At 59.8% G+C, this 51,820-nt stretch overlaps 2 protein-coding genes and 1 long non-coding RNA gene across 4 annotated transcripts; all 3 read right to left on the reverse strand.

Moving 5' to 3' along the window:
- Positions 1-19,145: 19,145 nt before the first annotated feature.
- Positions 19,146-26,002, reverse strand: NAT8L (N-acetyltransferase 8 like). Its single transcript, XM_019829851.3, has 3 exons — positions 25,547-26,002; positions 24,033-24,197; positions 19,146-21,502 (listed from the first exon to the last, which is right to left on the reverse strand). The coding sequence occupies exons 1-3, from the start codon at positions 25,920-25,922 to the stop codon at positions 21,135-21,137; spliced, it is 909 nt and encodes a 302-aa protein (XP_019685410.2). The 5' UTR covers positions 25,923-26,002; the 3' UTR covers positions 19,146-21,134.
- A 5,993-nt stretch (positions 26,003-31,995) lies between these two features.
- CB1H4orf48 (chromosome B1 C4orf48 homolog) lies at positions 31,996-36,094 on the reverse strand. Of its 2 annotated transcripts, none has more exons than XM_011281939.3 (4): positions 34,240-34,393; positions 33,469-33,628; positions 33,193-33,281; positions 31,996-32,110 (listed from the first exon to the last, which is right to left on the reverse strand). In XM_011281939.3, the coding sequence occupies exons 2-4, from the start codon at positions 33,599-33,601 to the stop codon at positions 32,045-32,047; spliced, it is 288 nt and encodes a 95-aa protein (XP_011280241.2). In that variant the 5' UTR covers positions 33,602-33,628; positions 34,240-34,393; the 3' UTR covers positions 31,996-32,044. The 2 variants fall into 2 exon arrangements, with proteins under 2 accessions (XP_011280241.2, XP_044912890.1); XM_045056955.1 differs by lacking the exons at positions 31,996-32,110; positions 34,240-34,393 and adding exons at positions 32,138-32,549; positions 34,924-36,094.
- A 13,036-nt stretch (positions 36,095-49,130) lies between these two features.
- Positions 49,131-50,068, reverse strand: LOC109499316. Its single transcript, XR_002156630.2, has 2 exons — positions 50,007-50,068; positions 49,131-49,605 (listed from the first exon to the last, which is right to left on the reverse strand). It is a non-coding gene; the product is annotated as an uncharacterized LOC109499316 (long non-coding RNA).
- Positions 50,069-51,820: the final 1,752 nt, after the last annotated feature.

Below are 51,820 nucleotides of genomic sequence, written 5' to 3' on the forward strand. Positions count from 1 at the left end.
CCGCTGCTGGTCCCGATCGTGCTCTTGCGGGGAGTCAGGTCTCCAGTCGCTTGACTCTAAGGGATTCCCTCCAACGACGCAGCCCCTCAGAGCCCAGGGCTTTGCCCGTGACCCTGATGTCCAGCAGGGCCCCCAGCCTCCTCAGTCTCCTCGTTCTCCTCATTCTCTGTTTAAATTACATTCTTTTCTGGAGGAAAATGGGAGAGAATGAGTCCCTACTGAGAACCGAGTGGGAGTCAGGCTCTGCTTGGAGCTTTACTGCCTTGGCTTCAGGTTCCCCTAATACCCCTGGGATAAAGACTAGTGTTCTTGAGTCGTAGGTGAAGAAGCAGGGTTGACTGCAGGTCAGATAACTTCCCCAAGGCCACACAGAGCCTCCCGTGGCGAGAGAGCTGGACTCAGACCCAGGTGTGTGTGGCCCGGCATCTTCCCAGCGAGCTGTGCTGGGACTCACGGTGCCGTCCTGACCAGAGATCTTGCCGTAAAAAGCCTCACAAGAACACCTGCATCCTCTAGGGAACAAACACTGGTCTGGACCGGAAGTGTTTGTCTCCAAATAAAAATGTCAAGGAGAGGAGCTCCTAAGTATCATTTTCTCATAATTTGGCAATGGAAGTTTCCCTTCCTCTTTCCCCTGCGCCCCTCCCCAGTGTCCCCTAGTTGTGGAGTCAGGTCTCCCTCTGGACAGGCTGAGAGCGGGGACCACATCTGCTTCATTCGCGGCCCCACCCGCAGCACCTGCCCAGGCGCTCGGTCAATACTGTCGAGTGAGTGAATGTGTGACAGAAACCAGTCTAGGCCGAGCAGCACCCAGCACTCAGCCGGGAAGCCAAACCCAGCACCATCCTGACCCACCAGAAAGACGCGAGTGGGACCAGCTGGACCTAGACCCAGAGTCTCCCAAGGGCCCTTCTGCGGGCTCGCCTGTGTGCGGTGGCCACCGCCTGGCAGCTTGGGCCCCCGGTCCCTGCTGGCGTGAGTCGGGCTCGCCTCTGATCTCGAGCGTTTCTGTCCGTGCAGGGAAGGAGCGGCTTGCTGCTTGCCTTGGAATTACTGTGCCGGAAGCTGCCCAGTTTTTGGAGAGTTTTTTGCAGAAGTACAAGAAAATCAAGGACTTTGCCCAAACAACCGTTGCCCAGGGTCACCGGACAGGTGAGCCAGACACAGCCAGAGCCTGTGAGGGCCCTCCCTCCCCCGCTTACCCGAAGTCCCCACTGGTTGCCAGCCCTGCTCACTTGGGGGGTGGCAGACAGACAGGAGGGCACCGGGGGAGCGCCCAGCCCCTGCTGGAAAATGGAGCCACAAGGCTCCGTGTGACAAGGGTCCAGAGCCAGGATGTGCTTGAGGCCATCTTGAGTCAGAAAATGATAGATGGATAGAGATGAAATCCTGTACCTGAAAGTGAAGAACATGCCTTCTTATGTGCGTGGTATATTTACAACATTTCAGCACAAGTTGGTCACAAATTCAAAAGGATGTCAGGTAGAAGATGTCGTGTGGCCACAGTGGACCTCAAAGGTAGCTTGTATCTGGACATGTGGCCATCCGCCCACCTGCCTGCTCAAAACTGCCTCCCACTCTGCAATGATTTAGAATGAATTAAAAAAAGAAGCCCTACGAAAATCACAAACATCTTAGAAATACGTGACAGTGAAAGTATCTCGTGAAAATGTGTGGGGCCTGGCCAGGTGGGAATTTCACTTAGAGGTGGAGGAATGCTTTAAAAGCGTCTTTCCAAAGGAACGAAAGGAAATCTGTGAACGTAAGTGAGTTGTATTCAACCCAAGGCATTTGGAAAAGAGCAGCACAGTGAAGTCAAGAAAGAGGAAGGAGAGAAATGAGCGAGGGAGCGAAAATTCGTGAGGCCGGCAACGGGAAAGTGCAGAGAGCAGGTGGACGGCAGGTGCAGAGGGCCCAGAACCGGGTCCGGTCGAGCTCTTAGGAAAGTAAAATGCTACCGATTTTGAGATGTGAGAAGAGCGATGAAACCCCGTGTTGATGAGAGCGTGTGGAGTCAGAATCGGCAGAAAACGACAGTGCGGGAGCTTGTGAGGCCCTTCCGCAGGCCAGACGCGGGTCAGCGGCTTTCTGTAAATAACTTGCAGCCCTCACTGCGATTCCAGAACGCGGGCCGTATCGTGACCCATCTTACAGAGGAAGACAACAGTCGCCGAGAGGTGAAGTAACTTCCCAAGTTCGCACAGCTGGCCGCGGGCACGAGGCTGAGGCCCAGAGCCAGCGCCCTCCCTGCTGTGGCTCTGCCTGCCTTCCTTGCACTCAACTCTTGCCCAGCGGTTACTCTTCTGGACAGACGCTGTAAAGAAATCCTCGCGCAATCATGCTCTTCTTTCCCAGCGTGTGTTGACACCGGAGACCTAGCCGTCCCGGAGCCACAATCCAAGAGCAGACAGCATCCCACAAGTAAGCAAGTCCATCCGGACAGGGTCAGAAAGCGGGGTTCTAGATGTGGAAGAGACAGACAGGATACCGGTGCAGAGCGATGGGGGGAGGCCCCTGGAGAGCTCCACTGGCCACGGCCTCGCCGAGGAGGTGCCTTCTGAGCCACCACGTGGAAGGCCAGGGGTCTGCAGGGGGCAGGGCGGGCCACAGGAAGAAGCTGGGTTTCATTTTTCACAAACCAGGCCACGAGACTGCGGAAAATCGGTTGGCAGGGGAGACGGAGGTCAGACCTGGTGCCTCGGGGGCAGTGACAGGGTCAGCCCAGCAACCGAGGCGGGACGGACGGAGAGCACAGGTGAGAGACACCAAGGAGACAGCATCAATGGCTGGCGTGGAGGGGGGCTCAGGCCCCAGCCGTACGAGCAGCTCTCCAGGTGGGCGCCCCCGACCCTCTAGGGGCTGCAGCAGGCACACGAGGCGATATGCCAGGGTGCTGAGGAGCGGGAGGTCCAGGTCCCTTACCAGGCCCAGGGGCAGGTGTCCACGTGGCCTCGTCTTTTGTAAAGTTGACAAAAGCCAGACGTTTGAACTGCGATCGTGGAAATGCTGCCTCCTGCCAGCCCCACCGTTCCGGGCCGGGGTGGGGGTGTTGCGGGGCGGGCACAGCTAAGGGGGAGTCGAGTTGTGACTCACTTAACTGGGATCTCAGGGCGGATACTTCTGTGGCTTATCCCTCCTTCCCTGCATGATTGTGGGGCGCGTGCCGCGCTGGCTGGGTGCCTTCCAGGAGTCTCCTTCCATGCCCTCGCCCACTTGGTGAGCACGGCGACGTGAGGGAGAGGGGGAGAGGGAGAGAGGTCGTCTCGCAGTGTGAACAGGAGGCACGAGCCCAGCCCCACGAGCACTGGGTGGAACGGAAGCAGGACTGGAGCTGGGTGGAGCCGGGGACCTCCGCTCCGGGCCCCGAAGGGGTACCTGGGTTCCAACTTTCCTCCCACGAGAAACAACTGGAAGACTGGGCAGACTGCATGAAGCAGCTGTTTTCAGACACTGGACCATGGGCACTGTGCTCCCCTGGCCCCTGAGAGAAGAGAAACAAAGCGGGGGAGCCTCCTGAGCACCCAGAGCGCGGCGTGGGAGGGGAGCCCAGGCAGGTCACGGTGGTGTCACTAAGCCAAGGAGACAAGGGTTGGGACCGGGGAGGCAGAGGCAGAGTATCAGAGAGGACGGAGCTCTGCGGAGAAAGCACTCCATACGTCAGAGGATTCCCTGTGTTTTTGAGCCCAGGGCGTGCACACACAGAGTAAAACCCCGTAGGACACAGCAGAGTAACTTCTGGAAGCAGTAGGCTGGGCGATTCCAGAGTCCGTGCAGGTCCTAAGTCACTGGGGCTCGGGGGCTCTGTGCTGGGAGAGCGGGGGCAGTGATGCTGATGCCTCCACCTGCCCCGTGGCTCTCCTGCCCCGTGGCTCTCCTGCCCCATGGCTCGCCTGTCTGACTTCCGGCTGCACTCGCACCTGACACGGGTCAGGGGAGGGCAGTGTGTAAAGAGCGTTAAAAGCCACTTGTGGGACTTGGGTAGGAGACGTCTGAGTCCTGACTGTTGGTGTGGACATCTGGGACACCCAGGAGAGCCCCCAGAAGGAAGGGCCCAGGAGTGGGTCTGAACCAGCCCTGACCACCGGCTACTCAAAACCCACCCACGGAGCTTAAACACAGGCCTCAAAGGCATCAGGTGACCTGCCAGGGACCTGGGCCTGACCCTCTTGAAAGGGACACACCAAACCCAACACCCGCCAACAGGAAGCACCCAGCACCCAGCGTGCCGTCCAGAATCACCAGACGCACAGAGAGGCAGAGACTGGAGTTTGCTCGGCGGAGGCGTGGGCTCTCCTTGTCCCCACTATTCGGAGACCCCGTCGTATTACTGCCAGGCCCACAGCGGCCGCTCCATACACTGTCCTCTTGCAGTCGTGATCTCTGTGGGAAATTCTCCCAGTCTTCACATACGTGAGATCCTAAGTGGGGAACCTAGCAAAACAGAAGTCCTCACCGGTCAGGAGCATTCTCAACCAACACAGAATGCTTGTGTTTGTTCTGTAAGGAAGACCTCGGAATTAAGAAGCTTCGGGCCCCACAAAACCGGGGCCTGCCCTCGTGTGTCAGGATGCGGCCCCTGACCCGGACCATCCGCCCCTCCTTGAGTAGAATGAGGGTTAATGCTTTTCTCCCCGTAGCAGCTGCCCCGTGGTCCAGAGTTACTTCCATACCCAAGTCCCACAAGTGGCTTTCAACAGTCTCTACACACGGCCCTCCCCGACCCCTGTCAGGTGCTCGTGCAGCCGGAAGTCAGACAGGCGAGCCACGGGGCCACGGGGCACACACACGGGGCATCACTGCCCCCGCTTTCCCAGCACAGAGCCCCCTAACCCCAGATGCAGAACGGGGGGCCGCGCTCCGGCTCAGTGCTGCATGGGGCCGGGTCCTGCCAGGGCCCCTGGACCTAATCTGAGGGGAGCCCAACCCACAAAGGACAGGTAACCACGGGGTGTCGCACGGCCTGTTTGTTTCTGCCTCACGTCCTGCTTCTCCTCCGTGTGACCCAGGCTACGTGGCATCCATCGTGGGCCGAAGGAGACCGCTGCCGAGGGTCCACACACAAGACCAGCGGCTCCGGGCACGAGCAGAGCGACAGGCGGTGAACTTCGTGGCACCAGGTACCCGGAGCGCCTCAGCCCATCCGCCGGGTGCCTGTGCTTCTTGGGTCCTTGCCGGCCTCAGCCTCGGGTTGTCCCGTCCTCACCGGCAGCTCCTGTGGGGAGGCACCAGCGAAGTGACTCTGGCCTAGCAGGTAGGTGCTCAGTGCATGGTGGTCTCTCTAGTTACATTTCCCCCGAGAGACGGGCTGAAGCCGTGCCATCCTGTACCTGCAAATAGGGAACGAGGCAGGACTAGGACCAGCCTGGAGCTCAGTCCTGGACTCCTGCCCTGGGACTGTCCGTCACGCCCCTCACCAGACCAAGACCTTGCAGGAAGGCCCCCAGACCCAGCAGGCCCTCCTGGGTCCTGCAGCCGTCAGCAGGGGGCCGCTGGTGAGAGTGACCGCACAGTGTCTGCCCCTCGCTGTAAAGACTCCTTTGCCGTCTCTAGCCACGGCACTCAGATGGCTCAAGCCTCTGCACGCATCACGGGCTCCGCACCCCACAGGCTGTTCCAGTGAGGCCCCAGGCAGCCTGGGAGTCGGCATCATCCCATGAGTGGCCCCATAGGTCACAGATGGAGAACCGAGGCTCCCAGGGCCCAGACGTGAGGCCTGCCCCCAGAGGGGGGTTCTGCAGCAGGAGGGTGGCCAGACTTGGAGCGGGCAGCGTGGACAAAGGGGAGGACGGAGATCGTGGTCCCAGGAGTCCTGCAGAGACAGGGACGTGGAGGCACTGCCCGGTCCAGACTCCACCCCCATGTGTTACTTGGACAACCAGAGGCTCAGCAGCGGGCAGGGCGATTCCTAGGGCCTGGTCTGGGCTCCGTAGAGAATCTTCCCGGGTCCCGTCTCCCAGTGTGACTCCCCAGAGGACAGTGACAGCCCTCCAGATCCCGAGGGGGAGGTTTTCGGGTCTGAGGCAGCAGTCAGGCCAGGACCACATGTCTGTTCACTAGGCGTGTGCAAGGCGTGTGCGAAGCGACATCGAAGCTATTTTAGAGCCCTTCCAGAAAGAACTACGCACAAGACGTCTTCACGTGAGAAGCTGACTAGGAGTCTTGGCCACGGAATCGGGCTACCACGGATACGCTTCCCTGCCTACCTGTGTCTCTGAGCAAGTGACTTCCCACCCATCCACTCAATAAGAGTCTGCACCCAGCTGAACCAGGTGCCAGGAACGAGCAGTGGCTGGTGCCCGCGAGAAGGTTCTGCCTCTGACGCACCAGTCAACCAACATGACCAGCCACGAGGCCCCCACCTCCCTGGGGCCTCCCCTTCCCCCACACTCCCCTCTCTCTCCACCCGCCCCCCCATCCTTTTTTCCCCAGCTCCGTGCATTCTCCGGAAGCAGCGGGCACCCTGGCACCCTACCCGAGTGCGGGCTCCCATCCCCCCGACGCCCCCCACCGCCCGCAGGCTGGCCTCAGTGGCCACACTTCCACATCCAGCATTGCTGCCACACTCTCGGGGGAAGGGACGTCCCTATGTGGGGGCTCTGCCCTACAGGGGAGGAAGGCAGTCCGCTGACTTCTCCGCTGACCTCGGGAGCCACCAACAGCTAAAGCAATTTAAAACCACCGATGAACCCTGAACTTCAGTCCGTTGCCCGTGATCAGAATGGACGGTCCAGACGGCCCCGTGTGCCTGGCGCTGGAACGGGCACGTCCCCTACACCAGCCAGCACCTTGCAGAGTGCCCAGCACAGCCCTACATGGTTAAATGGCCGACGGATGGATCTATCCCTACCCAAATCCGGGCGCCTGTGTCATAGCCCCGTGTCATCCACTGGAGAGCTGAGCAAAGCAGAGCCAAAAGGCCACACAGCTGAAAGGCTGAGTGCACGTCCCCGCCTGGTCACCGTGTTAGCTGGTGCAGTGGGCGCAGTTATAGATTCTTCAGCCGGTGTGCATGCCCCAAATGTTGGCAGAACCTGTGGATGTGGTGAGGTATCATTCCCATAGTTACCTCAAGCCACATGGCAAAGAGCATTTGCAGTTAAAAGGGAGACTGTCCAAGGGTGCCTGGGTGGCTCAGTCGGTTAAGCGTCCGACTTCGGCTCAGGTGATGATCTCGCAGTTCGTGGGTTCGAGCCCCGCGACGGGCTCTGTGCTGACAGCTAGAAGCCTGGAGCCTGTTTCGGATTCTGTGTCTCCCTCTCTCTCTGTTCCTCCCCTGCTCATGCTGTCTGTCTGTCTGTCTCTCTGTCTCTCAAAATTAAGATTAAAAAATTTTAAAAAAAGGGGTGGGGGGAACTGTCCAGCGTGGGCCTGACCTAATCAGATGGGCCCTTGAAAGGTTTAGGGGTCAGAATCAGAGATTCCCAGCAGCAGATGCCCGTGTGCTGGCCGTGGAGAAGCAAAACTGCTTGTTAGATGGAGGGCCCGTGCAGCGTCCGGGGCTGAGCGTGTGGCCCACAGCCCGCAGCAACACAGGACCTCCCCTGAAGCCACTGCAAGGAACTGAGTTTTGCCAACAACGTGGGGTCACTTGGAAGTGGGTCTTCCCTCGTCAAGTTTCCAAACGAGGACATGGCCGGGCCCTTTACCGATCTCAGCCTGTGGGACCCCCAGCGGAGGGCCCAGCCGCACAGGTTGGGTTCTTGCTCTGCGAGAGATGTGAGATGGCAGGTCTGGGTTGTCTTAAGCCGCGGGGTGTGGGGTCCTGCGTTCTATAGCATAGAAAACTCAGCCTGCCTCTGCGGACCGTGCCGGGCAGTCCCCGCTGTGGGGCCCTGGCCCTCACGTCTTTTGTGAAGCAGCACCTTTTGTGTCCACAGGCGCGGCCGCAGACCTCCGTAAGATGGCCGTGACCCACATCGTACTGCAGTGGCCACTTCCCCTACCCTGGCGGCCAGGTCAGTGCGTGAGTGGCCAGCCGGCCTGGGCCCGACCCGGTGCGCGGACCCGCCTTTCCCAGGGCTGGGGGGGGGGGGGGGGAGGCCCGTGGATTCTGTGGCTGAGCCATGTGCACGCATCTCCCGGGAGCAAAGCAACGCCTCCCACTTCCCGCACGTGGAGGCAAAGGGGCCCCCTGGGCCTGAGCTCCTGTCGCACTCCTGGGAGGGCCCTCGCCTGACCCAGGCTGGGCCAAGTGCCCGAGGGCTGGCCCACGGCGGCTGCAGTAACGGCAGCCCATCTACCTCGGGGCACGAAGGGGCCTCTTGAGGCTCAGCTGGTGCAGAAATGCGTCTCCCGGAGCGTCTGAGCCCCTCCCGCCCATCTCGAGGGGCACCACATGCAGCAGCCTGGAGGCGGGTGGACCCCACGGACACTCTGTCAGGACATGGAGACTCCAGCGCCCCACCCCACCCCCGCTATCACCCCGGTGTGCCAGGCACTCCGTCCCACCCCCGGCTGGCACTCAGATGCATCCTGGGGCTGGGGGCTCAACCTCCGGGCCACAGCTCTCTCCACTTTTGGTCTCTGCCTCAGGTGCTCCCCGGGGGGGAGGGGGGGGACACACACCCTGAGCATCCTGGCACCAGGTGACAAGGAGCCCCTGCCTGGCTTTGCTGGCCCAGAGCCCCGCCTCGCAGCCACCCAGGGTCCTAGTACATGTGGCAGGGGCGGGTTCTCCTCCAGAACTCCAGGACCCCTTCCGCACAGCCAGCCTGGAAGTCCCCCAGAGAAGTGAGTGTGTCAGACCCCAGAAGGTCTGGCTCCCTCCCTCCTTGGTCCGCTGTGTTTGCCCGCTTCGGGGGCGGGGGGGGGGGTGGGGGGGGAGGTCCTCCAACAGGCTAGAGCGGGCCTGTCCCTGCACCCAGCGCTGCCCAGGAAGATAAGGTCACGACAGGGCTGGGCAGCCGCCTCTCCGGCCCTGCAGTAGAGGGAGGGGGTCATGCCACTTGGGTCACCTGCACGGGACAAGGGACCTGCCTGCCTGCAGCCACCCTTTTCCATCTGAGGCTACAATTTCCTCTTGACTTCGGTACTGTTTTACCTTCTCAAGGCAAAGATTTCTTTCCTTCTCTGAAATCCCGTGTCTTTCCTTTAAAAGCCTTCTCCCGGCTCCTTCTTCACATATTTCCTACTGTTCGTTCTGACTTTTGAGCCTGTGTTCTTTTGGCAGTTCCAGCCATTTTATACAGAAATGTGCCCCAGGCAAAGGCCCTGCCAGAGACTTTGGGTGGCACCCTAGCGAAGGAGTGGGGAGGAGACTGTCCCCCTGAACCCACAGCGCCGGGGAAGCCGCCCCGGCAGCCCCTGCCCCAGGCGCTGCCCCTGACCGTCTGCCTCGGGGAGAAGCAGCAGGGAGGGCGCCAGCGCAGGCTGCCATCCAGGGCCTGGGGTGGAGCGACGGAGGGCGGGTGTCTGAGACCCCACAGGCGCAAGTTACCTGTGGGCACCTGTCCCGGGGTCGGGGCCACATCTCTGTAGCAACGGGGGGAGGCAGGAGGCAAGAGCAGAATGTGAAATGCTCTCCTCTCCGAGTCTCCTGTCCCCTGCCTGCCATCTGCCCTCCTTGCCCCTGCCCCACGGCAGTGCCGGCCCCTCCGGTTTATCCAGAGCTCCTCAGGGCTTTCCTGCCGGTCCCAGGCCCAGGCGTCCTGCCCCCCGTGTGGTGTCTGCAGGGTCAACTTAGACAGCCTGCACACAGCCTGTGCGAGCTTGGCCGAGCCAAAGGCCACACGGTGGTCTTGCATCTGTGATATTGTGTATCTGCTCGCCACGAGGGCGCCTGTCCGACCTCCAGCCACTGGCAATGTGCCATAGACCTGGGGCACCCTGTGGCCAGGCCTCACCCAGCTCTGTGGGGCACTCGCTGTCTTGGCCTCAGAAATGGGCCCAGGGGAGGCAAGAGGCCCAGCCAAGCAGTGAAGAGTGGCCTCGATGAGCCTAGACTCTTCGAGACAGCAGGGCAGTGGGGTTGGGGAGCCCTGGGCAGGCCCTGGCCCGCCCCTGAGGGCAGGGTGGGCAGGTGGGGGCGAAGCAGGAAGGATGCGGAGCAGTGACAGGGCCTGGCAGGGCCTTTCTGGAGCTCTCCCGAACAGGAGCCCCGGGTGGAGGGCAGAGGGCGGCAATCACCTCAGCTGCCCACTCACGTCCCGGGGACAACAGGGTCCAGTGCGGGCATCTCTGAGCCTCTTCTCTCTGGTGCCCCAGTTTCCAGTTAGAAGTCAGCGGTGAGAGGGGTGTGTGAGTGACTCACGGCTCAGACCTATTCTTAGGTGGCTCAGAATTCACAGTGTCATTTCAGGAAGCGTGAAAACTGATTCTGCTAAACTGAAAACGGTTATGAGTCCCTCTTCTGAGTTTCTGCCCATTTGAAAACTAAGTTCCCGTGGGAGCAGTGACCCCACCGGAGGCCTTGAAGTTTGTTTAAGAAAGCGGAGGCAGGTGCCAGTGGCCCTTGGCCAGAGACGGTGTGAAACGCAGGCACACGTCCCAGGGCGGCCACGGGGGCCTGCGGCCCGGGTGACGCCCTGTGGACTCCCTGCCAGGAGGACGTGCGCGTGCTGTTGGTGACACTGTCCACGTGCGGCAGCCCGGACTCCAAAGGTGGACTTTTCTCCCATCAGAGAAATGCAGAATCCCACAACTGCCGACTCTGGTTCGGAGGCTCATGGCGGCAGGACCAAGGTCCCTCTGGCTCCCTGGCCCTTTGTCTCTTGGTGCCCTGATGGCGATGTCTGCTCTCACCATCACAGCGCCTTGCAAGCAAAAGGAGAAAATAGTGGCGGCCAGAAAGAGCCCTGGCCAAGTCAGCCCTTTTGAGAGTCTTCCTGGAAGCTGGAGGGCACACGCCTCGGGCCGCCCGATCTGAGAGAGCGCCCCGAGATGCCTGGAGCTGGAGGCCCCACCCCACCCGACAGCAAAGGGAGAGGGATAATGGGTTGGGGTGGGCCCTATGAATCTCCGCTGCAGACCCCGTGTGTCTCCCCCAGAGGCTTGAGAGCTGCCCTCCCCCAGCCAGGGCCTGCCGTCATGGTGACCACTGCCCAGCGGGCCCCACCACACCTCGCCCGTGCGGCCCTGGTTTCCCGGTGCTTGTGGGCCCACAGCTCTGCCCCACGGGGCCTCTTCCCTCGCAGGCTATGCCTGCAAAGTGACAAGGACCAGACGTGGCCTCTGACTTTGAAGGCCCAGTCCCAGGGACAGCAAGGCACACAAGGGCAGGGCACACGGGTCCCTCCCTGATGGCCACCACCCTTCCTGTGGGTCACCTGCACCACGCCTCCCCTCCCTGAGTGTGCAGGGCCAGCCACCTTCCTCGGCCCCGAGGGCAGGGCTAGCACCAGATCCAGGGCCACAGCCCCTGGCCAGCGTCACCTGCCCGAAGCACGTAAGTCAACCCAGATCCCACCAGGCCGAACCCAGCAGTAGCCATGATCTGTGCAGCCGCCACGGAGCTAGTGAGGACCACTGCTCCGTCCCCTCCCCGTGCACACATTTGCGCCTTCACTTGAGCCAAAGCCCTCCCGAGACCCCTGCCCCTTGGTGCCCACTGCCCCCACACTTCCTGCCACAGTCCAGGCCCCACCTCCCTACTTCCAGGGGTACCCGAAGGGCCTTAGAGAAAGGGTGCTGAAGAAGGCAGGGGGCGGGCCAGGGCGGACAGGGGCACAGAGCCAGAGTGGCTTCCAGGGCAGGGGCGCACCCCGTGCAGGGAGCTCGGAGCGAGCCCTGGCCCCTCTGGGCGATGGGATCCATGGGGCTCAGCCCCCAGGCCGAGTGGGGGGAAGGGAGGTTTCGGGGCAGGGGCGGCAGCAAGGTGCCCAGATCGTAGGCAGCCTCCTTGCGAGGACCCACAAGCAGAGCCTCGACTCTACGGAAAGAAGGGTGTGGCCAGGCCTGGCCAGGTGTCCCAGGGACCCCCCCCCCCCGTGATGGGAACCAAAGGCAGGAGCAGGGGAGCCAGGGTCACTCTAACCTGTGCCCCCCTCTTCCCTGGGGACTGTGCTGGTGACAGGCAGGTGGCCGCAGGCAGCAGGAGCTGGCTAGGTCTTCCTGCTCCCACAAGTCACGTCCTTCCATGGCGCCCCGTGTGTCCCATCGCTGCATGAAGCTTGGTATCCAGACGCCACATCTCAGGGTGACTCCCCCACCCCACCCCCGCCGAGTCTCCCAGGTTGGTCACCCAGATCCACGACAAGCTGTTATTTGAGGTGGAAGATCCACAGGTCCCAGCGTGTGCGGGCAGGTCTGGACGGCACATGGCTGTTTTAGTTCAGGGACAACTACAGCAGCTGCCCCTTGTGGGGACTCAGGGCCACTTCCTGCCTCGTGGTGCCCGTCACTCGCCTGTACCCCGGCAGGCAGAGCGTGAGCCTAACTGAGGGACTCGTGAAAGGCCTGGACGTGCCCCATCCTGGCTCCGTCCAGCAGAGGAAACTCCGTCCTTCAGTGGAGAGGTTCTGTGCACAGTCAGTATTTCCCCAATAGGCTGAGGGGCGAGGTCCCACCTCCTGCCCTTAAGAAGCACCTGAGCACTCCTGAAGCTCCCCCAGGCCACACCGCAGGGGCTCCCAATGTGCATGCCAGGTCAGAGGGGCTGGGTGCCACGCTGCCCTCCCAGGGACCCAACAGCCCTACCCCAGCAGCCTCTGCCCCGGCTCCCTGCCTTCCAGCACCACCAGTGTCCTCTCTGCACAGCACAGAGGAGACAAGGCCACTGCCTTCAAATAAGTGCTGACCCGCTTCAGGCACCCAGAGACTGGTTCCCCAGGGAGATGGCCAGCTAACCCCTGAGTCGCAGCAGAGACAGAACAAGGCAGCTCCCACCCATTCCTAGGGTCTTTCTGTCACAATCTTTGTACTGAAAATTTCAGATAACTTTGTAGGATGGAATGAAATATTTATTGATCCAAGGGACAAAAAACTTCAGACCAAACTCTGAGAAACACTAAACCAGCTGACCCCTCCCCGCCTGGGCCACCCCCTTTCTCAGGGCTGGAGGGCAGGTGTCCCGTGCTGACCCAGGCCACATGGCAGGGCCAGGCCACCAGCACCAAGAAGTGCCCCCACAGGCTCTACCATTATGTGGACCTCCACAGGGAATTTGGCGGGGAGCGCGGGCCCTCCGGCCCCAGCAGCCGCAGCCAGAGTTGCCCTCTGATCCTTCCTCCTCCCAGCCCCGGGGCCTCTGGACAGAACTGGAGGCCCTGGCACGGCACTTGCCCCCACTGGCCAGACCCCCACTGGCTGAGGTTGGCAGCAGAGAAGCCGTTCTACAGCCTGGAGGGCGCTTTTGCCCCAGGGACCCATGGTCGGTGCAGTGACGGTGCCTTCGAGCCTGTGCCACGGATGTGGCCAGTGGAGATGGGACCAGCCAGGGGCTGTCAGACCTACTAGCGCAGGTGGCCACATGGACCCAGGAAATAACTGAGGAGCCTGGGGGCCAGGGCAGGGCTGGGCCTGAGCCTTCCCGTGGCCCTGTCCCTGCCCAGGCGGCTTAGGGCTGCCTCTCTCCTCTTTCTCTTTGTTCCAGCTCTTGTCAGGGGCACCATGGAGCCCCTGCGGCACGTGCAGGCCTCGGAGCTGCACCTGCAGGTGAGTCGGGCCGGGCAGGTGCCACACGACGCTGCCAGGCTCCTCCCCGATGGGAGAGGAGAGTCCAGCTGCCCAAGGGGCAGGAGGGCCGGGACGGAGGGCCGGGCCCACCCACTGCACCTGAGCCCCCACAGCGCTGCCCTCCCCCACCTTCCGCATCGTCCCCGGAGGCCCAGGAAGCCCTACCCCACCCCACCTATAGTCCAGCAGATGGCGGGCGATGGCAGCTGTGGGCAGCCCCCATCCTTCCTGTCAGGAAGAAGCTGTTGAGCCACCGTTAAGGGCCTTGGCAAGGTCCCACCCAGGGTTGGGGTCCCCGAGGGCCCTCCAGGCCCCCCGTCGGCTCTCTCAGAACCAGCTGATCCCCAGGGAGCGGGGACCCTGAAGTGGTGAGCAAAGGTGAGCGCCTGGCCTGGCCCAGCCCCCACAGGCCTGCTCCCTGGCCCAGGGGCCCCAGCAGGCCAGGTGAGATGCACAGCCAAGGTCGAGGTAGTAGGACACGGGGGTGGATGTGGCCCGTCTGCCTGTCACTGTGAGCGTGTGTGCACGGGGGTCTCTCCAGGCACCGTGGCGCGTGTTCTGATCCTGTCTTCGGGCAGGTGTGGCCCATGTCCGCCTGCGTCGTAGGCTTGGGAACTGGCCTCAGAGGGCTGGCCTGGGCCTGGCACCCAACTCTGGCTGCTGCCCACAGATGCCCCCGAAAGTGAGCCTGAGTGCCGGCCACTCGTGGGGACACCTGGTGCCACTGCGGGAGGCCCCGGGCCCTTGGCCCAGCCCACATCCCGCGGAGTCTCCAAGCAACCACCCAGCCACCGCCAGCCCCTGTGCCAGCACCTTCCCCCGGTGTGTGCATTTTTCCCCTTCATTTTGTCTGTGGCCCCAGGCAACAGTGGGAGGAGAGAACTGGTTTCCACCAGCCTGTCGTGTGGCCGTCCCCAAGGTCAGCACGGGGCACTTTGTACTGACGTCACGGCCAGAGCAGGCTGTGGAGGGGGCCATGCTCACCCCCCGGGTTGTCCCCTGGAGTAAAGGTCTTTTCAAAGCCGGCCGAATTCCTCCCAGGGATGGGAAATGCCTGTCCACAGCCCTCAGCCAGACCCAGGGCTGAGTGCCCGACATGTGGCCCTGCCTGGCTCACCGCAGGCCCTCCCAGCCCTGCTCCCATGGAGCCTGGGGGTGGGCTCCTCCAGGGCCACAGCTGCTCCCCACCCAACGGGTGCCCTCCCTGCCGGCTCTCTGAGCCTCCCAGGGCCGCCGAGGCGGCAGCTGCACCGCACAGAGAACACAGCACCACGGGCACTGGGCTGGTGTTCATGACAGGCTCCTCTGGAGGCCAGAGGGGCCTGTGTGCAGGCTCCGGTGTCTCCAAGAGCCCAGCCGGGCCGGCGGGGCCTCTGGAGTCACGCTCCCGGGCCCCACCGCCTCCCCACGGGCCTCCTGCCGGCCAGCTCCCCTGAGTCTCCTCCAGAAGCGGTTTTCTCAGATTCCACCCCCCCAAGTGCCAAGAAGAGCCCAGACCACGCACCCCAACAGCCTCACAGCGGGCGGTGACAGAGGTGCCCCTTTACAGTAGGGAAACTGAGGCACAGAAAGGTCCCATCATTGTACAAGCCCACCTGGCTAGCAAACGCCAGGTCTAACTGCTCCCCTGCTCTGCTGCCTCTACGTCACAGCCCCTGGAAATGTGCCCCTGGGGTCCCGTTGCCAGACCACCCTGGCACCCCCGGGGGCCTCCCCTCCCATGTGTGAGCTGCTCATTTAAATGGTGACCGGGGTCTCCACGCTGCCCCTTTTGCACAGCCCACCGCACACGGCACCCCTTTTCTGCTGTGCCCGGGCCCATTTTTCCCATGGCTTCAACATGCCATCACTGTTTCCACGGAGTGTGCATGTGCAAGGATCTGTGTGGCCAGCCCTGACTGCCGCGTGATGGAACATTCCAGAATCCGGAGATGGCGGGGAATTGCCGCCAGGCCCCTCCATGCCGGCCGTGGGGGTGTGTGGTATGTCCACGTGCCCACGTGCACACAGGGATGGCCACGCCTCTGGCGGCCTGTCTCTATGCTGTCACCTCAGAGGCACGGCCACCGCGGGGCTTCACACAGATGTCTGAGAGGAAATGAGTGAGCTCAGGCTGACGTCCAAACAGGCCTCGTGCCCCTGGGCCGGCAAGGGCCAGAGCACGCTGCCCAAGGCAGCTGGCATCCTCCGGCTTCGAAACCCTAGACGCCGGCTTCAACCTAGCTGGCCGGAGGGCCTGTGGCAGGAGGGGAGACCCTGGGGACGGAGACAGCCAAGGTCGCTCCTCCCACCAAGGGAAGGCCCACCACGGTGAACTGTCTGGGCCTGGGGAGCACCTCAGTGTTCGAGCCCCCTCCTCACCCCTTTGCTGGGACTGGACTCCGTCCCTTACACCAGGAGGGAGTGGGCCTGATGCCGTGGCCTGGCCCCACGGTTCCCACTGCCCCTCAGAGCGCAGTCACTCCTTAGAGGCGCCACGTGGGCAGGAGGATGCCCAGGCCTGCGGTGGAGCCCTGGCCAGGGCAGCCAGCACAGGGCCAGCGGCCTCGCCTCCCAAGGTCACCCAGCACCTGCCCCAACCCCCAAGAAGCATCTCCAGAAAAGCAGCCTTTCCTGGCGAAGTGCCAAGCGGGCCCCTCAAGAAAGCACAGGAGCCCAGTTCCGTCAAGTCTGGTTTTATTGAGAAACAGCAGCATCGGGGGCCACGTAGGCGGAGGGGCCACAGCACTCCCCACCCCTCCTGCTGCTCACACGCCCACAGGAGGCCTGGGACCCCCCCCCACCCGCCCCTGGCCCAGCAGCCTGTCTGCTCTGCAACTTGGCCGGCTGCCCCTCCGGGCCCTCTCAAGGGCGGTTTTGGCGCATCCTGGGGTCTCAGGGAAGTTGCCACGGTCGTGGACCCATAAACAGTAAACCACAGGAAGTGCAACCAGCCACCACGAAATAGTCTGGGCTCTGTGCCCCCAAAGACACAGTGTCCACAGCAGTTGTGGTCAAACAGCCTGGCCAAGGTGACGCCATGTTATCAGCTCTGATCACAGCTCGTCTGGCTGAGTGTCCACCCTGCCACTCTCCCCGCACACCCAGAGACGCAGGCAAAGGCTCATCCTGGGTCGCCCCTGCTTCACACAGGCCCATCCAGTGCCATCCACCGGGGGGGAAGGGCACACTACATTCAAGGTCCGCGGGGCCCTGGGGAAGGCCCAGGGGGAGGGAGAGGGCCCAGCGCCGAGCCGTGGACGCGGCCACCTGCCAGGACCCCGCTGCTCGGCACAGGGCTTGGGGCCAGCCTGTCCAGGCTGGAACGGGAGGTCCTCGGCTACCGGGCTCCCTCCCCGGCACCACACCCTTGCACATGTGTGCACACACATGCACGTCCACACACAGGCACAGGCATGCCCGTGCACATATGGTGAGCACACGTGTGCATACACACAGGCACACATACACGTGTGCACACGCACACCACACACACACACAGCCACACAGGCACACACACCAGACACACTCCGTCTTCAAAATGGCTAATTATTGCTGTTAAAAAACAATACATCCAACAACGGTAGGCCGGGGCTCCCCTCCCGCACCCCAGGCCCCGGCCGCCCCACTCACAGCACTGCTGGAAGCCTATCGTCAGCACCACAGAGCAAACATTCCAGGATCTGCCCCACATCCAGCCTAGAACACACGCCCTAACGCCTCCACCAAAGGACCAGGAGACCAGGGACACAGGCTATGGCCAAAACACATTCACTGAAGCAGCTTCAGACACAGGAGCGACACCGCCCACCTCGCTGGGGAGGGTGGTGGGTTCCCGAGGTTCAGGGGCCACCGTCCAGCCACTCCCTGGACACCCACAGGAAGGCTGCCTCAGGGCAGCTGCCCAGCTCCGGCCCTGGCCCCGCCGCAGCAAGGGCCTCGGCTCGGGGCCACGTCTGCCAGCCACTGCCAAGGCAGGCAGGGGCAGTCACTCCCCCTGTGGCCCAGGGAGCCTCCCAAGCGCTCGCCAGATACTCAAGAAAGCCATCTGAGGAGCGCCCCCCAGCCTGTCCCCTCTGAAGGCCTTCTGTGAGGAAGGATGCCGGGGGCAGGCTGGGGGCCGCCCACAGACCTCAGGCCTCGGGCAGGTTGGGTTGTAGGGTCTCCCAACTCAAGCTTGTCTCCTAGAGCTGGACCTCCGACTCCCTGGGGGCAGGCTGGCCCCGTGTCTCCGCCCCATTCACCCAAGGGCAGCAGTGGGAGGCCAGGCTGGACACGGGTACAGATGAAAGGTAAGAGACGTCACCAGGGGCCTCCAGGCGGCTGGCCTCAGTACGTGCACTCGCTCTAGCCATCACCCCCAGGGGCCAGCTGTCTGCAGACCCCAAACCTGGGCAGTGGGCCCCCCGCCAGGACTCTGGCGGCTCCAGGCCAGTCCAAGGTGCCAGAGCCCTCGGCCGCCCCGAATCCCACTGCCGGGAGCTACCCATCGGGTCTATGTCTCAGGCTCATCTAACAAAAACATTCTGGAACACTCCACCTCCTGCTTTCCAGTCCAAAAACAGAGGCTTCCAGAAGTCCTGGGAGCCCTGTCTCCTGAGCATGGGTGCCAAGCCTGGGGGCTGGCTTTTCCTGGGCCTCGGCAGGCGCCCCTGGGGGAGGCCTAGGGGGCCAGCAGGGAGAGGGAGCAGGGCCCCAGGAGGATGCTTCACAGAGGTAGAAGAAGTAACGTCAGAATTACTACAAATGTATAAAATTCACATCTCAGTGCACGTTTGTGGAGCGGCTAGCTCCCAGGCTGGCGGGAGGTGGCGAGCCAGAGACAGGCATCCTCCACCAGCGTGGCCCAGGGGACGGACGGGGGATCTGCTCCCCCAGTGATCCTCGGGCCCCGCTGCACCGCATGCTGGTCAGGCGAAGGCCCTGTCCCAGGTATGGGGGGCACCCAGCCTGTTGAGCACACAGGTGCCTGTGCCCACAGCAGCTGGGCATCTGGGCTCCAGACACACGGCCACCCTGTCATGCCCCCCCCCCCGCCCCGGCATCTCTCCCAAGTCCTGGCGGCAGTGGAAGGGCAGTAAAGAAAGGTGCGGGGTCCAGCCAGTGTCCCTACCCTCTGGGCCGTCCACCTGGGAAAGACACCACAGCCCACCCAGCCCACAGACCCCACACGGACGGACAGAGGCCAGCAGGGCATCGGAGGGCCACGCCTCTGCCCAGGAGCAACCCCAGTGACGTACTGTGGTCAGCGTCAACCAGATGCCGGCAGCTCCGGAGCCCCAGCCCCACCGGGGCTCCAGCGGCCCCCACCCACCCCACAAGTCCCGACACCAGGGACCAGAGGCTCCAAAGGCACAGGATCAATGGAAGCTGGCAGCGTCCCCAAGCTGCCACTGACAAGACACAACCCACCATGCTGACCCCGCGCGGCCCCCACCTGCCCTTCCTGCCCGGCCAGGCCTCAGCCCAGCCGCAGCCCCCGCCACGCCCCACGCCAACTGAGGCCGCCCCAAGCCCAAACCAATCCGAACAAAAAGAGGAAAAAGGCACAACTGTTTGTTTTCCATTTTGCTAAAACACTTTACGTCTGTCTGTATAATCCAGATTAACAAAATCTGAGAGCTGCAAGAAAATAGGGTGCCGATTTCTGTACAGTCTACAAAACTCCCATCCCCAAGCAGGGACTGGACGCCACCGGGGAGAAATGTACAGGGGACAGTGGGGTCTGTACAATGTTCTGCAAATATCTCGACTGCTGAGGCACAAAAGGCCCCTCGGGAAACTGGGCTTGTTTTACTCGTCTGCTGATTTCCGGAGTGCCTTTTTAAGAACGTCCCCCCGTGTCCCGCACACGGGACCGAGCTCAGCGGCCCACTGTGCCTGCCACCCCCCTCCTCACCCCACCAAGTAGAGGGGCCTCGGTGGCCGTATTCATGCCCCTCCTGCCCCCGCGGCCGGGTCCAGACTCACAAGCTGGACAAGTGGGCCCTGCCATCCGCCCCTTTCCTCCCCCGTCCAGGCTACCCCACGCCTGACAGCCACCTCCCACCTGAGAGGGAGAGGCGGGGGGAGGGGGGGCACAGGCACGCCGGTACCGCCCTCCCCCCCCCCAGCCAAGGCAGACAGCGCTCGCTCCTCCCAAAGGCATGGGGGGGGGGGAGGGGGGGGAAACCTGCTGCCATCCTGAGTTCAGTCCTACGAGCCAAGGCTGGACAGGGCAGCCCAGAACCTCCCCACAAACCAGGAATGCTCTTTAGGGGGAAAGAATGCTAAGTCAGGGTTCTCCCTCCAGATTTCAAAATCTGAAACCCTCCACCCACCCGGCCACCCACCCCCACCAAACTGGGCCAGAAGTAGTGCATATTCTAGACAGGTGTGTATGTGTGTGTGTGTGTGTGTGTGTGTGCGCGCGTGAAGGTATAAACTACCATTTTGTCCCAAGAATTAAAGTCATGCAGAGTGCTATTCTGTCTAAATAACTTATTAAAAAACAGGTCGGTTTCAGGCTGGGAGAAGCTGTGGGCTCAGTGGTGTTGGCAGCGGCCTGGCTGAGCAAAGTAAGATTCACAGGGCAGAACCCAGCAGCCGTGAGGCAGGGCGGTCCTCGGGGAGGTCTGGGGAAGGCCACCGTACTCTAGCTGGCGCTGGGGAGAGGCGACCACGTGACTGCCTCCCCACCCTGCTCTCCTGAAGGACCCCGACCGACCAGGCTGTGCGACAGGTTGCTACGGGAACCACACGTGGGTGAGGATGCCAGTCAGCAAAGCTGGGGCGGGGAGGGGAGGGGCAGGGACCAAAAGGAAAGAAATGTGACTCCATGTCAAAGCAAAGCTGGGCTGGGTGGAGCGAGGGGTGGCGAGAGGTAGGCACGCCCCCCTCTCCCAGGGCAGGCGGGCTGCCGTGGCTAGCTCAAAGGCCGGGCAGGGGGCGCTCACCAGTCTAGGCCCAGTCTGAGCAGGGCAGCAGGGCGGGAGGCCGTGGGGCATGCGGCATGCTGCAGCCAGGCCGTGTCCTCAGCATGCACAGAGCAAAGCGGGACCCGCGGCTAGCTCCGTGCCCCGTGGGGCAGCGGCCGGCCGGCCCAGCAGGCCACGCCTCCCGGGAGCCGACAGCTGAGCCATAGCCTGGCCGGTGGCCAGGGGTCTGCTGGGCAGGGGTGGGGGGGGCCTCGTCGAGGAGGTCCTGTGCTTGGTGGGCCAGGCTGGGCCTGCCCTGATGGCGGTGGGCGGGAAGAGGCCCCTCGAGCAGGCCAAGCAGCCGTGTGGACGCGTGGCGGTCCATGCTGTCACTCTTCAGGGTGCAGCCCCGGAAGGCCGGAGAGGGCAAGGGGCCGCGGCTGCGAACAACCTAGCCCCGAAAGTGTCACAGACGAGCAACAGCCCCACAGCCCCGGAGAACCAGCCAGAGAACCGCGTGATGTTGAAAAGGGAAAACCCAACACGAACGCCAAGGTGAGCGTCTGGAAGCGGGCCCGGGCGGTGGGCAGGCGGGCACAGGCGGACGGGGCGGCCGGGGCGGCAGGTGGGCGGGCAGGCGGGACGCGGTCACTCCTCGCGCAGCTGCAGGCGGTAGCGGTGGTAGCGGACCTGGAAGAAGAGGCGCTCGGCCAGCGACAGGGTCATGCCGGGCAGCACGTAGTGGTCACTCGAGCCCATGTGTCTGAAGCCCAGCGACTCGTACAGCTTGTGTGCGGCCACCTTGACGGCCGTCGTGCCCAACACCACCGCCGAGTAGTTGTGCACCAGAGCGAACTCCAGCACCTTGCGGCCCAGCGCCTTGGCGATGCCCTTGCCACGGAAACGCGAGTCCACGGACATGCGCAGCAGCTCCACCGTGTTGTCTGCCTCGTGGGCCCGCGCCGCCACGATGCCCACCACGTTGCCATCCAGCACGGCCACCCAGAAGCAGGAGCCTGCAGGGACAGGGCAGTCAGAGCTGCTGGGTGACACGGCTGCCCCTCCAGAGCCCCCTCTGAGTGGAAAGGGCCGGGCCCGGCCTGCCCGCTGCCCGCTGCGGCCCTGGGCCCGAGTCCCTCCCCCAGAGACCAAGAGCTGGGCAGGCCTCGGCCAAACACAGCCCTCCTCTGCCCGGCCACCCCCAGAACGAATTCCTGGATGGCGGCGGATGGCCACGGACAGGCCACGGGTGCAGCTGACCTGCCCTGGCCCCCGGCCCCTTGGGACTCTGCACACTGGCTGCCGTGTGTCCACAGCAGGCAGCTGGGGAGAGGCAGGTGCCGTGGGGGTACATCCGGAAGGACCCCTACAATGGGGACCTCAGGGGGTCTGGGGGGACAGGCCAGGGCAGCGGGACCCCTCTGGGAGCCATGCCCCCCTGGGGCGCCTCAGGAGGTCTCAGAGGCCTCAGGCCCTGCCAGCTCTGTGGCCTCCACTCTCCTGGGCTGGGAGCTGCAGAGCCCGGGAGCCCCGTGACCTGCTTGGATCAGGACACAGAAGCAGATCCTCGGTAGGCTCAGGAGAAGGTCCAAGTGGAAAACCAGGATGGATGGACGTGGGCACCACTGCACGCTCCCCACTGACCCTGGCCTCTCCTGGGCAGCGACCCAGTGGCCAGGCCAGCCGTCCCCACCCATGGCCTGGACCAATCACATCCCCACACAGGGCGGGAAGAGGAGGACAAAGGCCAAAGGGGGAGGAGGGGAGAAGCAAGAGGAGAGACAATCAACCGGGAGGAGAAGGCCTGCAGAGCACGGGCCACAGAGCCCGCCTGGTCACCTCTGCTGACCACCAGCCCAGACGCCACAGGAGGCAGGGGCTGACCGACAGGGGTGTCCACTCTGAGCAGCCCCACCTGCACGTGCCCTGCCTGTGGCCAGGTCTTCCACCAACCATCCCCACGAGTGGCCAAACTCTCCCCCCAGAAAGGTTCTGCACCTGACCCTGCCCAGAGATCTCACCCCTTTGCCCAACCCCCAAGGGTCCCCCACTGTCTTGTCTGCCAGCAGGCCCCCATCAGCCCTCAGCTTGGCCACAGGGTCTCCCGTCTCCTTCCCTGCCATACTGACACCTGGCCTGTAGCCAGAGCTCAGGAACGGCCGAGGGCCCCCCCGCCCTGACCACCATCAGGGTTTCTGGCTCCCCCCACACACCCAGGCCAGACCAAATCTCCCTGTACCCCGAGCCGCACGGCCCCTTTGGCTAGCCTCCCTGCCCCCGGGGCCCCTTCCTGCAACCTACTGGACGTCTCCGGGGGGAGCAGGGCACACCCTGCACTCACACCCAGGGAGACCATGGCCCAGAAAGAGCAGGGCCGACAGCAGGGTCCTCCCAGCTCCCAGCCCGAGTCCCGATGTGCTCCTGCAGCCTGGGCCTCGGCACCAGCTAGGTGGGCTTTGCCCTTCTGCAGAAGCTGGGACTCCGCGGAGGCCGAGAAGATGCTGAGTTCAAGCTGAGGAAAGGGGCCAGGAAAACCGAAGGTGCCGAAGGGCTGGGAATGGGGGTGGGGACAGGGCAGGACAGGGCACCACAGGCTGGGGCTGGTGGGCCAGGGGCTGGTGGTGCCAAGGTGGGGCACCCTGGCTCCGGAAGCCTTGCTGCTCTTGTCCCCGTGACCCGCGGCTCCTCCCTAGAGCTCACCAACCCAACCGTTCGGGCCACACGGTCCCCTCTCCTCGGCCCAGGAACCCTCTGTCACCTGGGAGACCCCGACACCCCAGAGGGCTGAGACGCAGGCTCCCTCCTCCAGCTAGCTCAGGACATGGAGAAAAACATGTGGCCCTGCCTCCCAGGACCCAGCCTGCCTCAGGATCAGCCCGGAGGACAGAGGACAGCCCCCAAGGGCTGCAGACCCTTCTAGACCAGACCCAGGCCCTCCTTCTACAGAAGCCCAGGGGCTGGGGCAAGACCCTCTGCCTCACTAACTGGCCCAGAAACCAGCAGTGGGGGCAAGACTGAAAACCCCTGCTCTTGCAGGGGCTCACAGCCCTCAGCGACCCCACGAAGAGCCTTCTCGCCACCATGAGGTCCCCCTCCGCCAGGGCCCTGGCCGCTCCAGGCCAGCCCAAGATCCAGCAAAGCACAGCAGAGGGGCCCGAGGAGACGTGAGAAAGAGCCACCCGCTCTGAGCAGCAGGCACCGGGGAAAGGGCATCCGGAAGGCAGCGCTGCCCAGGGCCGGCTCAGGACACACGCACCCGCCCCCACGGGCCGCAGGACAGAGGCCTGGGGTCTGTGCAGACGCTGGGGGGCCTTGCTTCGGCACCAAGGACCTAGCTCTGCCTCCCCCAGCCCTTGCCGGCCCTCTGCACCCCCAACCCCCCCGCCAGAGCCCTCACTCAGAAGACTCAGGGCCCCGGGTGCGCCAGCCCAGGCCCGGTCTGTCCCCCCAGGCCAGTCCCCGGGGCGGCTGGCGGCGTGAGGGTGGCCCTAACGGAAGGAGGGGCGGTGGGAGGGGCGAGGAAGGGGCCGGAGACACGCGACTCACCGGGGGGCTTCATGTAGTACTGCTCGATGTCGGCCATGTCCGTGTGCAGAGCGCAGTCCAGGTAGGCGAGGACCACCTTCCGGCTGTAGTAGTAACGCAGGCCCAGCAGCCCCGCCGGCACCAGGCACGTCAGCAGCAGCGAGCGGGTCAGGGCAAAACACAGCACTGCGGGGAGAGGGGGGCCCCGGTGAGCAGCGGGCGGAGCGGGCGACCCCGGGCTGGGGGAGAGACCCCCGGCAGCTCCCTGCTAAACAAGCCAGCCGGGCACACGCGCCCAGCGCGCCGCGGCCGCTTCTCCGCGGGAGCAACGGGTGGGCCGGCCCGCCTCTCCCTCTCTTCCCTCGCGGCAAACTTCCCACCGTCAGGACGCGCTGTTCGGTAACCTGACATCACGGGATCTCTAACCGCTCTGAGCACAGCGGCGGCTTCTGGGCAGCCGCCTTCCATGGCTGGCAGGAAGAGCCCCCCAGGCGGGGTTCCTCGTGGCCCGTGCCCACCGCCCATGTGGCCCCCATGTGGCAGCGGCCGTGCACACACCCCTGCGCACTGGAGCGAGGCTCGGACAGGCTGTCCCACCTTGTAAACTCGGGGAGTCGCAGGGGGCACCTTCCGGCAGAGGGCCCCAGGGCCAGCCCCCCCCCCCACAGTGTTCTGAGGTGAGGGTGGGGGGATGAGGGAGGGAAGCCCGAGATGGTTTCCAGACCCATCTAGGCTGCCAGGAGACAGACGCGCCTGCAGTGAAAGTCACTTTTGCTGCGTGACCTTGGGAGAGCAACCACCCCCGGCCTCAAGCTCATCTGTGAAATGGGGGCAACCGCCCTCCGGGGCTCCATGGAAAAGGCCTCAAAGCCCCTGCGGGGGCTGCCTCCCCCACCCCCCCCCCCCGGCCCCCTCGCTCTGCCTCCTCGGTACTCACCCTCCCCCGGCACCCGGGGGAGCTGGCTGTCTTCCCCTCATAAATTAGCACTTGGAGCCGCCGAGGCAGCCTCCCCCGCCCCGCGGATTATATATAGTTACACGCGCCAGGCGCGGAGCCTCAGCAGCGGGCGCTACCTGCCGCCACCCCGCCCCCACCCGGGATGACCGCGGACGGGACCGGAGAGGCGGGGCCGGACCGAGAGGGGACGCAGGTGGAGACCCCGGCTCTCCCCCGCCCTCTCCCCCCGCCCGCGGCCCCCTACCCTCTGCCGGCGCTCGTTCCCACGCCCCCACCCGGCGCGCCTTGGCCAAGAGCCCGGACGCCGCCGCCGCCGCCGCCGCCGCCGCCGCCGCCGCCGCCGGGGGCCACCTCGCCCCAGGCCACCGCAGAAAGCCGATGGCGTGCGGGTGCGCGTCCGTGCGCGTGCGAGAGGGCATGAGGGGGCCCGAGGGGTGGGCTTCCCTCCCGGGGCCGGGCCCCGCGGTGGGGGCGAGCGGGGCTCGGGGGGTCCTGTGCGTCTGTCCCCGGGGGTGAGGGGGGCGGGCGGGCGCGGACTGCGGCAGGCGGAGCGCGGCGGGGTCCCCCGCGCACTGACCGGCCAGCAGGGCGTAGAGCAGCTGCGTGCGCGGGTGCTGCCGCAGGCCGCGGAAGGCCGTGTTGGGGATGCGCTCCATGATGCCGTCGTAGAAGATGCGGCGCGCCGCCTCCTGCTCGGCCGCGCGGAACTCGCGGATGTACACGCCGCGCCCCCCCGGCGGCCCCGCGCCCCCCGCGCCGCCGCGGGGCTGGGGGCCGGGCGCGGGAGGGGGCGCGGCGGGCGCGGCGGCCGGCCCGGGCGCGGCGGGCAGCGGGGGCCACATGGCGCCGGCGGCGGCGAGCAGCGCGTCCTTCTTGGCCCCCGGCAGCGCCTCATGGTCCTCGGCGGCCACGATCTTCGTCTCGCAGACCATATCGGGAGGCCCACAATGCATGCACCCGGCCGGGCGGCGCAGCGCGGGGACGCGGGCCGGGCTGCGGGCGGGCACAGCCCGGGCCCAGGGCAAGGGCGCGGCGCCCTCGGACCGGCGGCGGCGGCGGCGGCGGCGGCGGTGGCGGCGGCGGCGGCGGCGGCGGCGGCGGAGGCTCAGGGGCGCGGGGCGGAGGCGGCGGGCGGCCGGGGCGCGCGCAGGGAGCTGCGCCGCATTTTGGAGAAGTATTTATAATGCAGCGGCGCCGGTGCAGTCGCGGCGCCCGGGGTCCCGCAGGGTCCTAGCGTCCACTGCATTGGCTGCCGAGGGTCACCATGTGATCTCGGGGGTGGGAGCAGACACCGCCTCCGCGCCCGCCCGATGGCACACTTGGGCGCTGCGCCGCGGCCGGTGCGGGCGGCCGGCGGGAGTGCGCCTGGGCGGGGGCGGCGCGGGGCAGCCCGGGGCACGACGGAGCGGCCGAGCCCCGCGAGGTGGCCGGGGACGAGCGAGCGCGCGGCCGGGGTTCCCGGCCCGGAGGGGGCGCTCCTCGGGGCTCCTGGCGGGGCTCCTCCCGCCCGGCCCCGGCACCTCCGCGCCGCCACCCCTCCGCGCGAGCCTGGGAGCGTCGGGTCCTGGGGCCGGGCCGTTGGAGCCCGCAGCGCCGCGTCCTCCTCCTCTTCGGCCGCCGGGCTCAGTCACGGAACCATCTCCATCTCCTGCCCCTTTGTCTGAATGCGACGCCCGGCCGGGGCCCTGAGGACCGGAGCCGCGGCTTCCCGGGCCTGGCGCCCCTGGGAACCCGCGCCCGGGGCCACACGGGCTGGACGCGCGGGTGCGCGGTCGGAGCAGGCGCTGATGCCCAGGTCGCTCGCAGCCCCTCGCGTCCGGGCGCAGCTCAGCAACCTTCTGCTCCGACACCGAATTCCCGCAGCGGGCACGGGGGGCGCTGGGCCCGCAGGACCCCTCCCGGCCCGGCCCCCCGCCCTCCTCGGCCCGCGCATGCGCTCCAAGATCTCGGTGCAGGTGCGGGGCGGGGGGGTGGGGGGGTGGTTCTTGCTGAGTCTCCCCGGTCCCCGCGAGCTCTACCTGCCTGCCGACGCTGCGGGCCGGGGGTGTGATGGTTGGTGAGGGTGAGGGTGCGGGACAGGTAGTCCCAGATCCCCCCTCTAACTCTTTTTGAACCCAGCCCCCCTGCTACTGTGCTCCCCTTCCCCGCGTCCTTTCCCGCGTCGCCCCGCGTTCCCCGCGGTGACCCCGCAGGGCAGCCTAGAGCTGAGTTTACCGCACCCTCAGGGTTGGAGTCGAGACCTAGGGCACCAGGCCTAAGGACCCTCGACCTGCGTTGGGGCCCAGCGAGGCCGCTACGACCACCTAGAGGCAGGGAAGGGGACTAGCCCTCGCCAGCGTCACGCCAAGGGACCCCGGCAGAGTGGGGAGGACCCTGCACCCAGGAGCTGAACTGGTCCGAGGCCAGGATCGCCAATGCGAGGGCCGTGGCGTGGCGGGAGGGGGCAAACGGGAAGCCAGCTCACATCATGTTTCCCAGATGCCAGGATTTGTCTGGCGGTTGTCCTCCAGGAGAGGAAAGTGGAGTCATGGAGCCTCTCACAGGAGCACACGGATCCACTCAGAAATCCCTCCGTGTGCTGCCTGAGTGCTGCCGGAAGCTCGGACCAGCCACTGGGGGACCAGGCTCCAGGGTGTCCTGAGGTTGCCCAGGTGGATGGCAGAAGTGTTGCAAAGCCGACACCATCAGCAAGGGGTCCAGGTGGGAAAAACAAGGAATGGAGAGGGGCAGCTGATGCGGCTTCAGAGGAAGGGGTGGTGGAGCTTGGGACTTGAGTCTTGAACACCGTATCAGGGATTTGGGGGACACTGTTGTGCTGTGATAGGGCCAGGAGGAGGGAGGACCGGGTCCAGGGTCCAGGAGCTCCTGGGCAGTGCCCTGATCCCTGACCTCTGATCCCAGACTTGGTGTGAAGAGGTTCCTCGGTGCAGAGTGGCCCAACCCCTGTAGGGCCACAGCCTTTGCTGGCTACCACCCAACCCACCTCACCCCCAGACCCTGGGCTTGAGGCTACCCCTCCCCTGGCCCCCAAGAGCCAATGGAGAAAAGGACCTGGACTTCCACTCAGCCTGATTCTGGTGGCCCCTCAGCTCTGCATCTGCAGAGGCTCCTCCCTCCTGGTGGCCCAAGTCCTTGAAAGCCACCCCCCCCCCAACGGGGACCATAATGGCTTGACTAGCCTAGTGCTGCTGCTTCCTGGTCTAGAGGGCCCTGCAGAGTGCTGGGTCGAGGTGGGGAGGAGGCAGCCAGACTCAGCTTGCAAGGGGCAGAGCTGGACCCCAGGGACAGCCACCTGGAAGGTGTTGGAGACATCATGGCCTGGGCTTTAGCACTCTGAGTAGGGGTGGCCTTAAAGGGAAGCCTGCACAGGCTGCAGAGTGCTCCCAGGCCCGCCAATGAGCCTGTTTCCTCCCGGGTGACGTGAGGGTGCCCCCTGTGCACCCTCTGCCCGCATGAGGAACCCATTTCACAGACAAAGAAATCAAGGGTCGGCGAGGTCGGGCCAGTCTGTTCTCCCCGCCCATTTTCCCGGGCACCCCTCTGGCTGCTGCTGCCCGGAGTCTCCTCCCCACCCGCAACGCCAAGGCTGCCCCGACCACCTGCAGTCCCACCCCGAGCCCCTTGGGTCTGGACACTGCAGTCAGAGCTAGGCAGGGGCCCAAAGGAGGTGGGGCGTGCGGGGGGGGGGGGGGCGGGACCCCTCCCAGACTCCAAAAGCTGCAGGGGGAGGGCGCCAAACACCGGATGGTGCATTAGCAGAATAGTCCTCACCCCAGGTGAAGGGACCCTTGGGTCCATCTGGGGGCAGACCCACGTCCTCCGAGAATGTGGCAAGGGCCAGCCGGTCCCTCCCTGCGGGGGGAGAAGTGGGGACGGAGCCTGAAGCTTCGCTGGCAGTCAGAGGTACAGGGGCCTGGGAAGCGACAGAGGTGGGTGGGAGTGCTGGAGGAAGGCCAAGGGGTCTCCAGGGAAGTGAACCAAAAGACCAGGGGGTAGGAAGAAAAAAAGAAGAAAACCAGACAAGACGGGAAGTCCGTGTGCAACTGACGGGCGCTGCCCCAGGAGAAAAGGGGGTGGGGCGCAATAGTGATTATTATTATTGCCCCAAGCTAAGGGACTGAGTGCTGAGTGAAGCCCGCCCAGCACCCTGCGTGGACCTCAGTCCCCAGAGCTGCCTGGGTGGGGAGGGAACAAAGCTCCCGACAGGCACCGGTTGCCAGCAGCCGGAGGCAGGTGGACCCAAACTGCTCAAGCTCCTCACCCGAGTTCATGCCCCAGCACCCATCCTTCCCTTGCACACAGGTTCAGTGAGTGCCCACCCTCTACTGGGCCCTGAAAAGAACAAAGCCCTGTTCTCCTGAGGCTTTCCAATCCAGTGAGGGAGGGGCAGGAAATAAACTAATGAAAGAGAGGGACACTGGGACAAACAAACCAAAGGAAGGTGCTGTAAGGGACTCAAGACTGAACAGGTCAAGGAGGAGGCCAAGTGGGTAACTCCATGGAGTGGTGACAGCCTGTGCAAAGGCCCTGAGGTAGGAAGGGCCATGAATTGAACACGCAAGCAAAAGCTGTCTTCAGACGGGCCAGCTCAGAAAGTTCGCTTACCACAGTGCTTTCTAGGAAGATACTTGAAGACATGCAACACGGAGGATGACGCGAGGTCTAGGAGGCAGGGCTCTAAACCAGGGGCTCTACCCCTTCAGGGCAGGCAGCGGGCAGTAGGAGTGCCCAGCCGGCTGGGAGCAGGAGGGCAAGGGCCTGGCAAGGGGCAGAGGAGTGACTTGAAGGTGAGGATGTGACGACGGCAGACAGCACTGAGACACTGAGGCAACATCAAGCCCAGAAAACACAAAAGCTGTCGTAGAGATACTTCATTTCCAGTTCACTGCTTAGGGGAGAGTCATGTTTACACACAGTCGTGGCAAGTGCTCTTGACGGACTCTGCCTCAGATGCGCAGGAAAGCCACGTCCCAGCTCCGGGACGGCTGTTAGCCTCCAAGACTAAACTTGCAAGTTGTCCGTGCCGCCGACTCTCCCCACCTCCACTCCCCGCCACGAAACCTCCATTCAGGCCTTCCCCACCCACAAGTGAGCCTGTTCTTACCAAGGTCGACAACGACCGGTGTTTGTTCTGGTGGTCCAGAACCAGGCTCGGCCCTCGCTTGACCTCAGCAGCACGTGACACGTTGACCCCTCCTTTCTAACCAAAGCCCTCACCTGTCTCAGGGCTCTTCCTGCCTCGTGGCTGCCCCCTCTCCTCTGGGGCCCCTCATCTCTCTTCCCTCTTGGCGCTCACCTCTGCTCTGGCCGCCCCCGGGCCACAGGGTCTCGGCCAGCACCTGTGTTCCTGACCTTCTCTCCCCAGCCCCTTTCCCAGGGACATCTACCCAGTTGCTCCCTGGACCTCTCCGTCACCTTGAGGGGTCCAGAACATACCCCAAGACTAGCATGGCAGGCACAGCAGCATCCCGGCCCCTCCACCTGCCACGCCAGGCCCTGCCTGCGGGGCTCGGGCCCCTACTTCCTCCCCAAGGGTGCTCCCAGGAGAGGCTTTCTGAGACAAGCCCTTGGCCGTCCTGATCTTTCACAGTAATAGAAACCCCAATTTGTGCCAGGGCTTGTGGCTGCCCACAAAATACAGGATGCCCAGTTAAATTTAAATTTTGGACATATGAATAACTTGTAGTATAAATATGTCCGAAATATTGCACAGGACGACGCGCTTCTACTTAAAGAATACTTACACTAGAAGCACTTGTACTTTCTATACTGAAAAGTACCCGCCGGTCCCAGATCTGTATTTGCTACATCTGACCGCCCAAGCAGAGAACACAGGGTGCATCCCCACCGAAGCCAGCCAACGGAACGCCAGCACCCTCTGGGCGGGCCCCGGGGGAAGAGGCACCTGCCTCAGCCACCCCTCTGCTCCATCCTGGGGCCCCAGGACAGTAGAATTCTGATGCTATGCCCCCCCCACCCCCTTGTACCTCGCTCATTTCCAGAATCGAGAGCCGGCCGAAGCTTCAGATGGCTTCGGCACCCCTTTGTCTTTCCCTGGCCTGCTTTAGAGACACCGTCGCTGCTAAGGCGGTTACCTCAACCTCCCACCGCGACCAAGGTAGGACTCTGGTTTGCTCACCGTGGTCCAGACACCTGCGTGCTCACCTGCAGGCCAGGCACCTGCAGGCGGAAAAGCACTGAGGGCGGAACAGGCCACAGGGTGGGAGCACCGCCTTGAGGAGCTCAGAGGCCCAGAGGGAGGGTCTGAGCGAAAGTGTGTGCACGAACCCTGACAGGGACAAGCTGGGGGTGGAGAGTTGGGAGCCCCTCTCTGGGAGCCGACCGGACCAGAAACCCCCACTCACCTGCCCACCACAGCTGCCAACACACCTGGCCTCCTGCCTGGCACTATTCATGGGTGGGTGACTACGGGCCCGTCACCCACAGGCACAACACTCCTATCCGGACTCCAATCCTCTGGTGCCCGGGAGCTGGGCTCAGGCTATGGGAGGGGTCCAGCAGGCTGGGTGGAGACCGTGGGGACCATGCCGGCCCTCCCTTCCCAGAGGAGCCTTCCCGGGGAGGGGGGCTGCCCTCCCTCTCCCGGAGGCCACGGCTGGCTAGGCTCCGTGGGGGTCCACGAGCTGGGCCTCCACGGAGCTCCCACCAGAGCCATCCCCAGGACAGTGCAGGGGAGCCCTTGGGGGCTCAGCACCGGGGCAGCTGTTCCAGGGGACCGGGCCAACTTCTGTGCTCTCCTGGCCTCAAAACAAGGGCAGGCAGGCAAGGAAGCAGGTCTCTGAAGGCGGACTGGCAGTGGCCACGGTGCCTGTGGGTCCAGGTCCACGTGTGTGGCCACGCATGCCCATCTGCTTGGCACTGGCGCTGGTGTGCAGCAGGTGCCCAGTGGGCCTCAGCCCAAATGGGACAGCTGGGGGCCCAAGACCCACAGAGGAGCCCACCCAGGGACGCGGGGGGCGATGCAGGTGGGCTGTGGTGGCCAGAACAGGGAGACAGGACACGGCGTGCTGGGCTGGGCATTTATTGATGAGGGGACAGTGGTGTCTGAGGATCCTCAGCGCCCAGCAGGCCAGCAGGCACACAGGGCCCGGCGCTCGGCCTGCAGCAGGAGGGTCTCCGTCTGCAAAGCAACAAGGGGCGGTGAGGGAGGGCACTTGTACGACTGCTGCCCCCCACCAGCTCGCGTGGGCACTCTGCCCGTTTCCCCCCAAAAACCCACAGACGGTACCCTCTCCACCAGCTCCCCAGACCTCAGAGCCACCCCCCCCCACGCCGCCTCCCCACCACTGATTGTCAGACCCTCTGCTACTGGGTGGGCCTCCTCTCCTCCCCACTCCCCTCTTCCAGGAGGGAAGGAGACTCTGTGGTTTCTGCCAGCACCGCAGTCCTGCCCTGGGCCCTGCACACGCCGATCCCACGCCTGGACTACTTCTCACCCGCTCTCCTTCTGTGCACATGCCCCTTCCCAGGCTGCCCCCAGCACCGGCCCAGGATGGGCTGGGGGCTGCTGCTCTCAGGAGCCTGGCCTCAGACTCTAGGAGATTCTGGATCCTCAGGCCCTGGGGGGCAGTCTAGGCTTCAATCTGGGGAACCCTGGGGGGGCTGCCCAGAAAAGGGGATCAGAGTGGGGTCTCCCCTTCTTTCCACTCTTGGACACTCTCCCCTTTCCCCAGAGGAGTACCTATCTCTGTCCTAAAACTATCCCCCCCCCCGCCCCCCGCCAGATCGAGGGACAGCGAGGACATGGGAGAATGTGGGGAGGCTGTGTTCATTCCAGATTTGGGAGGGTGATCCCTGTGCCCTGGGACCCTGTGTGCACACTCGTCCCTCCCCAGGTGAGGCTGGGGAGTGAGGAGCCTCCCAGACGAGACTGCTCTGCCCAACCCTCCCCCACCAAGCAAGCCCTTTCTGACTCCCTGCCCCAGTTTCCCCTCCCCACTGGGTCTCACTGCCCCGCCTAGGGAATGCTGAACTGAGGCTGGCGGTGCCCGGTGGGGCTCACAGGGAATAAGGCCGAGAGGCCTGGGAGAGGAGAGGCACCCTCCCTCACTGAGGCCGGAAACAGTGTGTCAGACGAGGGCGGGAAGATCGCGGGCGCTGCGGGAGGTCCTACCCCACCCCCACCCCCGTCCCCGCCCTCAGGCAGCACCCTGAGCCAGTGCTCGGGCCAGGCCAGGCCCCCTCCTGGCCAGGGAGGCTCACCCTCGAGTCCAGGCTGTAGGCCGTCTTCCGAAGATCCTGCAGGGCGCGCTGCATGAACTCGAACGCGTGGCAGTCCACGCACGGGCGGCCTACGGAGATGAGCATCAGGGCGGCGAGAACGTGACCCTAGCCCGGTCCCACCCGTGCGCCTCCCACCCAAGGGGTGGCCCGAGCGCCGGACCGCGGCAGGGGCGCCGGGAACAATGGGGAGGCACGGCGCTCCCGCACACCCGGGTGGAGTCACGGCCCCGCGGGGACCCTCCGCGACGCACGTACTCTGCGCGGGGACGGCGCTCCCAGCGGCGGGCTCGGCTCGGGCCTGGGAGCCCAGCAGCGCCACACTCAACAGCAGCAGCAGCAGCCACGGCGGCAGCGACCTCGGGAGCCTGCACGGAGGCTGGGGGGCCATGGCCGAGCGCAGGGAGCCGGGGCCGCCCTGCAGCAAGGCACAGGGGTCAGCCCGACCCGTTCACCCACCTGGGCGACGCCCCCCGCGCCCGCGACCCCTCCCAGCCCGCCCTCACCGGGGTTCACGGACTCCCACCCCGCCCACCCCGGGCCCGCGAACCTCTCCCACCCCGCCCTCACCCGGGCTCATGGACACCCCCCCACCCCGCCCTCACACCGGTTCATGGAACCCCCGCTTCGTCCCCTCCCGGGCTCGCGAACCCCTCCCATCCGGCTCTCACCGGGGCTCATGGACCCCACCCACCGCGCCCTCACCCCAGTTCATGGACCCCCCCCACCCCGCCCACCCCGGGCCCGCGAACCCCTCCCACCCTGCCCTCACCCCAGTTTATGGACCTCCCCATCCTACCCCCGCCCCGGGCCCGTGAACCCCTCACACTTCGACACCCCATCCCCGGGCCTCCGAACCCGTCCCACCCCGCCCTCACCCCTGTTCATGGACCCCCCGCCCCGTCCCTTCCCGGGCTCGCGAACCCCTCCCACCCCGCTCTCAGCTAGGTCCCAAGACCACCCCCCACCTCTGCACCCCGAGCCCGCGACCCGCCCCCCGGGCCCGCGAACGCCCCACCCCGCCCTCACCGCGGTTCAGGGACCCCGCGACAGCAGCGCGGGCGACTCGGGAAGACGTGCCGCGTCGGGCGCGTACCGCGCAGGCGCTCCGACCAGACCCCGCCCGGGTCCCCCTTCCGCCGTCGTTGTCATGGGAACCCCGGGACTGCGCGAACCACCAGTTTAAAGGGACCGCGGAAGGTCCAAGACTCCGAGTTCTCAGCCCTGGCAGGAGCTGCGCTTGCAGCCCGCATCAGGCTCGCAGGCGTTGGAGTCGGGAGGGCTGCCGGGAGGAGGCGGCATCTGGGCAGAACCTCCAGAGCCACTGCCGGCGGGAACCAAGCTGAGGAAGCGGGAAATTTGCTTCCAGCGGTGCGGGGTCTCGGGGTGTTCCTGGGGCCGATCCTGAGGGTGGGGCTCTATGCACTCTAGGAGCTGGGGAGGCTCCCCGCCGGTCGGTAGGGTCCGGTCGGGTTGGATTGCCCCGGGGAGATCAGGGCCAGGAGCGAGCCAGGCCGTGAGGCGGTGGGGAATCCACGCTCCCAGGTCTTCACTCGGCCCAGCCTGGCCCCCGACCCTCCCGGCCAGGAAAGAAGCCCGCCGGCCCGCCAGGTCCTTCCTCTCCACCTTCGGTGCACGGACAGCTACTTGCCACTCCCCTTCCGCCCGCCTTTCCCAGCCTCCAGGTCCAACCACCGTCCCCGGCTGTGTGACCTCGGAGGGGTAGCTTGGCTTCTCTGTGCCCTTTTCTCCCTCGTGGAAGCGCAGGGTTGTTGGAAGTAAAGAACCTCGCTTGGCCCCCCCTAGTAGGTGCCCGATGCGCGCGGGCTTCAGGTCCTCGCCGGGCGGAGCTGTTCCCTCTGGGAAGGATGGGCTCCACTTGGCGTCTGCTCGCTGCCTCCAAGGCCCAGCACCTCCGGGGAAGGCGCCCCAGGTCCACGTCCCGGCCGCGTGAGTGCCAGAGAGCCCAGCGGCTCACGCTGTTCGGGGCAGCGCCGGGCCGCCTTCCCGAGCCTGCACGCCCTCCACCCCCTCCGCCGGGCCTGGGGTCAGCTGTGGCCCCGGCCGGACGCGGGCTTCCTGACCCAGGGGAGGGGCCCGTGCTCGTGACCGCCACCCTCTCCTCTTCCCCGTCGGGCGGACGCCGGGCGGGGCTCCCCGTCTGGGGCTCTGGGGCTGGGGGACTGCGGGCCGCGTTCCCGGACGTGCGCATTTCCGCGCCCTTCTTGGCCGGGAGCCCCACGTCCCGGTCGCGGACGGAGCACAGAAGGCTGAGCCTTCTTGCGGGGCCACTCGGTTGAGACCTGCGCGCCGACGCCACACGGCATTGGCTTTTTCTACCTATGGGTCCCAAGCTTGTGACCTGCGCGGGTCCCCCGTCCGCGCACAGGCACAGGGCCGCGTCCACGCGCGGAGGGGGAACTAGCCCACCCAGAAGCAAGGCTCCGGCTGGACCTCGGGCAGCGGTGCTCTTGGAACCACGTTCTTCCCCTCACCGCTGCAGGCTTGTCGAGCGCGTTCTGCTCAGCGGGGAGCGGGTGCCGGTGCGCAGCGTCCCCAGCGTCCCTCCAACACCGCGGATCCATCATCGCGTACCTACCCCCCCTTCGCCGGCGCCCCGGGATCCTCTCCTTTGGGCTCACTTCATCGCACCTTCCCACCCGACCCTCCGGGGTCTAGACCCCCTGCCGCGGCCGTGCGCCCCCTAGCGGCGGGACCGCGCCGCCCGAGGGGGCAGCGGGATGTCGCGGATGGAACCTCGGGCGGCCCTCGGGGCTGCCAGGGTCTAGAGTGCCGAGGCCACACGTGCTCTGTCTCTCTGCATCCCCCCAGCAGAGATGTCCCCTCGCCACAGTCTGCTTCCCCCTCCGCCTCCCCCTGCCCCTCCTCAGGGCACCGGATGTTCCCTCTCAACTGGAGCCTTCTCTTCAGCGAACAGGCTGTGATTTATTTTCTATCCAAACGAAACAAACCTCGCGAGTCGCGAGCCCCCACCCCACCTCCGCCGCACCTCTTCTTTCTCTCGAGCCCACTCCTGCCCTGTCTGAATCCTCGCTGCCTTGACCCACCTGCGGAATCTGGGGACGGTCCTCAGTCCCCCCCCCACGTGACCACCAGCAGCCCCCGCAGTCCCCTTCCCCTCGGCGCTCCACCTCCGTCTGCACCCTCAGGGCGCGGCTGGGCAGACCTTTACCCCCCACTTCATGTCCCTCCTGAGGGTCCCGTCCTCTGTGACTGCCTCCGATTGCGGCTGTGAAGACCAGCCATGCAGCCTCGGATCCCACGTCCAGCCGCCTCCTGAAGGCCACCACGTGGACAGCTGACTTCTCGATGTCAGCAGGTCCTAAACTGACCTCCTGATTTCACCCCTCCGTGTGCTGCCCCACCCCCACCCCAAGATAAAATGCTCCGGCCTTCCCTGTCTCAGGTCCGGGCAGACCGTCCCTGCAGATGCTCGGACCAAACCTGCAGCAATCCTTCTAGAAGTTGTGTCTGCCCCACTCTCAGAGCACCCAGACTCCCTCTCCCCATCCCATGGCCGCTGGCCCTGCCCCTGGCCGCCGCCCCTCCGGACTCTTGACTCACCGCGCTGTCTTCCTGTTGCGCCCCCTTGTGGTCCAGTCTCCCTAACAGCCAGAAGGACTTTTTCTTCTACTTTCTTTATTTTTTTAAAGTTTATTTATTTTAAGAGAGAGAGAGAGCTCGCCCGCGAGTGGGGGAGGGGCGGAGAGGGAGGGAGAGAGAATCCCAAGCAGGCTCCGGGCTGTCAGTGCGGAGCCGGACACCAGGGCTGCGTCTCACCAACCACGAGATCATGACCTGAGCCACCCAGGCCACCCCTGTACCTTCCTTTTTACATTGCAGTAACGCATACATACATGCAGTAACATAAAATATACCATTTTCACCATTTTTAAGTGTCCAGTTCAATGGCATTAAGTACGTTCACACTGTTGTGCAGCCGTCCCCGCCCTCCATCTCCAGGATGTCCCCATCTTCCCAAACTGACACCGTCCCCATTAGACACTAATTCCCAACCCCCCGCACCCACCATCCTACTTGTCACTGTGACTCTGACTGCTCTAGGGGCCTCAAAGAAGTGGACTCATACAGTGTTTGTCCCTTTGTGACTGGCTTATTTCACTGAGCATAGTGTCCTCAAGGTTCATCCGTGTGGTGGCAGGTGGCAGGAGGTCCTTCCCTTTAAGGTGAGGGATACTCCGCTGTATGGATAGGCCACCTTCCGCTTCCCCATTTATCTGTAGGGGCACCTGGGCTGTTCTGTTGGAAATACCACTGCTGTGACAGAAGGACCGTTTTAAATGTTTTTAAGTTTTGTTTGTTTACTTTTGAGAGAGACAGAGATAGCTTGAGCAGGGGAGGGGCAGAAGAGAGAGGAAGAGAGAGAATCCCAAGCAAGCTCTGTGCTCCAATTCACGAAACCTGTGAGATCCTGATCGGAGCCAAAACCAAGAGTCAGACCCTTAACCAACTGAGCCACCCTGGCGCCCCCTAGAAGGGCCGTTTTAAATCACCATCAGACACTGTCCCCTGTCCGCTCACAGCCCTCCCAGAGCCATCTTACCTCAGGGACCAAGTCCTTATGTGGCGGAGAAGCTATGAATATGGGGAGGCAGATGTCTTTTCAAATTAGTGTTTTCTTTTTCTTTTCTTTTCTTTTCTTTTCTTTCTTTTTTTTTTTTTTTTTCAGATAAAAACCCAGTAGTAGGATTGCTGGATCATGGGATAGTTCTGTTTTTAAGTTTTTGAGGAGGCTCCACACCGTTTTCCACAGCAGCTGCACCAATTGGCACTCCCACCGACAGTGCAGGGAGGCCCCCTTTTCTCCACGTGCTCACCAACACTGTTTGCTTCTTGTCTTTTTAATGCAAGCGGGTCTGACAGGGGTGAGGTCATTCCTCACTGCGGTGGTGTCTCTTATAAGGACACTAACCCTGCAAGATTAGGGCCCCACCTCCAGGACTTAGTTTAACCTGAATGTTTTTCCATAAAGCACCCCCCAAATGCAGCCACACTGGGGGTTAGGGCTCCACGACATAGATTTGGGGGATACAAACCTTCCGTCCATAACACCCCCACCCTCCCCAGCCTACGCTGTCCTACATTTTTTATTGTCCTTACAATTCTCACCTTCTGACACTCTATGTACTTTATTAAACATGTTGATTGCTCATTGGGCCCAGAGTTCCTGGGGGGAGGGGAGGAACTTTGCCCTCAGGGATATCTGGCCGTTCCCGGAGACTTTGGGGGCCGTCAGGGCGCAGGGCAGAGGCGCGGGACGCTGCCGGCGCTACACTGCCTACACTGGCGGGAGAACCCTGCCGAAGAGCCGAAGAGCCGGGGCAGCACTTGGCCGGATGTCCGCGGGGCTGCGGGGCGGGGGGCGGGGCGGTGTCTGCAGAGTCTAGAACTGAGGGCCTTCGGAAGGCACGTGTGCGTGGGGACCGGAGTGCGGGGCCCGGGCCGGGCCGGCCCGGGGACAGGAAGCGGCCTGGCGGGCACAGAGCAGGCTTTTCTCAGGGCTGACAGGAGCTAGGACCAAGGGGCACGTCGTCAGGAGGCCGCTGGGGGCAGATGTAGGGAAGCCCGAGCTTGCTGGGTGACTGGATACATACGGAGGCACCCCCTTGACAGATGAGGGAGTGAAGGGGTGCTGGGAGAGTGCTGGGGGGAAGCGGGGCATTCTCGCCAGAACCCGGCTCTCCCCCGCCTGGCCCCGTCGGGTTGGAGATTGAATGTGGAAGTGGTCAGCACAAGTGTGGCCTCTACAGTGACACCAGGAAGCTCTGGGACCACGTTTTGTTTTTTAAGTAATCTCTCCTCCCCACACGGGGCTTGGACTCCTGACCCCGAGAGCACCCTGAGCCAGCCAGGTGCCCCGGGGAAAGAATCCTTTGAGGCCACCCACCCCAACACCCGGAGCCCTCGGCGGCTCCTTGTCTCTGTGGCCGCCACCACCTTGTGACCCGGGTGAGGGTCTGGGCCCTGGGGAACATCAGAGAGACGGGGCCGGCGGCTTTGTGCTCTCCTTGGGCTCCGCCTGCTACCGTGTCTCAGGGACCCTCTCCTCCTTCCAGAGCAGAGGCACCCACAGGTCCACCATCCCCAATCTCCAGCAGTCAGGACGCCCTCTCCCGTCACCCACCCCTGCATTCACCTTCCAGAAGGAACGACCAAGTTGGAGATGGAGCCACAGGAGTCACAGATGCCCGGGGACGTGAGAGAACCGGAGGAGACAACGAGGGCGTCAGATACGGCCTGGGGGAGACTGGAGGCTTGAGTCCCGGGTGCCGAGGACCAGGGTTTGGCCTTAGCCACGTCGGGTGAGGTCAGCTGAGGCTGTGAGAGCTGGGCAGGGCTGGGAGAACAGAGGTGGGCTTTGTGGCCCCAAAGGTTAGCTGGCTGAGCGCTGGGGTCTGACGCATACACACAAGCAGAAAAGGGAGGCCAAAAGTAAGCCCTGCCTTTCCATGCCCCCAGGCCTGGGAGTGAGCTCTCTTGGTGTGGAGGGGGAGGGCAGAGAAGACCCTCCCCTGAGAGGCTGTGACACCCGTCGGGTGTGGAATTGACAACCAACACTTCTACCAATTAACATGCTAAGAAAATGCGGGCCATGAAATTCTTTTAAAATGGTTTTGGACTAGCTACTCATGGCAACTGGCAGCAGTTAATTCGAATGACCCCAGGGAGAAGGTTTCTTCATCCTTCGACCCAACCAACAATTTTTCAAGGGCAATGAGGTACATGGTTAAAGCAAACTAGGCGTGCACAAGGGAGCACCCACCATGAGTGGGGGGAAGAGAAACTGACCACAAATGATCAGAAATACAAAAATTATCAGACACAGGTTTTAAAGTAGCTATGCGGAAGGAAGGAAGAAAGGGTGGAAGGAAGGGAGGGAGGAAGGAAGAAACCTTGAGTATATCAGGAAACAGGGAACAGAAAAGGTGATAAATACAATTTGAAAAAGAACCAAATAAGAATTCTAGAGCTTGGGGCGCCTGGGTGGCGCAGTCGGTTAAGCGTCCGACTTCAGCCAGGTCACGATCTCGCGGTCCGTGAGTTCGAGCCCCGCGTCAGGCTCTGGGCTGATGGCTCGGAGCCTGGAGCCTGTTTCCGATTCTGTGTCTCCCTCTCTCTCTGCCCCTCCCCCGTTCATGCTCTGTCTCTCTCTGTCCCAAAAATAAAAATTAAAAAAAAAAAAAAGAATTCTAGAGCTTAAAAGTGCAATCCTCAAAACCCAGTTAGCAATCTTGGCTGCATATTGAACACAGCTGAGAAGCATAGTAGTGAACTGACGGGAGTCTGGGGGGCTCAGTCGGTTAAGCGTCCGACTTCAGCTCAGGTCATGATCTCGCGGTTTATGGGTTTGAGCCCCCCATCGGGCTCTGTGCTGACTGCTCAAAACCTGGAGCCTGCTTCGGATTCTGTGTCTCCCTTTCTCTGTCCCTCCCGTGCTCGTTCTCTGTCTCTCAAAAATAAATAAACGTTAAAAAAAAAAAAAAAGAATATTAGTGAGCTGAAAGATCAAGAAAATGCCCAGAATTAAGAACAAACAGGTTGGAGGATGCGGGACAGGTGGCACGGCATTAACACCAGAACTCTGCTCCCCACCTGGGGCGGGGCAGGGGTTAGAATCTCACGTGTGGTAACTGATGGTTAATTTATATTAATTTCCACTTTCACGGGTAGCACAGGAGCTGCTACCCAGCCCCACAGCACACAGCTGTGCGTGGGTTTCTGGAGCAGCTGGCCTACAGCGTGCGGGAGCCAGGGTGGGCAAAAGGGACCCTATCCTGTGCCCTCTGGGGATCTGTGTTTTGATGACTGCTTTTGATCACACGGGTGCAGGCACAGAGGTGGGTGGTCATTGTCGCTGCACCTCCCCCATCATTGCAAGACCCTTCCCATCCCGCTGAACCGCCTTCCAGCGGATTGGAGGGGTGGGGCCCTCTTTCTCCTACTCACTTGATCTTTTTTCCTCCCTCTGGGAGCCGGGATCGAAGGCGAGGGTGTTCAAAAACAAGTGCTAGTGAGGGGAAAATCGGAAAGTGATCGTGCAAGTGCTGGGAAGGCTCAGAACTGACCTGAGAGGACCTTCAGTAATGCCTCCGGCTGATCCTCAGCCCAGAGACAGCCGACAGCAATTAAAAAAAAAAAAAAGTAATAATAAAACAATACCACAAACAGCAAACCCTGGGGAAGGAGGAACATCTGATTTTCAGAGTTGCCACATTATTATATTCGAATGTCCCGTTTTCAACAAAAAATCAATCACAGGGCAGACAAAGAAACAGGAAAGCATCCCATTCAAAGGTATATAAAAAAAAAATTCAACAGAAGCTGTCCCTGAAAAAGACCTAATGACTACTAAAGACATTAAAACAGTTGTCCTTAGGGGCGCCTGGGTGGCTCAGTCGGTTGAGCGCCCGACTTCGGCTCAGGTCATGAGCTCACGGTTCGTGAGTTCGAGCCCCACATCAGGCCCTGTGCTGGCTGCTTGGAGCCTAGAACCTACTTCAGATTCTGTGTCCCCTTTCTCTCCGCCCCCCTCCTCCTTGCTCTCTTTCTCTCTTTGAAAAAAATTTGTTTTTAAAGAAACATCTTGGGGCACCTGGGTGGCTCCGTCGAAGTGTCTGACTTCGGCTCAAGTCATGATCTCACAGTTAGTGAGTTCGAGCCCCGTCTGTGCTGACAGCTCGGAGCCTGGAGCGTGCTTCCGATTCTGTGTCTCCCTCTTTCTCCGCCCCTCTCCCACTTGTGCTCTGTCCGTCTCTCAAAAATGAATAAATGTTAAAAAATTAAAAAAACAATTGTCTTTAAAGACATTCAAAGAACTGAAGGAGGATGCGGAAAAAGCCAAGAAAACTATGTGGGAACAGAATGAAATATCAAGAGGGGCACACGGGCAGCTCAGGCAGTTAAGCATCCGGCTCTTGATTTCAGCTCGGGTCGCGATCTCACAGTTCCTGAGACTGAGCCCTGTGTTGGGCTCTGTGCTGACAGCAGAGCCTGCTTGGGATTCTCTCCCTCCCTCTCTCTGTTCCTCTCCAACTTGTGCTCACTCTGTCTCCCCCTCTCTCTCTCTCAAAATAAATAAATGTGTTTAAAGTTATTAAAAAAAAAAACCACACCAGAATGATTGAACCGGAGGAACAGATGGAAAAAGAAAAGTGAACATAACCCAGGGACGTGTGGGACACTGTGAAGCAGACCAGCATATGCATTATGGGCATCCTGGAAGGAGGAGAGAGAGAGAAAGGGGCAGGGAGACTATTGGAAGAAATAGTGGCTGAAAACTTCCCAAATTTGATGAAACATAAATACAAATACTCGAGAATCTCCGTGAATTCCAAGTAATAGGAACTGAGAGAGATCAACACCCAAACATATTATAATCAAACTTTTGAAAGCTAAAGAAAAAGAGAGAATCTTGGAACCTGGTATGTACTTACCACATATAGGGGATCCCCAATAAGGTCAGTGAGAAGAGTTCTCATCAGACACTTTAGAGGCCAGCAGGCAGTGGGCCGATACTTTTAAAGTGCGAAAAGTAAAGAAGAAAAGGAAGGGAAAGAAAGAGAAGGGGAGGGGAGGGGAGGGGAGGGGAGGGGAGGGGAGGGGAGGGGAGGGGAGCGATGCCTGTCAACCAAGAATCTTGCATCTGGCAGAACTGTCCTTGAAGCATGAGGGAGAGATGAAGACCTCCCCAGATAAAGAAAGGCCGAGGGAGACGTGATCACCTCACCTGCCCAGGAAGAAATGCTAAAGGGACCCTCCAGGTGAGACATAAGGACACCAGACAGTGTCTCAAAGCCACATGGAAAAATAAAGATCTCGAGAAAGGTAAACACGTGGGCAATTATATAAGCCATGGTAACAATGGTTTGTAACTCCACATTTTGTTTTCTAGGTGATGTAAGAGATTAATGCATTTAAAATAATTATTACTGCGGCACCTGGGTGGCTCAGTCGGTTGAGGGTCCAACTTTGGCTCAGGTCATGATCTCGCGGTTTGTGGGTTCGAGCCCCATGTCGGGCTCTGTGCTGACAGCCCAGAGCCTGGAGCCCACTTTGGTTTCTGTGTCTCCCTTTTTCTCTGCTCCTCCCCTGCTCATGCTCTGTGTCTCTATCTTACAAAAATAAATAAACATTCAGAAAAATTTTTAAATAAATAACATAATTATTACCTTGTGTTTGGGGCACACAACTTATAAAGATGTAATTATGTGGCGTCAACCCCTGAAAGGGTGGGGACAGAGCCGTAAAGGAGCAGAGTTTTTGCATGTTGGTGGAGTTATGCTGGGATAAAGCCAAGTTAGAGTGTTACAACATTATTTCCATGGTAACCACAGAGAAAATAGCTATAGAATATACACAAAAGGAAATGAGAAAGGAATTTAAACATTTCACTACAAAAAATAATCAACTAAACAGAAGACAGTAATGCAGGAAATGAGGGACCAAAAAAAAATCTATAATGTACAAAGAAAACAGCACAGTGACAGAAGTCCCTCCTTATCTATAATTACTTAAATATAAACATAAATGGGTTAAAATCTCCAGTTAAAAGACACAGACTGGAAGAATGGATAAAAACACAAGATCCAAACACAGGTTGTCTACAGGAGACTCACTTGAGATCCAACGGCACAAACAGGTTGAAAGTAAAAGAAAGGAAAACACAGTCCAGGCAAATGGTCACCGAAGGAGAGCAGGGAAATACCAGACAAAACAGACTTAAATTCAAAATGGTTACAAGAGACAAAGGACGGTGCATGTTGATGAAATCCCGACACAAGAAAACATAACAATTACAAACATGTACACACCTAACGACAGACCAGCAAAATACATGGAGCGAAAACTGACGGAACGGAGGGAGAAATAGACAGTCCGGCAGTGGTGGTGACCTGAACCCCCCACTGTCACTGGTGGATAAACAACAGACCGAAGAGGAGTCCGGGAAAGAGGCCCAACCCAAGCCACCAGCCAGACGCAACAGACACACAGAGCCCGCCCAGCCACGAGCGCACACGTTCTCCTCACGCGCACACGGCCGTCTTCCAGGACAGACCGTGTGTCAGAGTGCGTGGTGAATCTCAGTAGGTTTTAAAAGATGTGTCTTCCGTGACCGCAACAGGATGGAGTTAGGAGTCCATAAGAAGGAAAACGGGAACATTCACAAATTTGTGGAAATTAAGTAACAACACTCTTAAATCAATTGATCAAAGAAGAAATCACAAGAAAATTAGAAAATACTTAGGAACAAGTGAAGATGAAAACACAACAAAACAAAACTTAGGGAAGACAGTGGAGGTGATGCTGAAGTTAGGGGAGATGTATAGCTACAAACACACTTAAAACAGAGAAGATTTCAAATCAGGAACCGAAGTTTACTACTTAATGGACTAGGAGAAGAGCAGACTACACCCAAAGCCATCAGAAGGAAGGAAATAATAAAGGTGGGAGCGTACATAAACAAAACAGACAATGGAAAAACAACAGGGAAAGTCCATGAAACCAAAAGCTGCCTCTTTGACAAGACCAACAAAGTTGACAAACCTCTAGCTATACACGGACTGAGAGACAAAGAGAGAAGTCTCAGATTACCAAAACCAGAAACGAAGCAGGAACATTATTACCGATTCTACAGAAATAAGAAGGATGGTAAGAAAGTATTGTGGACAGTTGTCCACCAACAAATCAGATCCCTTTAGATGAAACGGACAAATTCCTGGAAACACAGAACCTGCTGAGACTAAGTCACAGGGACACAGGAAGTCTGAATAGACGTACAGCTGGTATGGAGACTGAATCACTAATCAAAAATCTCCCAGCAGAGGAAAGCCCAGGACCTGTCGGCTTTGCAGGTGAATTCTGTCAAATATTTGAAGAAGAATTAACACCAGTCCTTCCCAAACTTTTCCAAAAAAATTTGGAACGCTTTCCAACTCATCCTACGAGGCCAGAATTACCCTGTTACCAAAGCCAGACAGGAACACTGTGAGAAAACTACAGACCAACATCCCTTATGAACATTGATGCAGAATCCTCAACAAGATACAAGCAAACAGAAGCACATGACAAGGCTTACCCTAGGAGGGGGCAATGGGATGATTCCAGCCTGTAACACTCTAATTCTTTTTTTTTTAATTTTTTAATGCTTATTTATTTTTGAGAGAGAGAGAGAGAGAGCGTGAGCAGGGGAGAGGGCAGAGAGAAAGGGAGACACAGAATGTGAAGCAGGCTCCAGGCTCTGAGCTGTCAGCACAGAGCCTGATGTGGGGCTGGAACCCACGAATTGTGGGATCATGACCTGAGCTGAAGTTGGACACTTAACCGACTGAGCTGCACAGGTGCCCCTATAGTTCTTGATTCAGACGTTGGAGACACAGTGCATTTCCTTTGTGGAAGTTCAACTGCGCATTTATGATTTGTGCACATTTCTATATGCACTCACTATAAGGTTTACTTATATTTTTAAACAAAAGATGAGGCAAAATAAAGACATGTTCAGACAGAGACAGAAGGTCCTGAGGAAAGAAATGCCGAGGCTGTGGTTCAGGCTGAGATCCCCGTGGAAGATGCAAGATATGAGAGAAAGCAGGACCAAGGCAAGAGGAGCATCTGGCGGGAAACATTAAGAAAACGTGACTGCTGGGGCACCTGGGAGGCTCAGTCAGTTTAGCCTCCGACTTCAGCTCAGGTCATGATCTCGCCGTCCGTGGGTTCAAGCCCCACATTGGGCTCTGTGCTGACAGCCCAGAGCCTGGAGCCTGCTTCCGATTCTGTCTCCCTCTCTCTCTGCCCCTCCCCCTCTCATGCTCTGTCTCTCTCTCTCTCAAAAATAAATAAACATTTAAAAAAACTTCAAAAAAGTAAAAGAAAACATGACTGCCTTCAACAACAACAAAAGGATAGAAATAAGGCAGATGATAATGAATAAATCAGGCAAGGGTAAATGGAGTTATATTGTTCTAGATAACACACCCCAAAGACCTGTGTTTACAGAGGAGGTGCAGGCATTGTTTGCTTTATCACTTTTGTACAGGTTCTGTTGGTGTTGGTCAGTTTTGACACAGGTGCATACCTATGATGCCATCACCACCTTCAAGATCACTGGGCACTCCCTCCCTCTGCCTCTCGCTGGCCCCTCTCCACAGACCACTTGCCAACCCATGTGCTTTCTAATAGATCTCTAATGTGCTTTCAAACTAATAGTTTGCATTCTCTACAAGTTTGTGTAAGTGGAATCATATAGTCTATGTTTTGCCTGTCTTCTTTGAGTTAGTATCATTATTTTGAGTTCTATCTCTATCGTTGGGCGTATCACCAGGGCTTCCTTTTTTCGGCGAGTCGTGTTCCACTGTATGGAAAACCACAATTTGTTTATGCGTTCACTTGCGGATGGACATTTCAGTAATTTCCAGTATTTGGCCATTACAAATAAAGCTGTTCTGAATACTCATGTATGTGTCTTTATATGGACATGTGATTTCATTTGGGTGTTTTAAAACCTCTACTTAGGGGCGTCTGGGTGGCGCAGTCAGTTAAGCGTCCGACTTCAGCCAGGTCACGATCTTGCGGTCCGTGAGTTCGAGCCCCGCGTCGGGCTCTGGGCTGATGGCTCGGAGCCTGGAGCCTGTTTCCGATTCTGTGTCTCCCTCTCTCTCTGCCCCTCCCCCGTTCATGCTCTGTCTCTCTCTGTCCCAAAAATAAATAAACGTTGAAAAAAAAATTTTTTTAAATAAATAAATAAAACCTCTACTTAACATTTTAAAAAATTCCAGCATAGTTAACATGCAGTGTTATATTAGCCCCAGGTACACAATGTAGTGATTCAACAATTTTATACATCTCCTTTTTTTTCATCTTTTAAAATTCAAATTTCAGTTAGTTAACATACAGAGCAATAATGATTTCAGGAGTAGAATTCAGTGATTCATCACTTACATACGATGCCCAGTGCTCACCCCAACAAGCACACTCCTTAGTACCCGTCCCCCATCCAGCCCATTCCCCACCCACCTCTTTCCATCAACTGTTCTCTATCATTAAGGACCTCTTGTATACATCTACATTTTTAATCTTTCTTGTAGCTTCCTGAACATTTGGAATACAGTTATGATTTCTAATGTCTTCATCTGCTGATTCTATCATCAATGTCCTTTCCTGTTCAGTTCTGAATAACTGATTTTTTCCCATCTTTACGAATTGTATCTACAGGCTTCTTTGCATTTATGGTAAGTTTGACTGGGTGGCAGATATTGTGAATTTTACGATGTCGGGTCATGGAGACTTTCTGTTCCTTCATGTACATACATTTGGGCTTGTTCTGGAATGCAGTTTAGTTACTTGGACATGAATTGGGTCTTCCTTTTAAATTTTGTTAGGTGGGCTCAGAACAATCTAATCCTTTTTTTTTTTAATGTGTATTTTCGAGAAAGAGAGAGAGAGAAAGAGAGAGGGAGGGAGGGAGGGAGAGAGGGAGGGAGGGAGGGAGGGGCAGGCAGAGAGAAAGGGACAGAAGATCCTAAGCAGGCTCTGTGCTGAGAGCAGGGAGTCCGATATGGGGCTCGAACTCACAAACTGCGAGATCATGACCTGCAGTCGGATGTTCAACCGACTGAACCACCCAGGCACCCCAGAACAATCTTTAGTCTAGGTCAATTTGAGCATGGCTGGTGGGAACACACCCTATCTCTGGACCCGTGTGAACTCTGAGGGTTGTTCGTCCTTATCCATCGCAGTGGTTCTTTCCCTAGCTGTGGGTGGTTACACTTGTGGGAAACAAAGGCAAAAGAAAAAATTACATTTCCCTTACTGCTTACAGCCCACTGGCCAGTCCTTGAGACACGCAGAGTGACCTTTGCCAGAGGCAAAGAGCAACCTCAGCTGGACATGAGTTCGACCTCCACGATCCTGTAAGTCTTCTTTAACGTATAAAAATCTCTTTGGAAAATTCCTTTATCGCTACCTGTACCCCCCACCCCACGATATATATTAGCAGTCATCCCCCAAGCATATGGCCCCCTGACGGACAGCTGAAGGGTCTCGTGACTGTCTCACTAGACAACAGTAAGTCACCTTAACAGCTGCTAGCCTCCTCAAGGTCCTGGAAACCTTGCTCCCCAAATTCCTCAGACGCTTAGGCTGTCCCTAACCTGCTCCCCACCTGAAGGTATATAATCAGTCACCCGTCATAACCCCAGTGCAGCTCTTTCTGCCGACGGGTCCCGTCCCCGGGCTTTAGGAAAACCACCTGTTTGCACCGAAGACGTCTCAAGAATTCTTTCTTGACCACCACTTCAAACCCTATCAGTTACTGCACATGCATGTTCGATCAGCCCTCAGCTGGGGATTTGCAGGGCAAACCACAAAACCCGGAGCTCTTCCCTCTCTCTCCGGTACTCTGTCCTCAAACTGCTAGCCACCCTGGGCACCCCAAACTCTGAACTCTGTCCCTTCAAGTCAGGGTTACTGCCTAGCTTTATTGGGTTCCTCGACCCTCTCCTGTAGCCTGGAAAATTCCTCCAGGAGTAGCCTGGGCTAACTGTAGAGCTTCCTGTGTTGTTTGCCTCTTTCAAGGATCACTGTTGCCCGCTGCCTGCAAAGCTGTGTTTCGTATTCTGCCCAGTTCTTTAGATGTGGTGGATGTGGGAGTTCTTTAGATGTGGTAGACCATATAGCCCTAAGTGGAAGTTGGTATTACTCATTTTTAGTATGCTAAGCAGACGCATTGTGATTTCTTGTGAGTCGACTACAAAAAGGCAGAGTGAATAACTTTTTTCTTTTTTTAAATGGATTTATTGATTGATAACTTTTAAACTAATGTGTGTATTGATGAAATGAATAAGGAACAATCAATCCAAAAGAAGACACAAAAGGAGAGAACAAACGTATCAATGAGTTTTATTCAACGATAATGGACAGAATATCCCAGTTAACAAAGATTTTATTTTTTGAATAAAAAAGCAAACGCAACACAGCTATATGCTGTTTATATGAGACACAAGTACATCATAAGGACACACAGAAAGGCTAAAAATAAAATAATGGATGAAAGGCATATTATGTAAACGCTGATTAAAAATAAGACTGGCATCACTCTGTTGATATCAGATAAAATAGATGTCAAGGCTACGACAAGAGAGAAACAGATGAATCCGCTACTGCGGTGGGACATTTCAACACCCCGCTGGCAGGGGGCAGAGAATCACGAAGGACACGGTTAAGGCCGTCCATCATAGTCCTGAATCCAGTCTCTAGTGGACTCTAGGCCACTTCACTCAACAGTGGCAGCACACACATTCTCCGTAAGCGCGCGTGGAACGCTCCGAGACGGTTCACGTTCTGGGCCAGAACACTCCCCTTAACAAATTTGAAAGAATAGAAATCGTACGCCATCTGCTCTCTGACCACAATGGAATTAAATTAGAAATCAGTAAAGAAAGAAGCCTAGAAAGTCCCCCCAAATACTTGGAAGATTAAATAGCACTCTCGTAAATAACGAGTCAAAGAAGAAATGGCAAGAGAAATTTTAAAATATTTTGAACTAAATGAAAATGAAACCCAACTTATCAAAATGTGTGGGATGCAGAGAAAGCAATGCTTAGAGGGAGATTTATAGCATCTAATGCATATATCAGAAAATAAGAAATATCTATAACCAATAATCTAAGTTCTACCTTAGGAAACTAGAAAAAGAAGAGCAAATTAAGTCCAACATAAGCAGAAGAAAATAAATAATAAAAATTAGAGCAGAGGGGCACCTGGGTGGCTCAGTCGGTCAAGTGCGGCTCTTGATTTCGGCTCAGGTCATGATCTCAGGGTTCATGAGTTCAAGCCCCACATTGGGCTCTGTGCTGACAGTGTGGAACCTGCTTGGGATTCATTCCCTCCCTCTTTCTCTGTCCCTCCGCTCTCTCTCAAAATAAATGAAAAGAAACTTAAAAAAATTAGAGTAGGAATGAGTGAAGTTGAAGACATGAAATCGATAGAAAAAAATCAATGAAACCAAAGCTAATTCTTCGAAAAGATCAATAGAATTGATGAGTCGCAAGCCAGGTTAACTAAGAAAAAAAGAATAATATATATAAGCATCAAGCCATTATATTGGACACTTGGAACTAATATATGTCAGTTATAGCTCAATTAAAAAAAAAATAAAAGGGGCGCCTGGGTGGCGCAGTCGGTTAAGCGTCCGGCTTCAGCCAGGTCACGATCTCGCGGTCCGTGAGTTCGAGCCCCGCGTCAGGCTCTGGGCTGATGGCTCAGAGCCTGGAGCCTGTTTCCGATTCTGTGTCTCCCTCTCTCTCTGCCCCTCCCCCGTTCATGCTCTGTCTCTCTCTGTCCTAAAAATAAATAAACGTTGAAAAAAAATTAAAAAAAAAATAAAAGAGAGGATACAAATTACTAATAACAGGTTATCACTGCAGATCCCACGGACATTGAAACCGATAATAAAGGAACACTGCGAACAACTCTATGCCCACACATTTTTTTTCCCTAGAAATTGACAAATGATTCTAAAATGCATATGGAAATGCAAAGGGTGTAAAATAGCCAAATAACTTTGCAAAAGAACAAAGTCAGAGGACAAACACTACCTGATTGCAAGATGAATCATCAAACTATAATAATCAAGACAGCATGGTGTAAAGACAGATGAATAAATCAGGATACAAAAGTGTCCACAGATATACCCACACATATACGGACAACAGATTTTGAACAAAGGTTCAAAGGTGGCTCATTTGAGAAACAGTCTTTTCAGCAAATGGTGTTGGGACAATTGGATATCCACATTTGAAAACAAAAACTTGTAGGGCACCTGGCAGGCTCTGTCCGTGTGGAGCATGTAACTCTTAATCTCAGGGTCTTGAGTTTGAGACATTGCGGGTAGAGATTACTTAAAAAACGACAGCAAAACTTTTGACTTTCTAATTCTGCAATCGAATGGGTATAACGGGGCATCTCGTTATGTTAATTTGGACTTTTCAGGTTACTGAGAAGTTTAAGCATCTTCCCTGCTTCTCAAGTATTTGGGTTTCTCTTCTAGGCGCTATCTCTTCCTTCCTGGGTGCCCTTTGGTCACTCCCTCCACTGTGGGGCATGCACCTCCCAGATCCTCGCACACAGTCCTGGAGGGACTGGTAGGAGGGTCCACATCGTGGGTTGTCTGTAGGGTGGGCAACTAGAAGCAATGTGAGAGTTTAATCCTAGAGGAATGGAAAGCCTAAATGTGGCGCATTCAAGATTGGGCATAATCTCACCTCTGACCATGCAAGACACAAACGTACACGTAACACTGATAACTTTTAAACTAATGTGTGTTAATGAGACACACATCAGTACACACTCCCAACACATTAGAGTTGGGGCGGGGGGAGGTACCTGGAGAGAGAAGTGAGCCGTGGGATGGGATCTGTCCACCAGCCAGGTGCAGAAGGAAAGGGGAGGCAGTGGGTGTGTCCCACCCCCCTCCCCACAGCCCTCTTAATGAGGTGGAAAGACAGAGCCTATGGGAGTGGAGAGCAGAAGGAACAGGTTGGAAGGGGAGATTTGGGCACAGGCATGTTCCCGA

This window comes from Felis catus, chromosome B1, assembly GCF_018350175.1.
Source record: "Felis catus isolate Fca126 chromosome B1, F.catus_Fca126_mat1.0, whole genome shotgun sequence".
Lineage (NCBI taxonomy): Eukaryota > Metazoa > Chordata > Mammalia > Carnivora > Felidae > Felis > Felis catus.

What these genes read in the sequence shown, in the direction of transcription:
- NAT8L (XM_019829851.3), bottom strand. Translation starts at nt 25,922, where the DNA reads ATGCATTGTGGGCCTCCCGATATGGTCTGCGAGACGAAGATCGTGGCC. An exon ending in GCTCTACGCCCTGCTGGCCG is followed by an intron (nt 24,198 to 25,546) that starts GTCAGTGCGCGG and finishes CTCTCCCCGCAG; the next exon opens with TGCTGTGTTTTGCCCTGACC. An exon ending in GTACTACATGAAGCCCCCCG is followed by an intron (nt 21,503 to 24,032) that starts GTGAGTCGCGTG and finishes CTGTCCCTGCAG; the next exon opens with GCTCCTGCTTCTGGGTGGCC.
- CB1H4orf48 (XM_045056955.1), bottom strand. Translation starts at nt 35,422, where the DNA reads ATGCGCACGTCCGGGAACGCGGCCCGCAGTCCCCCAGCCCCAGAGCCC. An exon ending in AGCCAAGCTACCCCTCCGAG is followed by an intron (nt 33,629 to 34,923) that starts GTCACACAGCCG and finishes GCCTTGCTGCAG; the next exon opens with GGCGGCCCCGGCTCCCTGCG. An exon ending in CCTACAGCCTGGACTCGAGG is followed by an intron (nt 32,550 to 33,192) that starts GTGAGCCTCCCT and finishes ACTGCCCCCCAG; the next exon opens with GGCCTGAGGATCCAGAATCT.